This window comes from Impatiens glandulifera, chromosome 1, assembly GCF_907164915.1.
Source record: "Impatiens glandulifera chromosome 1, dImpGla2.1, whole genome shotgun sequence".
In the NCBI taxonomy this organism is placed as follows: domain Eukaryota; kingdom Viridiplantae; phylum Streptophyta; class Magnoliopsida; order Ericales; family Balsaminaceae; genus Impatiens; species Impatiens glandulifera.
In genome coordinates this window covers 84,579,428-84,651,516 of record NC_061862.1, presented here as the reverse complement: position 1 = coordinate 84,651,516, position 72,089 = coordinate 84,579,428, and the positions used below count along the sequence as shown (strand labels likewise).

General features: G+C 29.8%; 3 protein-coding genes across 3 annotated transcripts in view; 2 read left to right on the top strand and 1 right to left on the bottom strand.

Moving 5' to 3' along the window:
• The first annotated feature begins 32,490 nt into the window (after positions 1-32,490).
• LOC124934772 (cationic amino acid transporter 1-like) lies at positions 32,491-34,296 on the top strand. Its single transcript, XM_047475279.1, has one exon. The coding sequence runs from the start codon at positions 32,491-32,493 to the stop codon at positions 34,294-34,296; it is 1,806 nt and encodes a 601-aa protein (XP_047331235.1).
• Positions 34,297-65,625: 31,329 nt separating this feature from the next.
• On the top strand, positions 65,626-67,128 carry LOC124921951 (accelerated cell death 11). The gene is made up of 4 exons (XM_047462661.1): positions 65,626-65,966; positions 66,050-66,222; positions 66,586-66,731; positions 66,828-67,128. The coding sequence occupies exons 1-4, from the start codon at positions 65,766-65,768 to the stop codon at positions 66,932-66,934; spliced, it is 627 nt and encodes a 208-aa protein (XP_047318617.1). The 5' UTR covers positions 65,626-65,765; the 3' UTR covers positions 66,935-67,128.
• A 2,449-nt stretch (positions 67,129-69,577) lies between these two features.
• LOC124921950 (protein LSD1-like) overlaps positions 69,578-72,089 on the bottom strand; it is a 3,431-nt gene continuing 919 nt past the window's right edge. Inside the window, exons 2-7 of the mRNA XM_047462660.1 lie at positions 71,744-71,903; positions 70,879-70,989; positions 70,296-70,408; positions 70,129-70,203; positions 69,975-70,046; positions 69,578-69,874 (exon numbers count right to left, since the gene is read on the bottom strand). Coding sequence (XP_047318616.1) covers positions 69,833-69,874; positions 69,975-70,046; positions 70,129-70,203; positions 70,296-70,408; positions 70,879-70,989; positions 71,744-71,855 — 525 coding nt within the window. The 5' untranslated portion in view covers positions 71,856-71,903 and the 3' untranslated portion in view covers positions 69,578-69,832. The remainder of the gene's footprint in view (positions 69,875-69,974; positions 70,047-70,128; positions 70,204-70,295; positions 70,409-70,878; positions 70,990-71,743; positions 71,904-72,089) is intronic.

Genomic DNA, 72,089 nt, shown 5'->3' with positions numbered 1-72,089 from the left:
TGTTCATGTTTTTCATTATTTTGACCATATATATAGATAATAAGTTATCGCATTACAAAACTTTTTTCGATGTTATTTTCAACCAATGGTAAGGACAAATTTACAACAACTAATAATATTTTATAAAGATTCTTCCGACCGCATTATTAATTTATTCATTTTGTTCTACCTCTTCGTTCATTAGAATTGAAATAAATTCGTATTTAGATTCGCCCTACAAAAATTCAAAATTACTGGATGTTCTCCAATGATATTTATATTTTCTTAAAATTTATCATCTTATTTAATATATATTTTTAAATTAATATTTGATATATAACTTTTTATTAATTTACCACATTTAGTCCATTTAGTCCGGAACATATAAATTGTCTATCCTCATTCTTTATATATATATATATATATATTCTCTATCTCATTTTTTATTATTATTTATATAATATAAATATAAATTAATATTCACATTTCATAATTATATATATAACTCACACTCAATATATTTTTATCAAATTATTTTTATTATATATATTTCATATTTTTTTATATTTTGTCTAAGTAAATAATAAAAAAGATATCTTCTTATATATATAATTATAAAAAAAAGTTCACTTAAACTATGTACTGGTACAATTTACTCACTTATTTGTATTTACTAATAAAATATTATTTAAACATACATATTATTAAAAATTAAGTCATTTAGCTTGTTTAACTAATTATAGTTAATTTTTATTTTTTAATTTATATATTTATTAATTAAATATTAATATATTTTTTTATTAATAAATGAACTTTATTTTTATTTTTTTCATACAAAAATTATTATTTCTATATAATAAGTATTTATTATTGAGTATTTTAATTTAATTATATATAAACATTTATCATTAATTATTTTAATTTATATTTTTTTTCTTTTTATTTTTTTTCTTTTATTAACATTAATTATTAATTATTTTAAAATAAATTTAGTTGGTCTAATTAATGAAAAAAAAGAAAAAAATATTAATATTTAATTAATAAATATATAAATTAAAAAATAAAAATTAACTCTAATTTAGTACCAAAACGCATATTTTTAATATTAGTATATTTAAATGATTTGAGCTTTTTTTTTCTATAAATATAGGTATTGATCTCTCCCTTGCCCACCGGGGAAAGTACTATCTCTTATTATTCATTTTAATTTTTTAAAATTAAATAAAACTAACATGAAACCGATTCAACTGAAAGGGGTCGTTTTTGATTTTTATATAAATATCACCGTATAATATTATATTTATATAGTCTCTTATTATTCATATATATATATATATATATATATATATATATATATATATATATATATATATATATATATATTAACATCACATAATATTATATTTATATAGTCTCACTTATTAGTCATTTCAATTTTTATATATAAATATAACATCACATAATATATAAATATAAATATTTTAGTAGATACTCAAATTTAATTTATCCGATTTAATAAACTTTTAAATCAATTATTTCTTTAAAATTATTTAAAAATAAAATAATTATTATCAAGACCCATCCATAGATAAATATAATAAATATTTTATTTGGGGAATGACTTTATATCCGTTAAATTTCAAAATAATTAAATCCAAAATTCAAAATAAAAAAATAATTATTTGGGAAAATGTTATATTTATAATCTCAAAATAATTAAAACAAGGACCCAAAAATAATTATATTGGATAAATGTCATATTCATGAAGTGTAAGATAATTAAATAAAAAAACAAAATTATTATTTTGAATAGATATTATATTCATAAAATTTAAAATAATAAAATTAAAATTTGAACCATAAATAAAATAATAATTATTTAGAAAGATATTGTATTCATAATCCTAAAATAATTAAAATTATGTTAAAAAAAAAAATTATTTTGAGAAAATTGTATACATTAATTCTAAAATAATTAAAATTTTAAGCTTAAATAAATGAAATAATTATTTGAAAATAACGTTATATTAATTAAATCCCAAAATAATAAAAAAAAATAAAGCCTTAAAATAGTAAAGAAAATAGGCAAAAATGAATTTTATGTCTATTAATTTTTATTTATTTATTTTGCAGGTAAATAAAAAAGAAAATAAAAAGAAAGGAGAATGTCAAACGGGACAAAGTCGTTTAACCCAAATCAAACAAGTCGAGGCCAGGCGAATCTCAAGCGCAGCCAACTAGCCAAACGAAGCGCCCAACAGACAAGGCACGCAACGCTGGATGGTACCTGGCTCGGGTTTCTTATAAATAGGACATCCCGTTGAAGATGGAAGCAAAAGAGCCCAACCTCAAGCCTTCCATCATCCTCCATCAACATGCTTCATTAAAAATTCTTCAAAATTTTTCAGTTCTTAGAAATTCTTGTATAAATTTTCTAAGCTCCATTGTAGTCCAGCCAAAAGTTTTAACATCTTTCTATGATTAATTTCTAACCATTATAAGTTGACATTCATGTTAGGAATAAAAATTGAAATTTACACATTTTAGTTCATGTGTTATTTAATACTACATGATCGTTCAATTTCTTGATTTAAATTTGATTCTTATATCATCTATAAACTTTACGTTGAAGCCAATTTAATCGTTCAATCCAAATAAAAAATGCACAATTTTGATTTAAAATTTTCAGAAAATCAGGTTTATGTTTTTGAGCTATAGCTCAAGAAAATCAACTCCATTCAAAACATTTTATAACTAACATTGCGTGATTTGGTTGAGTTTGGACTAAAATCAAAATTTTCTTAAAAACTTACCAATTTCAATTCATGAATTGGTATGAACTTACAACAAGTTGGTTTTAACCAACTCGTTTTGATTCTAATGAAGAAGCTTTTTATAAACTCAGAATACAAGTTATTTGATTTTTTTTTGTTGTCAAATCCTATGTTTTTGGTGAAGGCTCCGACAAGGCCTAAGCCGGTTGAATAATGGCATAAGATCATTATAAATGTGTTATATATATATATATATATATATATAAAGAAAAAGAAAAAAAGCAAACCTTCCTATCTGGCTTGTTTGAAGATTTGAGGTCTTATACAGAAATTGAAAAATAAAATAAAAATCGAACATTTGGAGGTTGAAGGTGACTTCCTAACTTGGCCCTACAGCCCGTGCCGCACTTGTCCATCCGCTCCCCCACTTTGCATTGACCTCCGCCGGAACCGTGTTAAGCCCAATATTCCTAACTGTAAATATTTTTTAACATTAGTATGGTAGTTTATTAGGGTTCGAGTTTAGGTTTTACACACTCTCCATCATGGGAAATTTGATGAAATGACCATAATAATGATCGCATTTTGAAAAATGACCTAAGCCTAATAATGTTTACAAAAATTACCTTTTCGGTATGTACAAAATTCAAAATACATATTGCGTATAAAATTATAAATTTCAAAATACATACAAAATAATATATACATTAAAACTATAAATTTAATTCAACAAGCACATGTGATCTAACGGTTAAGAGTACATATTGCGATGCTGAAATTATGGTTCGAATCCTAACTGATGCGAAATGACAATTTTGGTGGTGAGGGAAAAGACTAAAATGACAAATTATGGTGGTATATGTGTGAGCAGTTTAAGGAATGAGAGAATGATAATTTGAATTGAGAGGGGTATTAAGGGTGGCCAAAAAATTCGACCTGAAAGACCTGATTCGTTGATTCGGTAGATCCGATCCGAAAAAATCAAAATCTGATGGATCGGATTTGGATATCGATCCGATATTTTTACCGAATTTCCGGATCGAATACGGATCGGGAAAAAAAAACTTCGGATACCCGAAGCCGATCCGATGATTTTTAAAATTTATTAAATAATTATAAACCCAAACAAAAATCTATTTATTCCTTTTGTCTTCCTTCCCGTTTCTCTTTACATACCCAAACAAAATATTATTAAATAATTACAAACCTAAAAAGAATATTATTAAATAATTATAAATTCAAACAAAAATATCTCTATTCCATATGTTTTATTCTGTTTCCTTTTACAAACCCACAAACTCAAACAAAAATATATATCTTCCCTTTACAAACCCATAAAAATATTGATTTCATTTTGGCATTTGAATTATATTTTTGATATGTATTGCACTTATGAGTTCAATTCATAACTAAGAATCCTTAATAGAACAATTTTTATTTTCTAACCTATGGAAAAAAATTATAAATATGAAAAAACTGGATCGGCGGGTATTCGGCTGGCCGATCCGATTCGGTGTTTTTGGATCGGATAGTGGTCGAATAATGGGTCAAAAACGGATTGCAATTTTTAAAAATAATAGAGGCGGATATCCGATCCGAAATAACGGATCGAATCGAATCAATAGGTTTGTCCACCCTTAGTGGGTATTAATAATGCATCTTTGTGGTGATTCGAGTTTGTATTAATAATTGTATTGAAAAATGTATGATAATACATGTGGGTGCGAATTTAAGAAAATAATGTTTTGAATTGAAGCAAAAGACGAAGAAACATGTGTGGTTTTGAACAATTCAACTTACAGTGATGTTCTAAAGAGAAGACTTCGTTAGGGTTGAAATTTGGATCAGTAATTATTAAAGTAATTATTATTTGGATCAGTTTAAATATGTTGATTGGCTATTGAGCTTTAATAATAATGATCCAAATTGTTTAAACTACTAATTAGATTTATTTACTTCAAATTTAAAAAATATAAAATAAATAGTTTCATTCTTTTTGTTTCTTCAAATTATCACATATTTGTTCAGATAGATAGAAGAGAGTTTTTTTCTATATCCGTTACTTTATGTACGGATATATTGAGGGTAAAATTAAATTGTAAAAGATTATTTAAATTTTCTAAATTAATTGGTGAAATAATTATAAGTATTATTATGTTAATGTTAAAGTTTTGATTATTTATTTATATATTTTATGTGTTTTAATAATCACTAGTAAAAAAAAGGGACGTTTACAAAGAGAGTTTAGTAATGGTCCCAAGAAGAAGATACATTTTTCGTTATTAAAAATAGATTCTGAGAGGTGTATAAAATTTTTGGTGAGCGAAATATTTGTAGCGAACGGGGCAGCGAACGTGGAGTGCTGATTAGACTTGATGACTCAGTATTTATTTATTTTTATTTTTTATATTTATTAATAATTTTCTCTCTCTTCTCTTTTTCTCTCTTTATCTTAAATATGATGCATTTAATAAAAAATTCAATTATTATTAAAAAATATTTAATAATTTATCTCTTTAATTTTTTATTATTATAAATATATTTTTTTAAATTATTGTACATGCCAACTATAAACCTATAAACCGCATTTTAATTATTTCTCCGATTATAAACCTGGTATTTTAATTATTTCTCCCTTTCAATAATTTATTTTCTTTTATTTATTAAAAAAAAATTATTTTCAATAATAAAAATGACTCAAATTAAAATAAATAATAATTAATTAGGATATTCAATAATAAAAATGACTCAAATTAAAATAAATAATAATTAATTAGGATAATAATAACATGGTGTGCTAGTTGAATGTTGTCGTAGTTGATTCAACTCTATATAGTTGATTGAGTTTCTAGTAAATCCCATAAGATTAACGGAAATTAAAAGAAAGAGATTTTTAAGGAGAGAAAAAAGAGAAAAATAACACTTAAGAGTTTAAAAAGAGAATCAATCTGTTGAATAAAATGATTAATAATTTTTGATTTTATTATTATTAATATATATATATATTATTAAATTAATAGATGATAGAATTAATTAACTGAATTAAAAAAATATTAAAAGAAAAATAATTAAAATACATTTAGAATGGCATGTATAATAATTTAAAAAAATATATTTATAATAATAAAAAATTATAAAAATAAATTATTAAGTGTTTTTTAATAATAAAAATTGAATTTTTTATTAAACGCCTCATATTTAAGAGAAAGAGAGAAAATGTAAGTAACTAGAAGAGAGAGAGAAAATTATTAATGAATATAAAAAAGAAAAATAAATTAATACCAATCATCACGTGTAATCAGCACTCCACGTAGTTTGCTCCATTCGGTTACCAAATTTTCGCTCCCTATCATTACTCAATTATTAAAGTAATTATTATTTGGATCGGTTTAAATATGTTGATTGGCTATTGAGCTTTAATAATAATGATCCAAATTGTTTAAACTGCTAATTAGATTTATTTACTTCAAATTTAAAAAATATAAAATAAATAGTTTCATTCTTTTTGTTTCTTCGAATTATCACATATTTGTTCAGATATAAGAGAGTTTTTTTTCGTTACTTTATGTACGGATATATTGAGGGTAAAATTAAATTGTAAAAGATTATTTAAATTTTCTAAATTAATTGGTGAAATAATTATAAGTATTATTATGTTCATGTTAAAGTTTTGATTATTTATTTATATATTTTATGTGTTTTAATAATCATTAGTAAAAAAAGGGACCTTTACAAAGAGAGTTTAGTAATGGTCCCAAGAAGAAGAAAAATCTTTCGTTATTAAAAATAGATTCTGAGAGGTGTATAAAACCTTTGGTGATACAAATTTTTACCGAAAGTTTTCTAATAAACTTTCGGTTTTGACTCTCCCAAAAACATAAAATAATTCTAAGTTTTGGAAATGGGGTAATTGCAAAGGTTATTCAAAGAACGTCCGGTTTTAATTTTCCCAAATTGGTAATTGTGAAGGTTTTTCAATAAACCTTCGGTTTTGAAGCTTTCTAAAAAAACTAAAAATAATTCTAAGTGTTGGGAAGGAGTAATTGCGATGGTTTTTCAATAAATCTTCGGTTTTAACTCTTCCAAAAAAACCAAAAATAATTCTAAGTGTTGGGAAGGGGTAATTGCGAACGTTTATTAGAAAACCTTCGGGTTTTTTTACTCTTCTAAAAAAAATTGAAAATAATTCTAAGTGTTAGTAAGAGGTAATTGTGAAGGTTTATTGGAAAACTTTCGATTTTAACTCTTCCCAATAAGTAATTACCGAGAGTTCTTCTAATACTCTCGGTAAAAACCATACTAATTAAAAACCAGATCCCCTTTTCTTTTCCGATTAATCTAGACGCCTCTCTCCCCTCGCTCTCTGCTCTCTTGCCGCTGCAGATTCTTCAACTTAAGGTTAATATATATTAGAGTTATATATATAAATGTTAGATTTATATGGTTTTGTTTTAATTTTGGTTAGTATATGTTAGATTTAGAGTGATTTTTTTTTTTAATTTTGGTTAGTATATGTTAGATTTAGGGTCTTTTGTTATAATTTTGGTTAGTATAGGTTAGATTTAGTTGATTTTGTTTGATTTTGGTTAGTATATGTTATATTTATGGTTGATTTTGGTTATTATATGTTAGATTTATAGTTGATTTTGTTTTGAGTTTTGGTTCGATACATATATGTTTAGGGTTGATTTTTGTTTGAATTTTTGGTTAGATTCATATTTGTTTGGTTAGATTAAAAAATGTCTTAGGTCGTTGTATTAATTAGGATTTCATATTTATTTTGTTTAGATTCATATATGTTATATATATGAAGAATATGGAAATGTAAGCCCAATTTATTAATAATATGCATTTAGGATGACTAAATGGTTGCATATGCAGAAAACACCAAAGAGATTACACCCGTCATTCCAGAACCTTCTAGAACAATCAAATGACCTTACGATCCGAGGAGAGACTTCTAGAGTCGACACAATGTCTGATGTGGTGGACCCGATGGCTATTGCTGACGTTAAACATGAGGATGATGCGAGACACATGGCGTTGACATTGGAGCAAATTCAATTGAGAGATATGGAAAGAGCACAAATGATTAGTGAAATCAAAGCGGAGAGGGTACAAATGACGCAACGATTGGAGAAATTTGAACATCAAATTGATTTCTTCATGAGGTGTTTTCAACCCCCCCTCCTCCCCCCTCAGCTACTTAGTACATAAAATTTTTGAATAATTGTAAACGTTTTGATTTGACTGATAACATGTTTTTGGATAATTGGGTACATTTTGATTTTGATTTAGAATTTTGGAATTATAATTATCTTTTGGTTTATGAATGTTATTGTATATGTATTGGTTTGCCTTATTTGAGAAATTTATTGAAAATTTTCTCTTTGGACTATTCTCAAAAAAATAGAAAAAATTCTAAGTGTTAGAGAGGTAATTGCGAAAGTTATTCAAAGAACAATCGGTTTTAACTTTCCCCAAATTTGTAATTGTGAAGGTTTTCCAATAAACCTTCGGTTTTGAATCTTCCCAAAAAAAATAATTCTAAGTGTTGGGAAAGGGGTAATTGCGAAGGTTTTCTAATAAACCTTCGATTTTGACTCTTCCCAAAAAAACAAAAATAATTCTAAGTGTTGGGAAGGGGTAATTGCGAAGTTTTTTCAATAATCCTTTGGTTTTGACTCTTCCAAAACAAAATAAAAAATTTAAGTGTTGGGAAGGGTAATTGCGAAGGTTTTCCAATAAATCTTCAGTTTTGACTCTTCCAAAAAAACCAAAAATAATTCTAAGTGTTGGGAAAGGGTAATTGCAAAGGTTTTCCAATAAACCTTCGGTTTTGACTCTTTCCAAAAAAAAACCAAAACTAATTCTAAGTGTTGGGAAGGGTAATTACGAAGTTTTCCAATAAACTTTTGGTTTGACTCTTAAAAAAAACAAAATAATTTTAAGTGTTGGGAAGAACTAATTGCAAAGATTTTCTAATAAACCTTCGATTTTGACTTTTCCCAAAAATAAAAATTCTAAATGTTGGGAAGGGGTTTGTGAAAGTTTTTAATAAACCTTCTGTTCTGATTCTTTTCAAAAAAACCTAAAATAATTCTAAGTGTTGCAAAGGTTTTTCCACAAATCTTCGATTTTGACTCTTCCAAAAACAAAAATTCTAAGTGTTGGGAAAGGTAATTGAGAAGGTTTTCCAATAAACCTTCGGTTTTAACTCTTCCCAAAAAAACAAAAAATAATTCTAAGTGTCGAGAAGGGTAATTGAGAAAGTGTTTCAATAAACCTTCAGTTTTGACTATTTCCAAAAAAACCAAAAATAATTTTTAAGTGTTGGAAATGGGTAATTGCGAAGGTTTTTAAATCAACTTCGGTTTTGACTTTTCCAAAAAAAAAATTAATTCTAGGTGTTGGGAAGGGTAATTGCGAATGTTTTTCAATAAACCTTTGGTTTTTACTCTTCCCAATAAAACCAAAAATAATTCTAAGTGTTGGGAATGGGTAATTGCGAAGGTTTTCTAATAAACCTTCAGTTTTGACTCTTCCCCAAAAAAACAAAAATAATTCTAAGTGTTGTGAATGAGTAATTGCGAAGGTTTTCTAATAAACTTTCGGTTTTGACTCTTTTAAAAAAAACAAAAATAATTCTAAGTGTTGGGAAAGGGTAATTGCAAAGGTTTTCTAATAAATCTTCGATTTTGACTCTTTCCAAAAAATTTTTTTGTTAAAGGTCAGGACTGAGAGATATTTGAAAATCTCTCGGTTTTGAATGTAGGTATCGAAAGTTAATTAATTGGCTTTCGGTATCCATTCCCTATTTTATTTGATTTTTTGCTATTTTGTTTGTCTAAACTCTTAAGCACATCTAGGGATGGCAATTGGGCGGTTCGGGGCGGGGAATGCAATTACCATCCCCGCACCGTTTTAATTTTGGGATTTTTTTAATACCATCCCCGCCCCGTTCGGTTTTTTTCGGTTTCGGGGAATCCCGCGGTGCACCGTTAATAATTTTTATTTAAAAAAATAAATAAATATTATACAATAAAATTATATAAACTAATTTTTTAATATAATATATATTGTAATATATTAAAAATTTATATTATTATAAAGAAATAATTTCAATACTCTTATAAAATATAGTAAATAAATAAATATATTGGTGATTTAATATATTTAATTATGTTTATGGCATTCGGGGCAGAATCGGTGTGAAAACGGGGTGAAATCGGGGCGGGGCGGGGAACACAAATACCATCTCCGCCCCATCCTCATTCGGTTTTGGGGAAAAACCGTCCCAAACGGGGCAATTCGGTTCAGTTTTCGCGGGGCGGTTTCAAATTGCCATCCTTAAGCACATCAAGTGTGTGTTATGTTTTAAGAATTAAGATTGTGCTTAATGTTATAATGTATATGATTGTTTTTATTATATAAAGAAGTGTATATGTATGTTTGTGTTTGATGATAATAAAGATGTGTGTAAAGTTTGATTGAAAAGATTTGTTGGGATTGTATAATGTTTTAAGGATATCAAATGTGTTAAATTAATGTTGTTCAAAGTTATTATAAAGTGAAACACCAATTTATTTAAAAATTTATGAAGTGGTAATACCGAAAGCTTAACCATTAACTTTCGGTAAAAATCGTCAATACCAAAAGTTGTTAAGAAAGCTTTCGGTATTACCACTACATAATTTGTTAATTTAATTGGTGTTTCACTTTCTAATCTAGACTTCTAACTAAACTAATCAAGTGTGTGTTATTTTTTAAGAATTAAGATTGTATTTAATGTTATAGTATATATGATTGTGTTTGATTATATAAAGAAGTGTAAATGTATGTTTGTGTTTGATGATCATATGGATGTGTGTAAAATTTGATTGTAAGGATTTGTTGGAATTGTGTAAAGTTTTTTTTTTTTTTTTTGGGAAAACAGCTTAGTGCCATTTCATTAAAAAAACCCAAAAGAGGGAAAAAAATACAAAAGTTTAAGATCAGATCTAGACAATTTCTAGATTTGACAATGAAACAATAATTGAATTACAGACAATAACAATAATCAATTAGCGCCTACAGCGTTTTTACTTTTATTCTACTTGTGACCTTCTCAAACGAAATATCCCATATATGGCAGAGCTTTCTATTCTCTTCATTCCTTTCGATTCCTCTCCAGGATTGAATGAGTGCATTTCCATCTGAAGTTATATCTCTCCAAATATCTTCAGCGGTTCTACTTCTTCCACTGTGAGTTCTTGAATTTCTTTCTTTCCAGATATTGTAGATTACTGCTCCAAAGTAGCATTTCAACATACTTACATAGAAGGATCTTCCTTTTGCTTTATTCTTCATCCACTCTTGGATTTCTTCCCATATTCTTGGAAAGTTGATGATGTTCATGTTTGCAGCATACATCCTCCAGATTTGTATTACAAAAGAGCATTCCCCAAATAAATGGTTTATGCTTTTCTCAACTCCCGAACATAGGACACGGTTAATATCAGGAATGTTTATATATTTTCGAATTCTGTCTTTTGTTGTCAACCTTTTCCTGTATAGCAGCCAGAGAATAAATTGGTGACGAGGAATAATCTTTGGAGACCATACCACATTATGCCAATCTACCTCCTGTCCTCTTGTTCTAACAATTTCCCATGCCTTTCCTGTAATAAACTTCTCATTGCTTTCTGTTTTCTAGCTTATTTCATCATTATTTTCATTGAGTTGCTTCTGCCTCATTAGGTTTAGGATTCTATCACCTTCTGGAATACGCCTCAAAAGTGAATCACATCTACCTTCATATACGTCTCTAAATGAGTACTTGATGTATTCTCTTCTAACTCTGTTTCCTTGCATTTCTTCTTTGAATATAATGGGAATATTATCCAGCCAAGGATCATGCCAGAATAGTACCCCTCTTCCATCTCCAATTGTGGTTTTCACCATTTGAAAGGCATCTTTTATTGTGTAAAGTTTTAAGGATATTAAATATGTTAAATTAATGTTGTTCAAGGTTATTAGAAAGTGAAATACCAATTAATTTAACAATTTATGAAGTGGTAATACCGAAAGATTTAAGTATATCTTTCGGTAATAATATTCAAAATTGAGAGATATACACCAATCTCTCGGTTTTCTATATTTAAAATAAATTGTGGATCTGTCAAAACCAAGATATTTAGACATATCTCTCGTAATCTAAAATAATGAAAACCGAGAGATATGTCTAAATCTCTCGGAATTAAGTTATGTTTATCTAAACCAAGAGTTATATGAAAACTCTCGGAATTAAGTAATATCAAAACCGAGAGTTATATGAAAACTCTCGGAATTAACCTATTTCATTTTAAAAAACCCTTCTTTCTTCCCCGATTCTTTCCGCGCTTTCGCTCCTCTCTCTCTCTCCTCGACAGCGCCTCCGCCTTCAAGAAGCCGCCGCCTTCAAGACGACGCCGATTCAAGACGATTGCGCATCCGCCTTCAAGAGGTCGCTGCCTTCAAGACGACGTCGCGCTTCCATAGTGGTGGAGGTAAATACTTCATTTCTTTTATTGATGATAACACAAAATATTGTTATGTGTATAATCTTAAAAGTAAAGATAAAGCCATAGAGAAATTCATTATCTATAAAAATGAGGTTGAAAACTAACTTGATAAAAAGATCTAGGTGTTAAGAAGTGATAGAGGAGGTCATCTTTTGCTGAGCTATGTGCTCAACATGGTATAATCCATGAGACGAAAGCACTTTATTCTCCTCAACAAAACGGTACGGCTGAGAGAAAAAATAAAACATTAAAAGAAATGATGAATTCACTTCTATTAAGTTTTGGTCTACCAAATAACCTGTGGGGAGAAACTATTTTGACGTCTAATTACCTTTTAAATAAGGTTATACGAAAGAAGCTAGATTAGACTACATATGAGTTGTGGCATGAAAGAAAACCATCATATGAATACTTACGAATATGAGGTGTCTAGCTAAGGTAGATGTACCATTACTTAAAAAGGTAGAAGTTGGACCAAAAACTGTTGATTGTATATTTATTAGATGTGTACATAACAGTAGTGTTTATCATTTTTTTGTGTTTAAATTAGACAATCCGGATATTCATAAGAATACGATAATGAAATCGAGAAATGCATCATTCTTTGAACATGTAGTTATATATAAGTATAATGAAGAACAACGTTCTCCAAAAAGATTTCTTGAACTAGATGAACAAAAAAAGGACAATGAAGTTGAGGTTGAACTTAGACGAAGTAAACAAGCTACAACGGAAACATCATTTGGTCCAGATTTTATTACTTTCATGATGGAAAGTGAACCTCAAATAGATAATGAGGCAATTACCTCGTCTAAAGGGCATCAATGGAAAGATGTAATTAATAGTGAGATATAATCTATCTTGAAAAACCATACATGGGAACTAGTGGATCTAACTCCAAGAAATAAACCACTAGGTTGCCGATAGGTTTTCAAAAGGAAAATGAAATTTGATGGATCAATTGATAAATATAAGGCAAGACTGGTGGTAAAAGGATATCGCCAACGAGAAGATCTTGATTATTTTGATACATATTCTCCGGTTACGAGAATAACTTCTATTCAATTGATTCTTGTGATTGATTCTTTGCGCAATCTAGAAATTTATCAAATGGACGTAAAAACAACTTTCTTAAATGGAGACTTGGAAGAAGAAATTTACATAGATCAACCTCAAGGATTTACTGCTCAAGGACAAAAAAACAAAGTTTATAAATTGGTTAAGTCTTTGTATGGCTTAAAACAAGCTCCAAAACAATGACATGAGAAATTTGATCACGCTATGATCCAAGTGGATTTAAGATCAATGAATGTGACAAATGTATTTATATTAAAGACACAAAAAATGGTTACATCATTTTATGTCTTTATGTACGTAGATGACATACTTGTCATTGGAAGTAATGATAAAATGGTTAAATCCACTAAAGATATGTTAAATTCAAAATTTTGACATGAAAGATAGAGATTGGTTTATGTGATTCTTGGAATCAAAGTGATTTGAACATTGGAAGGGATAGTTCTAATTCAATCACATTATGTGGATAAGATTGTTGAAAATTTTAACTAGGATGATTCTGCATTGGCTAAAACTCTGATAGATACGAATCAACATCTATCTAAAAATCACGGAGAGAGTGTTTCTCAATTAGAATACTCGAATAATTAGGAGTCTAATATACTTATTGAGTTGTACAAGACCAGATATGGCCTATGTAGTAAGAAAACTAAGTAGATACATGAATAATCCGGGTAATAAACATTGGAAAACCATTGTACGATTATATAGGTATTTGAGAAATACTCGTGATTATGGTCTGCACTACACAAGATAGCTTGTTGTTATCGAAGGGTACACCGATGCTAATTGGATTTCAGATATGAAAGACTCTAAGTCACAAGTGGATATTTATTTACACTTGGAGGTGCAGCTATATCTTAGAAATCTTCTAAACAAACTGTTATTGCTAGATGCACGATGGAATCTAAAATTATAGCTCTTGACAAGTGTGGTGAAGAAGCTGAATGGCTACGTCTATTCTTAGAAGATATTCTAATGTGGTCTAAGACCATACCAACAATTTCTATTCATTGTGATAGTCAATCTGCGATCGAACGAGCTAAGAGTCATATATATAACGGTAAGTCTAGACATATACTCCATAGACATAATACCATTAGACAATTACTCTCTACTGGAATTATCTCAATTGATTACGTAAAATCAAAAGATAATATTGCGGATCCGCTAACTAAATGTTTAAATAGAGAGTTGGTGTTAAAGTACTCACAAGGAATGGGATTTAAGCCTATAATAAGTTAGTATAAAGGGAAACCCAACCTATGATGACTAGAGATCCCAAGAACTAGTTTCTATGGAACAACCTATTTGTACTGAAATTGGTAGATTGCTATGGATGAAAAATCTTACGATAAAATAGTATTTCGAGAAAGGATAAATACACGGGCTTTTAATGATTCTTTGTGAACAAAGAGATCACCTATGTGAGAGAGAAATGGGGCCGATTCGAAAGAATTGCACGACTCAATTCTAGACCCTCTCACTAAACTAGGCGAGTGTTCATGGTCAATACAAACACAATCATGAGAACTGGAATGTATCAAAAAGAATTCTATGTGAAAGTGTGTAATCGTTTACACAAAAGGCAGAATAGTTCAAGGATATAGAGTCTACTAATTGGCTAGTAAAGTTATATACTTTCATAAGGGAAAGTTCAAAGGGTTACACCTACCTATCCTATGTAGAATTCAACTGTTGAACCTTTCACCAAGTTAATCTTTCAATTTCCATTAATGTCGGAAATTGTTGGAATTAAACTAATTTCATTAATTAATTGGAAATAATATTTGGGCAAATGAAATTTACACTAAATTCAAATGTGCATTAGTGGTGAAATTTAATTCAAATAAAATTCACACCAAATTCAAATGTGAAATAAATTCAAATGAAATTAAAATGTGAATTAAAGTGAAATTAATTCAAATAAAATTCACATCAAATTCAAATGTGAATTAATGTGAAATTTAATCTAAATGAAATTCACATCAAATTCATTGTTAATTAAATTTTTAATTATTACAATTAACATTAATGCCTTGAATGAGGCAATTAACAAATTGTGTTAATTTCTATTGTAAGTACAAAATATTTATTGTTTGATGTAACTTACAAGGATGTAACTAAGATGACTTACTTTTAAATGACAATTTGTCAACTTCACATACACGGCTCCAGCTTGTTAGCTTGTAAAATCAAACATCAGCATATGTATGTACCAATTAGGAAGGAGGACAGTTTATGCACACAGTCTAGATTTACTTGCATTGTTATGATCATAACCTTCTCTTATTATATGTTGAAAAAAATAATAAATGAAATCGTCACCGAAAACCGGATGATAATAAAATCAAAATCGAGTAAAAGTTGTGACGATTGACAAGACTTGTCTCTCTATTTTATAACGATCTCTCTATTTTATCATGATTTCGTAAAACAGAGCATGTAACAACAGGAAAAGAAAAGCATAAAAAAGGCGAGAGAGATGACATGATTTGGCGAGCTTGAAGGCGTTAACGACTTTGTCAAACAACTCAGCGACATCCTCGTGCTTGGAGGTAAAGAGTGTTGGGTTTTGGGATCATATTTTATTAGAGTTTATATATTATAATGGGATTTAAGCATTTATTGGACGTAGGATTATTAGTTTAGTCTTTTGACATTTGATGTACTCCTATAAATAGAGACATTGTAACCTAGGGTTACTTGGACCATTATTTAATGGAAAATCAATAGAATGGACGACTCCCCGAGGATGTAGGCATTTTTGGCCGAACCTCGTTATATCTTATGTTCTTTATTATTCTTTACCACTTTATCTTTATATCTTCTTTTATCGTGTGTTAAAATTAGATCTTTTCCCAACAAGTGGTATCAGAGCATGTTTTGAGAATGTTTAACCTAATCTATCTGTAAAGATATGACGGAAACCTTAACCATCATTGAAGAAGTTGTTGGATATTTTTGCTTTTGTTGAAGATGGCTATTGGAGAAACGACATTGGTTGGAGAAGATTTAGCCGTTGTGAAGATTTGAGTCAAAATCTTCAATTTCTAAGAAGATATCAACGATCATTAAAATATTTCTTAATTTTAGGTGACGCTCTCTTGAGAAGAAGAGAGAAGACAATGGGTCTTTTGTTCTTCTCGAAGGCACCAATGGGTGTAGGTGACGGAAAATCGTCGTGTAGGTAGTGAAACCAGAATGAAGAAGATGAGGTATATATATTCTTTTGAGTTATTTTAATTTAGGACATATGGTCCATTAAAATATAAAAAGGAAAAAATATATATCTTCATATATATTCCACTATATATATGCCATATAAATAGATATTATATTATGATATAATATAATATATAGAGAGGAGCCAAGAATATTTGAAGCGGTCAACAACTAAGACTTTTTCAACAAATAATTTTTCTTTAAGTCTCGTTTGATTTCATAAAATAGGTTTAAGACTTATTTGATTCCAATTTTCACAAGTTAAGCCTTGTTTAATTTTAATCAAATTCTCAAAGCTTCTTTGATCTTGGATTTGTATTGAGGCTTGTTTGACTTGAATTTCTCAAAGATGGAGATTTATGATTTATCTGCTAAGAGATTTGATATTCGTCAATATGGAGATTGAAAATTAGAGTTGAAAAACAAGGTGGAGTGCTTATTCGATGTTGCAGGTTATGGAAGATAGTTGATGCAACATGTAAGGGTTTTCTAATTAAAGTAGGTGGCTTTAATGTTTGTTTTCAAGAGTGTGTTTTTGATATGTGTTTAAAGGCCGGATTTGGATTTGCATCAAACCTTGTCAGTAGGTTTTGATTGGCAATCCCGGTAAGTGCTGGTGCGAAGTTGTCAAGTGGGTGTTATGCCTCAAGGGTTTTACCAAAAATGATAATTTATAATGTATGAGTTGAGGGTGCACTAATCATATTATAGGATTTGGCTAAAAGAATGTGGAGAAAAAAAATATACATCTTCATTCTTGTTGAAAATTAGTTGGATGTTTTATTATAACCGATTGTTGTCTTGGCATATATGAGTGATATTATTTCACTATATTGAGAGCTTTGACTTGAAGAATGCTCGGCTAAAATAAGTTTGGAGAGATTTTTCTTTGGAAAACGGTTATTAAAGAAGTCAAAATTAAAAGAGAGGTAGAGAGAAAATCTAGTAGCAGATTTTTAACTACAGCCGCGCATGGTTCATCAAACTGACAATCGGAGATTCAAACGAAGTCCGAATGCGCTGAGATTTTCTCGAGAGGGTTGGTAACTCATTCCTCTACATTTTCAACGGTCGGATCAAGGTTTGGATGTCTCAAAGTTTGTTTTTCTAGGGGCTTAAAGTGTCTGCCTAATTTTTATTTTATTTGACTTGTTTGGGACCAAAAGGTTTGTATCTTTTTGATTATGACCTTATCTTATTGGAAGAACTAATCAAGATGAAGACGATTGTGAGATTATGTGCTTTTACACTTGACAAAAACATGGTCGAGTATGGAAAGTTGTTATCAAAATGGTGTTTACCGATGACAATATTGTCGACATGTTGATAGGACAATCCTTCGGGCCAAATTGCAAGATTGCATTGAGTTGGCGTGTGATTAAAGATTGACACAATTCCAGTTGACACACAATATGAATGAAATGTCGGAAATATGGAGACTATTATAAGTTGAGGTGGAGACATTTTGAGAGTAACTTTCAAACGACCAAAAAGAAATCATTGCATTATCTTATAATGTGAGAATATAAATAAAAATAAACCTTGAGTGAGATTCCTAGTCATGAAAAAGGGGTTAAGTGGGAGACTCGGTTAATTTGAAGGTGATGATTTTTTTACTTCTTTTGTTCTATCTTAATTGTCTATACATTATGGATCATATATTAGATGATTGAGACCTTGAATGGGATTCCTAGTAATGAAAAAGGGGCTAGATGAGAGGTCCGATCAATTCAAATGGAAGGATATTTACAATTTCTTTTGGAGAAACTATAGATGATCATTTGAAGCATTGGTGAAGATAATTTAGGAGAGATAGTGAATTTTGAAATAATATTCTTGGATTGATAGGCGTTATTGGATTCAAGAAACTAGCCGATTGCAATCTAATTTGTTCAATGAGAAGTATGAGGTTCAAGTTGGTTGAGTATGCAATGTTGAAGGCAAGATGAGTGACAAATACTTTGTCAGATCTTGAGCTAGAGACAAGAGATGTTGCGATAGCCTAATTTATTTGTTATGAAGTAGACGATAAAAGTTCGTCTTGGGTCTTCTCGTTTTGAATCGATATCTCATTTTGAGGAAGTAGACGATGGAAGTTTGTTTTTGGTGTCATCAGTTTTCGATAGATATCTGTATCTGAGAAAGTAGACGATAAAAGTTCGTCTTGGGTATATTCGTTATTTTGGTTTCAGTCGATTGTTGGACTTGAAAAATAAGATACTCAATTTGTGACAAACAAGGGTAAAGATTATTTTGACATAATTAAGAATTGTTAATTCTAGTTTCCGCATATGTCAATGAGTATGAACAAAGATTGGGAAGAGTTATTGAATGTCTCTCGTCGTTGAAACAACGTGGTTACCCAAATTTATTTGGTGTTATAAACTCAAACCTCGGGGCCGGCTCTGGTTATAAACTCTATGATTTTATTTTCTAAGGGTTTTTGAGAGGAAGTGGAGGTATAATAATTTATCTCGTGAATGGCTCGAGCAGTGAAGATTGATGTGTGGCTCATAAATTTTTTGATGGCGCGATATACGTGATGGTGGAGATTGTTATTCTTCTAAGGGCTCTTGAGTGGAGGTGGAGGTATGAAAATGTACCTCATGAATGGCTAGAGCAAAGGTGAAGATTAAAGTGTTGAACCCACTTATTTCTTGATGGCTTGACTTTTGTCAAGGTGGAGATTGATGAGTACGGGTAGTGTATTCCCTAAGGGACGTGAAATTCGTTAAGGTGGAGATTGTTGAATTTGTAATTTATTCATCACATCTCAATAAGCGCGGTATTCGCCTAAGGTGGAGATTGTTGGGTTTTAGGCTCATATTTTATTAGAGTTTATATATTGTAATTGAGCTTTAAGCCTTTATTGGGCTTAAAAGTAGTAGTTTAGTCTTTTGGCTTTTGATGTACTCCTATAAATAAAGACATTGTAACCTAAGGTTACTTGTACCATTATTTCATGAAAAATCAATAGAAAGGACGACTCTCCGAGGATGTAAACATTGTTGGCTAAACCTCGTTATATCTTGTGTTCTTTTTTATTCTTTACCACTTTATTTTTATATTTTCTTTTATCGCGTGTTTAGATTAGCTCTTTTCTTAACAAAGAGGCCCAGCCAGTAAGTTTCTTCTCCGCTTGCTTTTGAAAATCTTCACCCTTGGCTATCTGATTGGCCATCGCCGGTAACCTGCAAACTGCAAAAGCAGCAATGGAAAAAAACAAAACTTGTTACAAAAGGAGTTAGTTAATTAAGAAAATGAAAAGAGTTTTTAGTGAGGAGGGCTAACAAAGTAGTTTTAATGATTTAATTATTTAACTTTAAATAGATTTAAAATTAATAAAACAAATATCCCAACATTGTGCACTTGACAATATATGAAAACATAAAAATAATTTTTTCTCCAAAAAAAACATAAAAATATTTGTTAACTTTTGTATTAATTATTATTTTTATAATATATATTTAAAATTTTAATTTAATAATTTAATTTTCTAATAATAAAATATTTTAAAATTATAATTTTGTCTAGATTTATTGTATGGATTAATCTTTAAAATATGGAAAGTTATAATCCACATGAGCTCAAAGCTCAAAGTGCTTTTCAGATAATCAAACTTTTGAGAGACTCTTATCTTACCACCACCAGAGTAGAGTAGATGCCATTAACAATATTAGCCATTATGTATTTATTAATTATTGGATAAGTAAAGTAGGTACACACTACTGAATGGATTTTACAGAGATGTAGTAGTAAAAGAAGGAAACTTATAATAATAATAATAAATTAAAGTAGCAAGAAGAAGATATGTCTGGGTGAACTCAGATCTGTCTTTATTTATGTTTGTGTTTGCATGATGCAGCACAAAACTTGGGATGAATCGATCGAATCATGGTTTGGTTGGACTTGGTGGGAGAGATTAATGCTGCTTGTTGTCCTCCTCGTAATAGTGGTAGGCTGCAGCCCCAGACAGAACAGCCAAGGTCAAGGCCTGTGCATGCATTCTACACGAACAACAACAACCAGATCATTAATTATTTAACTAATTATTAAGATTCAAATGACAGAACAGACCTGGCGTGAATGAGCCTGAGACTAGGCTTGAACAATTTATGCCTGGTGGAATAAGCTACAGAAGCTCCAACCGCCGACATCCACAATGTACCGATGCTCGTCAATTTGTGTTCCGAAACCCATGACTGCAAACCTTCCATTCTCATAATAATATGCTATCCAGACCATATGGGATATTGGCCCCTATATATATATATATGTATTGTAAATATTCCACACTATGTGTTGTTTTGTTGGTTTTACTCTTTCTTTCTTAGACCACAGAAAAGTTTACTCACCGACCGATGCACCAGATTCAGAATAAAATGTGAAACCAACGGCTCTCTCTCCCCACCTTTATACATTCCATCCCCTGTTTTCCCAATGCCTTTTCTGGATTCAGCCTTTTTTTTAATTTTGATTTATTTTTTAGGTAATAGGTAAGTCTATAGAAAATTAGGTATATTTTCATTCAATTGTGTGATAAACTAATTATGGTATATTAATTAATATTTCAAATAAATAAAATTACATATAGTAATTATTTAACCTGAAACAAATCGAAATAAGCAATTAATCTCATTATAATCAAATTAGGAAAGAAGGAAAGAAAACAGGTCATCTACAAGTACACATCCATTGTTGTTTCCAACAATATATTATTTACTCTATTATATAACTATTATATATATATATTTTTTATTTCTAATATATAAAAACTAATATTTTAATTATATTTTACTCTTTATATAAATTAATATTTTAATTATATTTTACTCTATTTATATATTTTAATTATATATATTTAAATATATATTAAAAAAATAAATAAAGATGAAAGAAAAAATAAAAAATAAATTTTTTAATCAATAATTTTATAAGAAAACATAATCCCTTTTATAATATAATATAATATATATATATATATATATATAAATAAATAAATAACTCTTAACAAAATTATTTGGAATTGCATTACTACCTACTCTCCATAATTAATAAAGAATGTTATCCCGTGCATTTTTACGAGTAATAATATAAAAAACTGTGGAAAAAAATATTACCGTAAAAATTTTATGGGCGGGTCAACCCACAATCCGACCCAAGTATCTATTTACTCTCACGTATATTTCAAATTAACCACAACTCTCGACCCGACAATCCGGACACTTTAAAAATTAAGTATTATTATTATTATTATTATTATTATTATTATTATATATATATATATATATATATATAATATAATATAGATTTCTCATTCTTATAATCTATATTAATTCTCATTAATATATCTTCTCACTAATATATATATTTATCATTAATATAGTTTTTTATTTATTTTATTATATAATTATCAAATATAATTACTATTTTTGATTTCTAATATATACAAACTAATATTTTACTCTATTAATATAAATTAATATTTTAATTATATTTTATTCTATTTATATATTTTAAACAAAATTAGTTGGATGTGCAGTATGCTCTCTCCATATTCAATCAAGGTTTCTTTCCAGTAATCTATATTAATTCTTTTTCTTAATTAATCTATAAAAATATAATAAATGAGTTTTTTTATAAATAAAATAAATTATATATTCTAACTAATATATATATATATATATTATTTCTTATTAATATATTTTTTTAAAAAAAGGAAAAGGAGGCTTCAGATACCTCTATTCTAAAGAAGAAAGTGTTGCTAAGCAAAAATTTAGATAAAATTGACTTTCATTAAGAAAAAATAATACTTATTTCTTCTATAAAAAAAATATTCATCAAGGAATTTCAGAAATCAGGTCTTAAGGCTCACAAATTTAAATGGCGATGTTTTACAAGGACAAAAGGCAATTCATGAGGAATCAATAAATTTCTACAAAGAGTTGATTGAAACAGAAACGAGCACAATAATAGAGCAAAGCCGTAGATTGCTTCAACAGATTGTGCAAAGGAAAATAAATGAAGAAAGTGGTAACCAATCGATTACAAGAGTCAGTATGGAAGAAGTTATAAAAGTAGTGTTTTCGATGAAAGGGGATAAAAAGCCCTGGGACAGATGGTTTCAACGCGAACTTTTCAAAGACAACTGGAAAATAATAGATAAAGATGTAAGCGAATGAGTTTTGGAATTCTTACAAAATAGGAAAATGTTAAAGTAATGGAACGTCATAGTGTTGAATTTGATTTCTAAGAATTTAATTTCGGGAAAAATTCAGGACTTTCGTCTTATTTCATGTTGCAATGTTATTTACAAAATTATTTTAAAAATTCTTTCACAACGTTTGAAAACAGTTATTGATAAGCTTGTAGAATTAGGGCAATCATCATTTATTCATAAACGATCTATTTCCCATAACATCCTACTAATGTAGAGCTTATTGAATGGATATGACAAGAAAAACATATCGCCATGTGTGACTTCTCAAAATTGACATTAGAAAAGTTTTTGACTCGATCAGATGGAAATGGGGATCAATCCACGAATTTCTCCTTACTGCAGGTTTTCCAATCATTTTCATTGATTGGATTATGCAATGTGTTTCTACTCCTCACTTTGTTGTGAGTGTGAATGGTATTCATGGAGGCTTTTTCAAGGTGTAAGGCAAAGAGACCATGTATCTCCTTGCATATTCGTCTTAATAAATGAAATTCTTGACTGCATTTTTAAAATACTTTTGAGAAGTCATAATTTCAAATTTCACCCGTACTGCAAAGAAGAAGCAATAACCCATATATGTTTTGCAGATGATCAATTTTTGTGGCTTATGCGGATGTTCAATCTGTTAGTATAATCAAAGAAGCTCTAACAATCTTTTCGAGTATTACAGGTTTATACATCAATAAGGACAAAAGACAGGCTTTCTATGGAGGGGTTAATGAAGAAATGAAGGAAAACATATTCAATATTATGGAAATCAAGGAGGTGAACTACCAGTGAAATACCTTGGAGTACCTTATCATCAAAACAACTCTGATATAGTCACTTCAGACAACTAATAGAAAATGTTAAAAATTCTTTCTTGGGTTGGGCTACAAAAAAACTATCTTATGTAGGTAGAATCGAGCTCGTTAAAAGAGTCATTTTTTGAATTATTGGCTACTGTGCATAACAGATAGTCATCCCAAAGAAAGTAATGGTTGAACTCAATAGAATCATGAGAGATTACATTTAGGGAACACAAAGAGAGGAGGCAAAATAAGTCAAATGGGGATGGTTGTACTCCCATAGAAGAAGGCAAATTAGGAATAAAAAATTATGTTGAATGGAACAATTATTGTTTCATTGTCGAATCTAGAAATTGTCTAGATCTGATCTTAAAATTTTGTATTTTTTTCCTCAATTACTGTTTCATTGTCGAATCTAGAAATTGTCTAGATCTGATCTTAAAATTTTGTATTTTTTTTCTTTTGAATTTTTTTTTAATAAAATGGCACTTTGCTATTTTCCAAAAAAAATAAAAATTTAAAAATTTATTTATTCTATTATATAATTATCAAATATAAATATTATTTTATTTCTAATATATACAAACTAATATTTTACTCTATTATATAAACTAATATTTTAATTAACTTTTACTTTATTTATATATTTTAATTATATATATATATATATATATATATTTTGAAAAGATAAATGAAATGTGAGAAAAAAATAAAAAATTATTTTCTTTAATCATTAATTTTATTAAAAAAATATAATACCCTTTAAACTATAATATATATATATATATATATATATATATATATATATATATATATATATATATATATATATATATATATATATATATAATAACACTTAACAAAAATTATTTGGAAATGCAATCTAGTTTCCACAGTCTATCAAAGTTTCTCTCCTAAATGAGTTTTTTTTTTTATAAATAAAATAAATTATATCTTCTAACTAATTAATATATATATATATATATATATATATATATTATCTTTCGTTAATATAATTTTTTTTATTTTACTCTATTATATAATTATCATATATACTTATTCTTTTATTTCAAATATATACAAACTAATATTTTAATTATATTTCACTCTATTTATATATTTTAATTATATATATATATATATTTATTGAAAAAATAAATGAAGATTAGGTAGAAAATAAAAAAATAATCTTTTTAATAATTAATTTAATAAAAAAAACATAGTCACCTCTAATCTATAATATATATGTATATATAAAATAACATTTAACAAAATAATTTGACGTTGTACAACTAATCAATGTTTCTCTTTTTTATAATTTATATTAATTCTTTTATCTAATTAATCTATACAAATATAATAAATGAAATTTCTTAAAAGTCAAAGATATTTAAGAATATGATCCATGTAAATGTACGCAATTCATGCTAGTATCCTCAATTGTCTTATTAAAACTGTTTTTTTTTTAAATAAAGTTGATCATCTTGTAATTTTAAACAAAACTCTCATAATTTTTTTTTATACTAAACAACAATTAAACCAATAAAAACGGTGCATGAAAATATATATATATATATATATATATATATATATATATATATATATATATATATATATATATATATATATATATATTTTCATTGGCAATCTTAATTTTGAGTTTTTATCTCATAAGTCTAGACATTTGACTGTAATGTTATTTTTAACCTACCCAACACATAACTTTATTTTATTTGAATTTACGGATGAACCCTAGTTATAATTAATACTAGCCTTGTAGATTCTTTTACAGTATATGATTTTTTTACATTTTAGAAGATCAGCCATATTATCTTCCAGAGGCTTTTAATTCTTGTTTTATGGCATTCTTTCAAGAATCATACAACTTTATTTTTATATGAATGATCCTTAATTCTCTTAATATTCATTAAGAATTACTTATTATTTGAATCAATTAAGTGATTTTGAAAAAGAAAAAGTTTTAGAAACATAATTACTTTAATTAATATTTATAATGTAATTGTCCAGGTTTCTTTAATTCTTTCTCTCTTTCTTAATGATTCTCTAGATACATCACCATACTAAAAATGTTTATATTTCATTAGATATACTTCTTCATTTTGGTGTTCATTTTGTGTCAAGTTTCAATTTATGTTTATAGGAACAACAAATTTCAAAACCATCAATGAAATAATTTTAAATTCAATAAAAAAAAACATTATGTTTAGTATTTATTTATGATTCTTTCCATCAACATTTTCAGATTACATCTCCAGATGTAAATATTTTACCGTTTTCAAATTCATACAATTTATGTCTTATGAATAATTTGATATTTCAATAAAAATGTTGATTTAATTCCCTGATATCAAACTTGCAGTTATTGAAACTATAACAAAGTTATTTGAATATCTTTACTTTTTTCTTCAAAATATACTTTTTATTTTAATTTTGTTTGGAATGCACATTTTTCAATCTATATTTTGAGATAATCAATCTATTAATAAGATATGCTCATAAAAATTAAAAATATCTAAATTGTTATTGAATCTTGTACATTAAAAGCAAATGTCTATACACTAGTTATTTTTGTTAGTACTTTATTTTATTTTGTTGTGTAGTATAAACACAAGTTATTTGATACTTAATTTTACACTTTGAATTAATAAATTATGTACTATTATTTGTTAAATTATTTTGAATATTAGTATCATATTGAAATTTCACCAATTTAAAAATTCAATTAACTAATAAAAAAATGTTTTTTACTTTGAATGGCCATTGATACTCACTAAAATCATCTAACAAAGTAAGTATGAAAGGACATATAAAAAAACTCTTCCTCACAAAATTCAAACATCAAAATATTTTTAATTAACTATATACATTTTAGCTTTGTCAGTTGTCACAATATTTTAATTTTTAAATATAATTAGGAAAAATATGACTTATATATACACTATTTTAACGTCTAAAGTGTTGCCCCTAATACGTTTTTAAAATGTTTTTCTAAGATTTATACCATTTTATAACTTACTTTAATCTGGAATATCGGAAAAAGAGATAAGGAATCAAATGGTAAAATTTAGGGCTTGCTCGGGTTGGGTTATTTAAATAACCCAAATTAAAAAAAGATAATGAATCCAATTAAAAAATTGACTATGTATAATATTTTAAATTAATTATTTAAATAATATTTAATATTAAAATAAATAAATAAACTAATTATTTAACATAGTATTTTTTTCTTATATATATATATATATATATTTTAAATTATATAAATCTATAAAATATAATAAATACATAATATATATATATATATTCAAAAATTACAACAAAAACAATTTATTTATCTATCAATATCATATATTTTAAAAAGTTGATAATTATTTATTATTGTAATTTATAATATTATTGTAGCTGTAATATTTTTTATGTCAAATAATATAATATTATGTTATTATTATTAAATAAAAATAAAAATTATTGTTATTTATATTATCTTAAAAAATATTATTGAATAAAAAAACTTAAAAATTAAAGTTGAATACAAATAAATTAAAAAGAATTAAAAAACTGAAAATAAAATAGTAAAAATTATTTAAATTAAAATGACCTGATATACTAAAGAATAATATAAGAACAAATCAAACTTTATAATCAATCTGAAAATTAATAAAAAAATATATCAACTATCTATAAAAAAAATTCAACTATGGTTATAATATTCATCACATCAATCTAGAAACAATTTTTTAACCATAACTATTTGTACATACATTAATTAGTCCTTGTAATTTATTTATTTTTTAAAAAAAAGAAATTTTGTTTACAATTTTATAATCCCGTGTTTACAGAATCTATGGGTACGTAGTCCATATTTACATAATGTATAACTTATTTAACATCCTTTAACTTTAATTCTTTTGTCTATTTAGTATAAAAAGGAAAGTAAACATTGTAATCCATTTAACAAATTTCATATTTTTAATGAATAATGTTTTGATCACTTGTTTAAAACATATTAAATACATTATTTGTTTATTGTATTATTAGAATTATGTGTGAAAACTACTTTATTAATATAAACTTTAACCTAATAAAAATTGTAGCTTACTAATTTTTTTAGTGATCACTAAAATATGTAAACAGTTCTTAGTTCTTACTTTAATAGAAAATACAATCATAATTTCTCATGAATTTATAGTCAACTAGTAGAGGTAATAGAACTGTCTATTTACGCATTTATTATTATATATGGAGATAAGTTAATGTGTGTAAGATTGTCAATATCAGAGGACTGAGGAGTTGTAATAGATTTAAACACTTTAAAAAAATTAATTATGATTTATTAATTTTTTATGTATTTAAATATTATAAAACTTATAATAGATTATTAGTATAGTTATTCTATCTCCACATAAAAAATTTTAAAAATATTTTAATACAATAAATTCAAGTTCCTTAAATTTTTTCCTTACACTATGTTCAAACTCCTCTTCAATAACTATTTTTTTTTCTGTCATTGTGTGGCAATAATTTACATAAAACATATGATATGATAAATAAATATAATGATTGATTGTTTCAATAAATAGTTTAATTGACAATTCTATTTTGTCTTTTAGGTGTATAAGTTGACAGGAATTGATAAAAAAAAATTAACTGAAAAATGTTCTCATTAATTTGTATACTCATTGACCAAAATAAAATTTTAATTAGATCTTCATTCTTAATCCAAAAATAAATAGTTCCCTTTTTTGATATTAATTCAAACTTTAAGAAATATATTAACTGATTTTTTTTTTTAACTATATTATATAGATATATTATCGACAGTATTATTAATTTGACTAACATAATTAATGTGTATTTGCACGGTAAGGTTATAAAAATAATATTATTTAAATTTAATTAATTCTAATTTATAAAAATTGAATTAATCCAAATTCAAATTCAACGTTAACATATATTTTTAAATATATCAAATATTTAAAGTTACATAATAATTTGTTTTGAAATCTATTTTTTCTTTATATAAAGAAAGCTTAAACATTGGGGAGAAAGAAGATTAATTTCAATAAAATATATTCAAATATTAAGTTTTGATCAAATTAATAATTAAATTATATAAATTTTTACTCGGGTAGAACATTATTTATAATTGTTACGATTATTTAAAATTTAAATACTGAATATCCCTTAACCAACTTATTTATGTTGTTTTTAGATTTATATTGATTTTAATTACTTAAAACTAAATTTAGAAAATATTGACTTTTATCAAAAAAATTTTAAAAAAAATCTTAAATATAATTAAACATAAAAAATAAAACACTAATATTATTATAATAGATAAATAGACAAATCTTTAAAATTATTATATATAATTAAATTAAATAATATGTGATAATTGATATTTCTCTTCAAATTTTACATCAATTTTAAAATTTATCTTTTATGTATATATAGTGTTTTATTTTTTTTTTTATAATGACAAATAAGTATATCACTTTAAAACTTAATATATTTAGTTAAATTTATTTATAATTCTTTATAGTTTAAATAAATTTTTATTAATTTATTTTTTAAGTTTTTTTTTTGTTTTTTCTTAATTTATTTGTGTAAAACTCTTTTTTATTTTAGTCTTTTGATTTAATAATATATTTTTAAAATAATATAATTATTATATTTTTTTTAAAAATTAACATTAATTGTTATTTTTAATTATTAATAATAATTTTATAATATTTTATATAAAAAAATATACATATAAGATAATATTATATATTAAAATAACAAATATTTATCAATTAAGTATAATATGTCAAAATTTAATTCTACATAATGTCAAAATTTAATGTTCAATACACTTTTTATTAGAGTTATTATTTAATATATATATTATTTATTTATTATTTTTTTAATATATTTTTTATGTACATATATAATTAATTAATATTGAAAAGACAAAAAAATATTATATTCAATATAATGATTGTTTATTTAAATATTATTAAATTAATTTAAAATATAATTTTACTTAATAATTTTTTATAAAAAATATATTAATAATGTTTAAAAATAAATTTAAAATTTTGTTTTAAAAATTACTAATATTACTTTTCTTAAATATTAATATTAAACCTTTTTTTGAAAAAAAATAACATTTAACATTTTTTACCCGACTTTCTTGTTTTATTTTGATTAACTAATTATCTAATTTCACATTTATCTACTAATTAATTGACCTCTGATTTTAGTGTCCTTACTTCGATCAAACTAACTCATCTCATTCAAATATTTTAATCACAAATATCATTTTTTTCAATAGACATCTCTTATTATTAATTTCATTCACATACTTTGATTAGTTTTATATCCAACTATCTCAACATTATAAAACTCTTTGATCCTCATTTTGGAAAATCAACCATCTTTTCATCATCGACATTTACTCTCATTTCGGTCAATCAATAATCTCATTCACATATTTTTAATTATTAATATAATTTGTTCTCCAATGGACCTCTTATTACTAATTTCATAAACTCATTTTGGTCAACCTACAATTTCATCTCATTTTTCACCAATCTAATCGGTATCTTATCTTGTAACCTCACTTTCACTACGGTCAAACCAACAATCTCATTCACATTTTAACCACCAATATTTTTTGTTCTCAATGAACCTCTCATATTACTAATTTTGTGACCTCATTTCGAGCATTATCTAGTGACATTACTTTCACTCATGTCAAAACCAACTCATCTCATTCACATATTTTAACCGCTAAAAATATCATTTTCTTCAATGGACCTTTCATATTATTAATCTCGTAACATCACTCCGAGCATTCTTTGAACTCAATCATCTCAACATTACCATCTTTTACCCTCATTTTGGCAAACTAACCATCTCTCGTCATCATCGACTTTACGATATCATTTGCATATTTGTAACCACCAATATCATTTGTTTTTCAATGGACCTCTTATTACTAATTTCGTTACTTCATTTCAGCCAATCAATCATCTCATTACATTTTCACCAATACAATCACCTCTTATCTCGTGATTTCACTTTCACTTTGATCAAACCACAAAAATTTCATTCACATATTTTAACCAACAATAATTTTGTTTTCAATAGACTTTTTATACTTACTAATCTCGTGACTTCACTTCGAGCATTTTGTACTCAACCATTTCAGTATTACCAAACAACATTTACCCTCACTTTGACAAATCAACTATATAGTCATCACCAATATCTTACCATCTTACCCTCACTTCACTTAGTTTATTCATGTCACTTTGATCAAGAAATTATCTCATCCACATATTTAAGCATCACATATTCTTAATTGACACATTACCAATTTCCGTGACTTATTTCAGTAAATCAATTATCTCATTTATATATTTATATAAAATTTTATCATTGTTTTAAATTTGTACCTATCGGGATTCAAACATTGATTTTTATAATTTATTGTGAACACTTTAACCATTAAATATTTTAGACGGTAGATTTATATTTATAATTTTATGTATAAATATATAATTAATATAACTAATAATTTAAAATAAATCACTCAACTCAATACAATTTTTTTATTCTAATAATCATTTTCACTTCCCCTTTTTTAAGTTGACATGATTTTAATATGCACATCATTTTCGAATAGAGTTACAAATCATACCATTTCTAAAATACAATAAAAATGAATTTACCAACATTATATCTTTTCAAGACCAACATTCACATTAAAAATAAACTTTAACCTTAACATAAAAATAAAAAAATTAACTAAAGAAAAATTAAATGTTAGAGGTAGATAGTTGGTATGGTTGTAAAATAAATCATTTAGTTGATTTTTAAATATAAATGACAAATACTTATTAGTTTGTTAAAACGTTACATATATAATTATAGGGTTTAAGTCTTACCTATATCAATTTTAATAACATATTTTTTTAATTACTCACTTCAAATTTTGAGAGTTTACCACCACCAACATAATTTCTATTACTCTTTTATATATCTCTTATATATATATATATATATATATATATATATATATATATATATATATATATATATATATATATATATATATATATATATATCTTTTATATATATATATATATATATATATATATCTTTTATATATATATAATAATAATAATAATAATAATAATAATAATAATAATTAATAATAAGTGTAAAAGAATGAATCTTACTACTTTAGAAATTTTGAGAATCCGAGAATACATTAACCCAAATTATATGCAATGCTAAGTTAATTGCTTCATATTTATTTCATTACAAAATTCATAAGCAGATGCGTCGTCTTCATCAACAATCAAAGCTCTCTTTCTCTCTCGTCAATCGCCGGCAATCACCTTCCTGGAAATCCGACACGTACGATGGAATACAGGTCATCTCTATCTGTTCACACGTCAATCCAATAGCAATAGTTTATGCCGATAATATCAAACATTCTTAATTTAGATTTGTACATGTGTTCCAAATAATAATACATATTTGAATTGTTCAAAAATATCTGTACAACTACCGTGTCAACTTAAGAGATCAAGATGTCACGAGTTTAAGTTAGTTCTCTTCTAATTTAAAAAAAAAAAATAACACAGGTGTTGAATGAGTAAGATGTGTCTCATCGATCGTTTAAAATTGTGTATATTCAGCGGTAACTTGTATATATATCAAGATTGCTTGTTTGTTGATGTTGATGATAATGGATGAATTTAGAATTTATATTCTATTCAATGTATCTGATGGCTAATATGAATGAGTTGTTGTTTTAACTTGTAACCACTTACAGATTGATTGAATAGTACTAGTAGTAGTAAGTAGTGATGGGATCATCAGGTGGCATTGAAGAGGCCACCCGGAGGAGGGGGTGCTCTTGCACAGCAGGCGCTTTTTTCCCGGAGGAGTCTTTCGAGAGTTTGGAAAATTATGGCAGGGCGTTGAAGGAGACACCGAGTCGTCTCATGAACCGGGTTCTGACTCGGGCTCTGGAGTCGGACGAGTTGGAGTCCAAGGCACGAAGCAACAATGACATGAAGCGTACACTGACGTGGTGGGATCTGATTTGGTTCGGTATGGGATCAGTTATAGGGTCTGGTGTCTTCGTCCTAGCCGGCCTTGAAGCGAAGCGTGATGCAGGGCCAGCCGTGGTACTATCCTACGCAGTCTCAGGGTATTCTGCGCTGTTAGCCGTATTCTGCTATACTGAGTTTGCCGTTGAGATTCCTGTAGCAGGTGGTTCATTCGCTTACTTGAGGGTCGAGCTGGGGGATTTCGTTGCTTTCATTGCTGCCGGCAACATCCTGTTCGAGTATATAATCGGCGGAGCTGCGGTGGCTAGGTCTTGGACGTCCTACTTCGCCACCCTCTGCAATCACAGCGGAAAAGAGTTCCGAATCCATGCCCCACACCTGAGTGAAGGGTACAACTACCTTGACCCGATTTCAATCGGGGTTATCATAATCCTGACCATCATAGCAGTGAAGAGCACCAAGGGGACATCCCGTCTCAATTACGTGGCCTCCATCGTCCACGTAATCGTGATCTTGTTCATCATCATAGCTGGATTTGCAAAAGGTGACATCAACAATTACGCACCGTTTGCCCCCAATGGTCCCCGTGGAATCTTCAAGGCCTCTGCGGTCCTGTTCTTCGCGTACGTTGGATTCGATGCAGTCCCGACATTAGCTGAGGAGACGAAGAACCCAGGTAAGGACATCCCCATAGGACTTTTGGGGTCGATGGTGATCACGACTACTATCTATTGCTTGATGGCAGTCGCCCTCTGCTTAATGCAGCCAAACCAGTTGATAGACGAAGATGCGCCTTTCTCTGTGGCATTCTCTGCCGTTGGATGGGACTGGGCCAAGTACCTGGTGTCTCTTGGGGCTTTGAAGGGGATGACATCGGTACTTCTAGTTGGGGCAGTTGGTCAAGCCCGTTACCTAACCCACATTGCCAGAACCCACATGTTGCCTCCTTGGTTTGCACAAGTTGATGCCAAAACAGGGACACCTGTTAACGCTACAATTACAATGATGGCTGCAACTGCACTTATCGCTTTCTTCACAAACCTTGACATCCTCTCAAATCTCATGTCCATCTCCACTCTCTTCATCTTCATTATGGTGGCCGTGGCCCTTCTTGTTCGTCGCTACTATGTGACGGGAGTCACATCCCCATCTGACCGTAACAAGCTGGTGTTGTTCTTAACCTTGATCCTTGGCTCCTCCGTGGGGATTTCCATCTACTGGGGACTAAACCAGCGAGGATGGGTTGGTTACTGCATATTTTGCTTGATGTGGTTTTTGGGAACACTAGGACTGAGAGTGATGGTCCCGCAAGCAGCCAGGGAAACCACCAAGCTATGGAGGGTACCTCTTGTTCCATGGCTTCCATCTACATCGATCGCAATCAATGTCTTTCTCCTCGGCTCTATTGATAAAGACTCTTTCATTAGGTTTTTTATTTGGACAGCGGCCCTTCTCCTCTATTACTTCTTCTTCGGACTCCACGCATCTTACGACATTGCAAAAGATCAAGATCAGATCTTGAAAACACCGGATTCTACTCCTCTTCCTCATGATCAGGGCAAAGCAGTAGAGATGAATATTAATTCGACTGATTTTTAGGGTCTTCAATATATAAAGTCTAGAAGTTTCAAATTTGTTTATTAAGTTAAAATTTTATTTATATATAAAAAGTTCACAAAATTAGACAAATTTATTAATGTAACGGAAAAAAAGTTAGGCGTTAATTTTTTTTATGGCGTGTAATTTTATTTTATTTTATAAATCCACGTCAGCCAGTTTTTAATCTAAATCATCCGAATTGAATTGAAAATAATTTTTCAATAATTTAAACTCCAATTTATGTCTCTTTCTCTAATTTTACATTCAATCACCTTTTCCATTTCCTCTTACTCATCTCCCTCACCCCTTCTTCAAACATTCCCCAATTCATCTACCACTTTAAAATAAATAATCAAAAGAGATAAGATGTGAATAAGACTACGAAGATGAAATAAAGAGATAAAACAATGAAATAAAAAACATATTTAACCTCTAACAATCTAAAAGAGATGGTATACCATTTAGATTTTGAGTACTCTTGTTCTTATTTGGAATAGAAGTTGTTTCTGATCTCTTAATCGAATAATATAATGTTTAAAATGACGATGAAAAAGAAGTAACATGTTCTTCCAGATCAATTCCACATGCAGTAATTTTACCTTTCATATTTCCGTCGTCGCCCGTCGAGGAAGATGAAACCATGTACGAATTAGAAGAGTTAGACGATAACTAGCCAACATGAATCCACTAAATATTCCACCGCATTTTACTCTTTCCTTATGTCTGGACCTCGATTTTGTTTTAACTTCTCTATGTGATTCAACTCGCCAGAGTGCACAGTCCCAAAAACCAGTAGACAATCGTTCGAAGAAATCATCGGAAAATTCTGGCTACCGCATCCCACCAATCTAGATCTAAATCTCGACACTTTCGAATCTTCCAATCAACGGAGTCCAATCTGGACTCTCGTTCTCCTCCATCACTTTAAAAATGTCCATCCTCTTGCGTCATCGGTAACAATGGAGTTAGACGGAGAACACAATGGGACAACTAATTATTCTTTATTTCTAATTTCAGATTGAAAACGATAATTTGAATTAAAAAATTATAAATTTAATAGTTGGCAGCTAACCTGGGTTAAAATAAAAAATTAATAATTACCGAGCTCTAAAATAGTTAAAGCTATTAATCTTTTTCTGTTAAATTAAATAAATTTGACATACTTTGTCAAGTTTATATACATAAATAAAATTTTACAACTTAATAAACAAATTTGAAACATTCGTCCAACTTTATACACAAAATTGACATTTATCCCAAATAGTGTTGGGTTGATATCAAATTTCAAATGTTGTATGTACATGTCATATTTATTTTTATTTTTTTTAATGATCATTCAATAAAAAAAAATTTTTAAGCCAATGAAAAAAAAGTGTAAAATGATAGAACATGAAAAAGGAAAAACTTACAAACCCAAATACCCAATATGGGATAGTTTAATTTGCTCTCTCAAATATATATTTGAATTATTATTATTATTATTGAATGAAGAGGTTATTTACATTATTATTATTATTAAATTTAATTCTTAACCACTGATAAATTTAATTTTAAAATACATCGGGTTTGGGTTATTCTCTATGAGTTATTCATTTATTTGTATAATTAACATGTTGTTATTGTAAAATACGTCAATATTAAATTCATTTGAATAACCTAACCAGATTCAACAACATAAAAATTGTCAGTATTAGATACTAAACAAGTTATCGAGATTTTTAAAGTATTTTATAATATATTTTTTTATTCTTTTTTTGAATTAAGGTGTTTAATAATAAAAATAGAAAAATCCGACTAATATAAATGTATTTATGTTAATTTTAAATTAAAAATTAATATTAAAAATTTTATTATAATAAAAATGAGTTACAATAGATCAATGACGGTAAAACTTAACATCTCACCAATTGTCCATCATATATTAATTATTGTGAAAATTTGTTTAATATTTTCAAATAAAAGATAAATAAATAGGTCGTCTATTATGTTTTTTTCTTAATTATGCCTCTCAAACACATCACGCGATTTTTTACTATTAGATAATAGTAAACATGTTATTTAAAAGTATAACCTGACTTATATGGTTATATCACCAAATAATTATCAATAACCACTTACACAATTTTAAAATAAAAGATAAATAAAAATGTCTCACTCTCAGTACAATTGTCTTAAATACACTCTTAAGCACAATAATTTTCATAAAAATCATAAAGTTTATTATTTAAAAGTATAACATGAGTTATATACTATAAATATTAGAACATTAGCAACTCATTAGAGTCTCAAGTGATAAGAGTTTTCATAATTAGGGTGTCATTGCTAGCTGAACACTATAGAGATAATTTGTACTTAAATTTATAATTTATGTATAAATATATTTTGTAAATATATTTTTCACTCGTTGGTTGATGAGTATATATTGACCACAAATTATCTATATTCATTTACCCTCATAAAGATCCAAATCATGTTTTGGTTTTTCATTCACCATTAACAATCTAACACACCAATTTATTTATTTTGATTTTTCAATTAAAATAATAAAATTTTACAGAAAAAGTTGATATATCTCACAAAATAATACTCACTCTATATGAATATGTTTAATTCATTTCAAATGTAAAAAGACTATTTATCTAATCACCCCATGTCAAATTCAAATTCACATTAGGAGTAGACTTACAGTAAACTGATTTATTTTATTTCATCCATATTAAATTCAAACTAAATTTATTATATCCATAATATAAATATAATTTTATTAATTATTATAGATTGAGTATAGATCGAAATGGATATGATAATCCCCAGAAATCTCTTGTCCCGAAAAAGTTTGAGGTTCGAAAAATTTCAATCTCAGTTTATTTATCAAGAAATATTTTAATAAAATATTATTTTTATAAAAAAAATTTAAAAAAATGTTTCGATATTTTAAATTAATTATAACAATATTTACTTAAAAGGTTATTTATTTGATGAAAGTGACGACAATTGATTTTCAATTTAAAATCAATAAAACGTTTTGTATACATATATAAACGTATATTTGACTAGAGATTCTTTTAAGTTCGGTGTTTGATCATACTCGAGAAAGAGTTTTCGCACTATATCCTCTGTATCCGTTAAAAACAGTCTCTACTATATAAAATCTTGGCTTTTCAAAAATTAGTTTTATTACATTTTATTTTACCAATTATTCTTCAAGTCCTAAACATGCACATGTTTTTCTTGCATTTAAAATTATAGAATAATATTTTAATGCTGATAACTACGATTGATGTTGATGATTTTTTAAGAAAGTACTTGCAAAATATCAATTTAAGACATTAGAATTTAAAAATAAATTTCAAACATGCCCTTATCAATATATTTTTTAAGAAATTATTTTTAAAATATTTTAGAATTGTTTTTCAAATTTTTAAAAAATGGTTTGGGCTCTTAATTAATTAAATCAATTTAAAATATTTAAATCCTAACCAATCAGGCCCTAGGACCAGTCCTCTCGGTCACGGGCATTGAACTTTTGGTTGAGTGCGAGGAATCCTCAGTTCAGGCTAAGATCCCTCGGTCGGTTGTAAGGAAGCCCTCGGTCGGGGCTAGAAATCCTTGGTCGAAAACTATGTCGGGCTTGTTTTCTCGGTCGAAAATCAAGCCCAAGCTAAAAATCCTTCGGTCAAGTCCGAGTTCTCTCGGTCGGGTGCAGGGGAGGGTTCGATTTTCTTGGTCGGAAATCGAACCCATGTCAAAACCTCGGTCGGACATCAAGAACATCAAACTACAAGTTTGATGATTTGACCAGTGCCCTTAACATTCGATCCAAAGGCGTCGGGAGCTTCGTCTAGTCAGAATGATCATTTTTAACATTAATCCGATGTATCATTCGATTGGGATGATTTCCTATTAGATTCAATAGTTTTTTTTGACACAAATCATGTTTTTTATTTTTAAGGTTTAATAGAGTATAAGAAGCTTGTCAGTAGCTTCCTTATATCTTATAGTGAACTGTAGAACACTCTTGAACTATTTTAGTAGTTTTGTGATTACCTAGAATTGAGCTTTAAAGCCTTATTCAAAATTTCGATTTTTTCAAGAAAAGTCTGAAAATTTAAATGGTGGCTTTTGTATGGAGTGGATTGAGAGCTTGAGATTTTGATCATTACCTAAGGGGTATTTATTGTCTCCTTAGGTCGGTTGATTGATCAAGTGGATCAAATTTTAGACAAAACGTCATTAATGGCTTTTGTCTGTTCTTCATCCAACTTGATCATCCAAGTGATGATGAAGCCTATGATCTTAGATGAAATAATCACCGTGTTAGGGTGATCATTTCAGCCTTTGAATTAGCCGATTTAGTTGAGTATTAGTCTAGTTCCACTTTTGAAAAATTAAAAGTTTTGGTCGATAATTGTTGTTCGTCTCAAGGAAGAAGACAAATCAGAGCGAAACGACGTTATTTCATGTTGAAATGTGAACGCTTGGGCGTTATATTCGCACTCTGTTGCGTATGGGCATTCCGTCAGCATTCAGGCTAACAGTTCTAAGGCGCACGTTATTTGTTCCGCTACTTCGCGAACGCGATTTTCCTCAGTTGGAGTGGATGACGTAGTTAGCTGATGGGCATTGGATGAGATCACAGTGCTCATCTGATAGTTGTAGGGTCTATATTGCACTGAATTCTCCTGATTTCGGCTACAACATATCACTATATTTTTCAGCCTTTGGGCTTTGTTGAAATTAATTTTTCTTTCATCCATTTGACTTTGTTTTCAACCTATAAATATACAAAATATTTTAAATAGACATAATATTTGTTTTGTCTATTTATTTTATTTTTATTTTTTATATTTTTGAGGCTTTATAAATAGTTTATTTAGGATAAAATTGATACAATATTTACCCTAAATTATTTATTTTAATTTTTTTTACTCCTAGAAATTAATTTGAAATAAAATGAATACGACATTTATTTTAAATTATTTTATTTATGTTTTGGCCATTATTTAATTAATTGGGGTTTAATTACTAGAATAATTAATATTCCAATTAATTCTTTAATCATTCTTTGACCTTAATTTTAATTATTTTAAATTTATTTATTCAAAATAATTATTTTAAGATTTATAAATTAGGTAACTAAAATTTTAGTGCTTACAATATATATATGAGTAATGATAGAGAACGAGAATTTAGTGTCATAAATGGTGTCGGAAATGATATGATAACACATGATTAGACTTAAATTTAATAGAAGAAAACAATTTTATTTTTCAAGTTTAATCACGTGTTGCCACATCATTCCCGACACCATTCAAGACACTAAATTCCCTCTATATATATGTGTGTTTGTAATGTCCAGACAAGGCTTTTAAAAATATTTTTATGCGAAAGCATGTTTTTAATTTAAATTAATTTAAATATTTAATTAATTTAAAATAAGGTTTAATCCATTTGTTGTTAAATTGTTAAATTTTATTTAATAATTCAAATCTCATAACTTACTTTCTTGTCGAATCTCGTAAAAGAGATGAGAAACTGAAATGATAAATTTGATTATAAAAAAATTATTTAAAAAATGGTTGATTTTTTGATTTTTTAGAATCGCCACTTGATTTTTTTTTAAATCAAGAAAATATTTATTTACGTGTATAAATGTAAATTTAGAAATTCTTTTTTTAGTTCGTTGATGGGTGACACTCGAAAAAAAGTTTTCGCGTTATCCTATTTGTATGTGCTCATTAAATAAATGTCTTTAACTATTTTTAGAAAATTAGATTTTATATTTTTTTATCAAATTATTTTTTTTCAAATTCTAAACTTATATTTAGATTTTTACGTTTTAATTTTAAAATATTAAAATAAAAATAGATATCTTCTATCTTCTCTCTGTCAAGATTTTTAGAAAATGATACATAAAAATTATCAATTAAAGAATAGATTTAAAAATAAATCAAAATGAGTCTTTAATACAATATTTATTTTTTTAACTATTTAAAAAATATTTTAAAGGCATTTTATATACTTTTTAGATTTTTTAAAAATAGGCCCTTTAAATTATTAAAAACCCAAAAAAAATAATAAAAAGAAAATAAAACAAGCTTTAGGTTGGGCTGGACCTAACGCAGAATGGGCCAACGGTTCATCATGTGCGGTTTAGGAGTTACCTAGCCAGTTTGACACATTATGGACCGTGGTCAAGGCGGTATGGACGTTGGTCAACGCTGAGCGAGACACACGAGAGAGGGTTTGATAGGATCTAATAGGGTTTGTAATTACACTTTTATTTTTACAGGGGATTTCTTCCCGGCTTGCAAATAGGATCTGATAGGGTTTGTAATTGTTGGAGGAGGTACCGCTAAAGAAATGGAGAATCCGTTTGTTGAGCCCCCCGAGGATGACAAAACTATAGTAGTATACGATGAGACGAGTTATGATGTTAATGATGTCATTTGGGTATTTGAGGCAGTGGTTCGTTTGTCAGCATATTTGGATGAATATGGTGTTTCTGACACAAGCTTGTTTGAATCTATTGTTGTTTGTGATTTGCAGCATTTGTTTACTTAATTTGTAGACTTGTTTTATTGACAATACTAAATATTTGAATTTATAATTTGTTTCCTAAATTTGTGATTTCATATTTCACTTTTTGGTTCTTAGTAGTGTAGTTTGAAACAGTATTCATTTAATATATGAACAATGGAATGAGTTTTTAATATGAAATCTTTGAACCTGAAAGAATCATGTAAAGTAAAGTATACATGATTGATTAATCTACTATATACATGGCAATCTATGTAGCCAGCGCACCTAAATACTTTACAATGTCAATTAAATGTGAAGCGCTACTATAGGTTGAGGTTAAAGAAGCTCTGTTTAGTATTGATGGGAATAAAAGCCCGGGTCCTGATGGGTTTAATGCACAGTTCTTCAAAGATAATTGGTCGGTTGTGGGTAAAGATGTTACTGATGGGGTTCTGGAGTTTTTCAAAAACAGGAAGATGTTAAAGCAATGGAATACAGCGGTCCTAACCTTGATCCCCAAAACTGCGGTACCTGAGAAAGTACAAGATTTCAGACCAATTTCCTGCTGCAATGTGATTTATAAAATAATTTCCAAAATCATTTCTAAATGTTTTAAAAATGTTATAGGAAAAATAATAAATCTTAATCAATCTGCATTCATCCCCGGTAGGACAATCTCTCATAATATTATTCTCATGTAGAGCCTATTAAAAGGCTACGGGAAAAAGAAAATATCTCCGAGAGTGACTTTCAAAATAGATATCAAGAAAGCTTTTGACTCTGTTAGATGGGAAGCCATTCGAGACTTTCTGGTTGTTTCTGCTTTTCCTATGATTTTTATCGATTGGATTATGCAATGCGTTTTATCATCCTGCTTTGTTGTTAGCGTCAATGGAGTCCACAGAGGCTATTTCAAGGGTGAAAACGGGGTAAGGCAAGGGGACCCCCTCTCTTCTTACCTTTTCGTATCTATCATGGCGATCTTTGAGAGCATCTTCGCGATGTTCCGAAAGAATCGTCCATACATCTTTCACCCATTCTGTGAGGTAGAGGAGGTAACACATTTATGCTTTGCTGACGATTTGTTCATTCTAGCGCACGCGGACGTTGATTCCATTAAAACTATTAGGTCTGTACTAACGTTCTTTTCTGAGGTAACAGGTTTAACTATTAATGAAAGCAAAAGTGTGGCATTTTATGGAGGCGTGAAGGACGAAACAAAACAGGACATCTTCAACATCATGGGCATCAAGGAAGGCAGATTTCCCATAAGGTACTTAGGAATTCCGTTAACTGCGAAGCAGATCGAGATCTCACACTGTAAGCCGCTGATTGAAAAGGTAAAAAACACGATATCTGGCTGGGCAGCGAAAAAACTTTCTTATGCAGGGAGGATCGAACTTATCAAAACCGTGGTTATGGGCATAGTTGGCTATTGGGCGCAGCAAATGGTCATTCTGAAGAAGGTAATGAAGGAACTCGACACACTGATTAGAAATTTTATCTGGTGTAATAGTGGAAGAGGAGGAAAGAAAGTCAAATGGACCGCTCTCTGCAAACCGAAGGACGAGGGAGGCATTGACTTGAAGAACTGTATCGAGTGGAACAAGGCTCTAACCTTCAAGCATCTGTGGGCTTTGGAGCGTAATCAGGAGTCACTATGGATCAAATGGGTGCATACGAGATTTATGAAACACGAAACCAGCATCTGGACCTGCAAAATTCACGAAGGTATGAGCTGGTCTCTAAAAAAGATTCTTAAACTAAGAAGCGATATTGCAGATCTTTATGACATTCGACTAGGGGACGGGAAAGGCACTCTATTCTGGCACGACCCTTGGTTTGAAAACCAGCCTATCATCGACAAGGAGCAGTTTCAAAATACTCGTATTAGAAGGGACTGCGCAAAAGCGAAAATCAGAGACATCAAATACGGGAATTGGAACTTGCTATTGAGAAGAATTCCAGAAGGAAAGAGGATACTTGATCATATAAGTAACATACAACTACACGACAGACCGAATATTCATGAATGGAAAGCTGAGAACAATGGGAAGCTGGTATTGAAGAAAATATGGGAGGTAATCCGGGAAAAAGCACAGAAAGTAGAATGGGCTCCTCTTGTATGGTCAACAAAGATTATCCCTCGACACCAGTTCATCCTATGGCTCGCCTTCTAGGAAAGACTCAACACACGTGATCGTATCAGTAAGTATATGAGCATCTCGGACGCGGGCTGTCTTCTATGCATAGGAAATGAAGAAACCATAGATCACCTATTCGGGAGCTGTTGTATTGCTTCGGAGCTTTGAGACAGATTCTATAAAAGCCTAGAGCTGATCAGTTTCCCGTGCGAATGGAATGAAATCAAAGAAGCGGCACTACTCAAAGCCAAGAGAAATAGATTTGCAACAAGCGTGTTCAAGTGCGGCTTTGGAGCAGTGGTGTATAACATTTGGCAAGAACGGAATGCAATGGTATATGACAGAACCCGCAGGAGCATTGACGAGTTATGGAAAGATATTGTATCGTATTGCAGCGCCCTCGCGGGAACGTGGAGAGGAATTCCAAGCACGGAGCAGAACTGGAATATCTGCAGGAACTGGAATTTACCGTTTTTTAAACTCACTAGAATTGAAAGCATTGTAAACAGATAATTCATTTACGTTTTTAGCTTTTATTCAGAATGTTACGACTTCAAAATCATTCTAGGCCTGTCTAGAATGATCTCTTAAACTCGTGGTTTTTTTTCCCGTTTTTGGGAATTTTTAATGAAATGACGCTAAGTCGTTTTCCCAAAAAAAAAAAAATTGTGAAGCGCTATACATGTTTTTCAATTGTCAATATTTGTGAAGCAATCTTCACTATCTATCAAACTCTTAACGTCTATATGATCAAGCGCTTGACATTGATTAATATTAATTTATAATTATGTTATTCATTTTATTATTATAATAAAAAAAAAATATCAAGTCACCTCACCTCACCTAACACATATTTTCATTTAATGTTGTCATGCAGCCATACTGGCTAGCTTTGTATGATTTTTTCTCTCTCCGGTGAAGCAGTAGTTCGACTTTTCTTCGCCGGATTTCCATACTTCATGATTAATATCTGCAATAATCTATTTTCCTAAATTAAAATCTGAGAGTGACAATGATACGTTTCAATGTCATCTTCTTCTCAAGTTCTGTTAATAACATTTTGTTTGTTTTTTGAATACTTGACTAGAAATGTTCTGTTCTTGTTAATTATCAGGAAGGAATCTACATGAACGATAATGATAATCATGATTTGAGGTATACTTTTGTGTTTCTTTTCTTTAATACTATAAGCTGTTTCTATTCATATTGAAGTGAAGCGCTCTTCACTTATATTGCGCTGTAAATACTAGTGAAGTGAAACTCTCTTCAATTATATTGCGCTGTAAATACTAGTGAAGTGAAACGCTCTTCACTTATATTGCGCTGCAAATACTAGTGAAATGAAGCGCCTTTCACTTATATTGCGCTGTAAATACTAGTGAAATGAAGCGCTCTTCACTTATATTTTTATTCATTTTACAAGCATCTTTATATTTTTTTAGATCAATATTTATTTTCTCCATGTTCTATAATTGACCATCGAAGCTGCGAGTTGTCAATGTCAATTAAATTTCGATTAAAATGGCCAACCTTTGGAGGACATCGCAACCAACATGATTCCATATTTAGGCCGGGAACTTGAGAGGGAAGAAGATGCCTATGAATTCTATTTAGCATACTCTAAAATAATAAGGTTTGGTATAAGGCGCAGTTCAAAACATTCTATCAAAGATGGTTTATTATTGGATAGAGTTTTTTATTTTAGTGCATGGGGTCAACGGGGAAAAGACAAACGAGATGTTTATGTGAAACGTAGCCGTTCTGTAACGAGGTTCAGTTGTGAAGTAAAATTGAGGATAAAAAGGGCAGCAAATGGAAAGTTTGAAGTGGTAACTTTTATTAGTGCGCATTGTCATCTTCTTGCAGGTCTAAAGAAAACTCACATGTATAGATGCCATAGGAATATTTCTGCATCTGTAGGCTTACATATTAAGATGGCAACTCATGTGGAAATCCCTCCAAAGGCATCCCATGCTTTAATGGCCAAACAAATCGGTGGTAGAACAATCTTAGTTTTCTTCCTAATGATTACAAAAATTACTTGCGATCGAAAAGAACTAGAGACTGTAATTTTGGGGATATAAGGGGTGTATTATAGTATTTGAAGAAAAAACAATCAGACGATCCAGGTTTTTATAATGTTTTTCAATTTGATGTGGACGATTGATAACGAATATTTTTGTTGTGATTCCAACATGCGATCCGATTATTAATAATTCGGAGACATTGTTAGTTTCGACATGACCTACAAGAAGAATAAGGAAGGTCGTCAAATTGTGCTTTTTTAGGTGTGAATCATCACAAACAATCTATTATTTTTGGTACAGCTCTATTATACGATAAAACTGATATGACTTTTGAATGGTTGTTTGAGACTTTCACTATAGATATGCGTGGGAAAAAAATCTAAAACCATTCTTACAGATCAAGACGCGACAATGGCTAAGGCCTTAGCGTCTACATGGCCCGAAACAAATCATCGTCTTTATATTTGGCACATATTTCAAAATGTATCAATACATCTAAGCTCTATATTTCATAATTTCAGAGAATTTTCGAAGGATTTTTTTTTCATGTATATATGATTTTGATGAAGAGGTAGAGTTTCTTGAATATTGGTATCAAATGTTGACAAACTATGAGCTTGAAAACAACGACTGGTTGAAGCGTATGTTTTGCATTAGACGAAAGTGGGCATTAGTGTATGGATGACATATGTTTTGTGCTGATATGACTACAACACAGAGAAGTGAGAGCATGAAAAATTTGTTGAAAAAGTATTGCTCCTACAAACACAAGTTCTTCGAATTTTTTAAACACTTTGAAACACTAATTGACGAAAGAAGATATGATGTGTTAAAGGCTAATTTCAAATCAATTACCAGCAAACCAAGTCTAAACTATCCAATTTTGATCTTAAAGGATGCATGCAATGTTTACACTCTAGAGGTATTTAAGTGGTTTATGTCGCATGATTTTAGTGTAGAAATGTTAGAGGATGTCGACACACATAGAAAATATAAAGTAACCCCCCATACTAGGAGATACCCTCATACAGTTACAGTTCATAAGGATGATGATAATATCGAGTGTAGCTGTTGTAAATTTGAATTTGGAGGGATTTTATGTGCTCACATTCTAAAGATTTTCACGACGATTGACGTGTTGGAGATTCCTCCTGCGTTGATATTAAAGAGGTGATCAAGAACAATAAAAGATGGATATTTTGGAATTGATCCACTAGTGGACAATAATAATGTTGATCCGAGTGAGCTTCAAAACATAAGATACAGAGATTTGTGTGGCTTGTCCATGCATTTATTTACAAAGCAGCAGAAAGAGATGACACTTATAGGCATGTGAAAGAAATTATGCTTAGCTAGTGTACTAGAGAAGAATTCAAGAAAAAGAAAATCAACAAGAAAAACAAGCGAATCACCAATAAATCTGGTATGTAATTGCTCGCTTAACTACTTTAACAATAATTGGGTTATTATTCTTCATTTATTAACAACCTTTAAATTGTTATACCGGTCCAGCCATCAAATGCAATATCAACAACAACTGCTCAATTCTCAACTCCTCACGAAAGTTTCAGTATGGACGTCGATACTCCGTTCACTGTTCTTTTGTCATCTCAACTCTCGAATTCTAGTTTTATGTGAAAGCTAAAATATATTTATATGTAAATTTGATTTCACACCATGAATAAACTAGAATGTATGCATGGGGGTTGATTTAAAATAATGACCAAAGTAATGATAACTTATTGATCACTTCATGTCAACCGGAAATGAAGCATTCATCTACTCTCTACGTTTTTCTATGTAAAACCATAAACATTGTTAACGGAATGTAGAAATAACGTATGGAGCGAAGCTTACTTCACTCATGCGCCATGTAAAAGGGAATGTAGAGAGGCGGTGTCAAGAGAAACATACTTCGCCCAGGGTCCATGTAAAAGAGAATGTAGAGAAGCGGTATGGAGCGGAGATTCCTTCGCTTCAATTAGTTTTTATGCCTAGAGGTTCATGTAAAACCTCCAACACATCCATGTAAAGACATTTTAACTTTTATGTAAAAAAATTTATTCTACTATGTGAAATAAATTAATTAACAAAAAAATTATATTTAATAAAAAAAAAAATTTAAAAATTAATAATAATGAAGAGACACTTTTCAGTGAAACATACTTCGCTTCAGTGAAGCATACTTCGCTTCAATGAAGCATAAATCGCTTCAGTGAAGCATAAATTGCATCAATTAGTTTTTATGCCTAGTATCTACGGTATCGAGTGGACCAAATAGGGTGTTCCCCTGTATAGAAATGTAATACCATAAACACCAAAATGTAAAACCATGAGCATAGAGATTTAAAACAATACACACATTCATGTAAACTGTCAACTAAATTTATTTGAAAATTTGAATTTCACAATTTGTATACATTTTCAAATTCATCTACTGATCCATTTCATGCAGTCCTCCATGACATTGATCCTTATTTTGTTTAGATCTGACCCAATGATACCCCAAATATATAACATCCTTAAGGTCTTTATTTGTGTGCTCACTATTTTTTATTGTTGAAGCCACTTCTCCAACCCTTGATTTTACCCTCATATGTCTCCATGTATCTCATGCAGTAAACCCCGCAATCATTGAAATTCTTGCCATCCTTCCATGACAATTTTAAACATTTCATTTCCAAATTGGCGAACTTTGAACCAAAAACGGGGTCTACATGTCCATATATCGTTTAAGGAAGTCAGCCTGGTACATAATGAACAACATTATGTAATGTCAAATAACCCAAAATTATTTGCAAATGAACATGATGAAAAGCGAAGTTTAGTGTATTACTGAAATTAGAACCTTCTTATATCTATTCTCGAAGGGCGATTTTATCACCTCCCTCTTGTCAATTACTTGAATTTCCTTTTCTATGAAGTTATAGCAAACCAAGTAAAAATGGTCATCATGAATTATTGGGAAAAAATCTACAAATACAATTAAAACAAATAAGATTGCATAGAGGTGTACATGCTATTAAATGATATCACAACGACAGATTTACTTATAAGATCCGTATTAATGAGGTCTACTTTTTTCATGTTGAAATGCTTAGTTTTCTCATAGACCCTCAAATCGAATTTCTCGTTCATAATACTCCCCTCATTAGCATAATACTGTTTACAGCATAGTCTGTATTAAAACACTAATAAGATAATTGATAAACAGTAGTGTTAGTACAACTTACGGTGATCATGGTTGTAAAGAAAATCTAATTGTGTGTAGATTTTGATTTTCTCCTATAAATTACGTTCAACATATACGACCAAACATCAACAATTAGATTGTCTACCCACTGATCAACAACCAAGGTATGCATGTCTGCGCGCGTTAGGTGGAGAGTGAGTGTATCACTATAAAATAACATTCCACTACATAAAACAAGAAAACATGTTTCAGAATGAAGTAAAAAGTGCATTTTTTCAGTATAAATAAGAATGTAGAGGAAACATTATGTTTTTCTTGTCCTTTATCAAATACGAACCCCATAATTATCTTCTTATTGGTTGATATATCCTTGACATCCCTAAATATTTTATCGTCATAGGGGTATTCAATATTGGGGGCAATTTTAATCCTTCAAGCATTCTTTCATTTTTCATCCATCATTATATGGTAGACGAGGCAATGTAGGTTTAAGTGGCGGTGGTAGAATAGAGATGCATTATTCTTCAGTTTTTACCACCGACAAGAGAGGAGAGTTGTTGGTTTCGGTGGTGATTGCCTCGCTTAACCAATCGGTTTTCAAAATTTGGGGGTATTTTCTGCACAAATTTAAGGGCTTTCATGGTCTAAAAGTTGTTTCTTGAAAAACTTTGGTAGGAGAAATTTGGATCTTGTTGGCTTCGGTTGTGGGTGGAATGATGTTCTTGTTGGCTTCGGTTGTGGGAGTAATGATATTCTTTTTGGCTTAGGTTATGAGAGTAATGATGTTCTTGTTGGCTTCAGTTGTGGGAGTAATGATGTTCTTGTTGGCATCGGTTGTGAGAGTAATGATGCTCTTGTTGGCTTCAGTTGTAGGAGTAATGATGTTCTTGTTGGTTTCGGTTGTGGGAGGATGTTCTTGTTCTCTTGGTTGGTGATGTTTTGTCTGGTCTAAGCTCCTTGCTAAGCATTCCCTCATGATTGAATGGTAGTTTACGACCTTGAAAAAAGGCTCAAAAGCATATTGTACAAGTTCAATTGCGTTAATGTGGTGCATCTCATTTAGATATTTAGCACCTCGTGCCAATACTTTTGTAGCGACAGTAACAACCTTCTTCAAACATGATGCATGATTGGATGTATAGTCACTCCTAGAATGCTCATTCCGAAGCTGCACAGTCTGAGGCTTCACAATTTGGTCATTCGGAGGCTGCTCATTATGAGGCTTAATATTTTGGTCATGTGGAGGCTGTTCATTCATAAGTTTCTGATTTTGGTCATTCAGGGGCAGTTCAGTCTTAGTCTTGTCATCCTGAGCTTGTTCAAGTGGAGGCTGCTCATTCTTAGACTTCTAATTTTGATCATTTGGGACAGCTCAGTCTTAGGATTGTCATCCCCAGCTTGTTCTAGTGGAGGCTTCACATTTTGGTGATTCGGTGGCTGCTCATTTGGAATGGCTATGCAAGCAATGACCCTACCATGTCCAAACCCCCATGTGCAGCCTCATACCTAACCCTATCGTACATCTTCTGATCGTCCCAGCATCCCTAAATTGGGAAAGCCCTTGAGATCAAACTGTTTACCTTGTACTCAACGACCTGGTCCAAGTAGCACAACTGATACATTTGTATTAATAAATAAATTAATTTAAAGTAAATGAAAATTATTAACCTACAACATGTTGCAAATAAATTTTTACACTCACCAAAAGAAACGTTAGTGGTCCATAGAAATATGAGTTATTTTTTTCTTCCCACTTATAAGCACTTTCAACAAGTCCATCTAAAGTAAACTTGCACCAGTTGTAATCTTTAATTTTAGATACATCCTGTAGGGATTTTAAGATTTTGAATCTAGATAAAAAATAGAGAGGCTCAAATCATTTTACATGAAAGTCGAGTTGGCTTTACACCAAGACTAAATGATAAGAAGGTAGAAATTAAATTACATAGATGAATGCTAGGTAGTTTGGGTATACCTGCACTGTTGATTTTGCGAAGTCCATAAAAAATTGGATGCAACAAACACAACGAAGTCTATCTTGAAGTTACTATCTCCGATTGTATTTTGTAGAATTTTCTTCGGCATTATATGGGTAAAAGGACCTCCACTATTCTCGAATCCCCATCTCCTTCTCCACGCCCTGAGATTGTCCTTGTGCTCCTGGTCGTCCATACGTATTCCAACACACTCTACAATTTCTAATTCCCCTCTAGGGATGTTCAATACACATTGAACATCCTTTTCATCAATCTGAATCTCCTCTCCACTATTCAGGACGATGCTCCTCCTTCTGGTTTGAAGAGACTCACAATGCACCGGGAGAATTCCATCGGGCATTTTGATATAACTAGTGAAAGAAGTGAACCAAATCTTATGTCCCTCACAACATTCTTTTATTCTTCGGATAATCTGTTAACTAGGTAGTGAAGGCCCGATGGAGAGGTTCTACTCTTAAAACCAACATCAGGATCACGAGTCTTTCTTCTTTTTTTCTTAACATGTTTCTCAATAAGTTCTTCATTAGTAGTTGTCGCCAGTATGTCCAATGGTGTTGAGGGCGTACTTGATGCCTTGGCTTTTCTTTTCTTTGGTTTAACCCTACATTAACATGTGTGTAATACGTATATACAAAACAATCGATGAACTACATTAACAGAAATCAAGCAAATATGTACATTTTCTAACATTAGTATAATTACCTGCTTATTTTAACTTCCGTCGTCGATTCACTATATGGAACTATTTGTTTATCCGAATCTTGATTCTCAAATGATAGATTCACTTTTTAGATTCAAACAAATACAAATAAGTAAACGAAAAAGATCAGCACCTGAAAAAAAAACCTTCTTACCATTATCGCAGTAGTAGAAGATCAAAACCGGAAGAGAAATAGCTTTAGAGTAACCTTAGAGCGAACGAGCAGAGAAGAGTAACCTTAGGGTAGAACGGCCAGAGTTGGGCTTGAGAAATTATATTTTAAAAATATTTGCTCAGAGTGAATGGGTTTTCATGACGCCGTTTAGGTTTTTACACGAATGCGTTTGTGGTTTTACATGAACTTTAAATTATGTAAAGCAAGCTTTGCTCAGGAAATATTTTATATAATTTAATATTGTAAAAATAAAAGAACCTCAAATAAGTGAATTATGCTTCGCTCAAGAAATATTTTATGTAATTTAATATTGTATAATAAAAGAACCTCGAATAGGTGAAACAAGCTTCGCTCAGGAAATGTTTTATATTATTTAATATTGTAAAATTAAAAGAACCTCGAATAAGTGAAACATGCTTCGCTCAAGAAATATTTTATGTAATTTATTATTATATAATAAAAGAACCTCAAATAGGTGAAGCAAGCTTTGCTCGTTACCGCTCGATTATGTGAAGCAAGCTTCGCTCAGGAAATGTTTTATATTATTCAATTATTGTGGATTGACCATTGATTGGATGGTAACAGTTGGAATTTCAGGTCGTATACAAACTGCGACCGTCCTACGAATTGAAATACATGACAGGTGAATTTATATGACAAAATCTTGGCGCTTTAAATATATCTAGCGTTTGTTCAAGGTTTACATGTAGCCTAGAATTGGTTTTTATTAACCCTTTAATGTTTTTACAAGAATGCCTTAGTGGTTTTACATGAACGTTTTCATGAATAAAAATTAAATTATATATGATGGGATGGTAGCAGTTGGAAAATAGATAATCATAAGGACTGCAGACTCGTCCTCTGATGTGATATTTCATCACGGGAGTGACTATTGAAGCAATCTTCACTCGTTAAAAAAATATTTTCTATAAAGGAGGGGATTTGAGATCTCCTTTCCGTCCAAATGAAATTCTTGAGCATGAGCATTGTGAGTGTGTTGTTGTTTAAGATTTTTTGTTCAGATATACTCTTTGGGAGATTCTCTATGGTGGAAAACGCCTTCAATGAAGATGAAGAATGTACAGTTGTTGTGAAAAACATCTTCATTGACTACGAATTCTTCATACATAAAGTTAAAACTACCGAACAAATGAAGATGATCAATGTCCACCACTGGTGGGAAGAGACAACTGTAAGAGATTCCCTAGGGTGGAAAACATCTAAAGTATGAATCTCACCAGGTGGGAAGCGTCAGCTCTACGAGTCTCCCTAAACGATTAGGAATGTCCATCGGTTAGGAGATCAACTGTTGTCGTTTCAATGCAGATGAATATTGTTATAATATAGAACTAGTTATCAAACGTTGTAATGCAGATGCAGATGAATGAATATTATTATAGATGAATATTGTTATAATGTAAAATTATTTATCAAACGTTGTAATGGAATGGAATGTAGTTCATCCAATCCGATTAATAATAATAATAATAATTTTACAATAATATAAGAAGGATTTTGTGTTAATTTGAAATTATTAATCTGTCTTTTACAATAACGTTATATCAAATCATCATATAAATAAATTAATTATTATATATATTTTTATTTCACATATAATTATGTCGATTATAAAATGAATTAAAATGAATTAAAATATAAAATAAATTGATGGGATGGTAGCAGTTGGAAAAGATACAAGGCCGTCTTTGTCGTCATACGAATTGAAATACATGACAGCTGAAATGACAATACAAATTTTGGCGCTTCATACACTATAATGAAAAATTAATTCTAGCATTAGCATTAGTAGGTTTTACATGAATAAAAATTGATTTAAATATATAATAATTTCATTAATGCGGATTGACAATTGATGGGATGGTATGAAGTTGGAGAGTCATACGGACTGATGACTCGTCCTCCGAGGTGAAAATAATTATGATAGCCGAAGTGAATGGTGAAGCGAAGCGAGCTTCGTTCGCTATAAGCATTGCACCCTGTATTAGGGGTTTTACATGAAGCCGTGAGACGCTTTTCATGACCCTTTTAATGTTTTTACATGAATACGTTAGTGGTTTTACATGAGTGTCTTAATGAATAAAAAGTAATTTACATATATAATAATTACCAAGTAAAGCAAGCTTCGTTCTATATAAGTATTGTAAATTATAATTACCAAGTGAAGCAAGCTTCATTCTCTATAAGTATTATAAATGATAATTACCAATTAAAGCAAGCTTCGTTCTCTATAAGTATTGTAAATTATAATTACTAAGTGAAGCAAGCTTCGTTCATTATAAGTATTTACATTATAATTACCAAGCGAAGAAAGCTTCGTTGGCTATAAGCATTGTAAATTGTAATTGACAAGTGAAGCGAGTTTCGTAGGCTATAAGCATTATAAATTGTAATTGACAAGTGAAGCAAGCTTCGTTGGCTATAAGCATTGTAACATGTATTAGGGGTTTTACATGAAGCTGTGAGACGCTTTTCATGAACCCTTTCATGTTTTTACATTAATGACTTAAGGGTTTTACATGATCGTTTTAATGAACATAAATTAATGTAAATATATAATAATTAAGAAGTTAAGTGACGCAAGCTTTGTTCTCTATAAGCATTAATTTTACATGAATCCATGAGACGCTTTTCATGAACCCTTTAATGTTTTAACATTAATGTCTTAGGGGTTTTAAAATAATATATTTAAATTTGGGGACACAAAAACATTTCATAATCTGTGTAGACAAATAAATTATACAGATTAAGCAACCTGACCAAACAGCAGTTCACAAGCTAGAAGTTGTACATAAATAAATTAAGCCCTAATCTGTATCAGAGCTTGACTCGTCATTCAATCCTGTCATCGCTACAACATTCATTCATCGATTGGAATGTATAGCTGAACTGCTGCGTTCACAACATTCATCCATCGATTGGGGAATTGAACTATAATAGCAAGCTCCAATCTTGATGGGTACATGAGGTAAAGATCAGGAGAAATAGGCATCAAGTCCATAGGAGGATTGAGTGCATTCCAAGGAAGGGGGTTCCGCAGGCCAAATTTTCGATATATGACAGCGGTATAGTAGCATGTAGATCCCTCTATGCCCAACACAATGATGAATGGAGAACCTCTCATCTCGTACATCATGTTATTAAAAAGATACCATGGAACAATAAACCGAATTGGGTGATCATCATAAATATAATTCTCAGCCATGACTTCAGCCATCCTTTGCAACTGAAGATTTGTAAAGGAAGGGTAAGGAATTGAAGGACGGGACAACATATGTAATTTGTCTAACAACCAGAGGTATAAAACCAAAGGTAATCCTCGGAGGGAATAGTTAGTGGGGTTTGGAACAAATTCGTTGAGACCAAGGAGTGTCTCGGCGAGTACAAGGCCAACCAAACATCGGGCATTTCCCATCAGTGCAGGAATTACCTCCAGAAGCTTATCTGAAGGTTTTCGTACTTCATTCGGACACAAAAAAAATGAGCAAGAACCACAATCATGATTAGTTTGCTTTGTGTGTGGCTGATGGTCCTTTCCGCTCCATATACACGCTAAATGTAATCGTATATGTGTCTCATATTGAGAAATTCATGTTGAAGGGTAAACAATACAACGTTAAACATTGTACAACCATAGAAGTTATAGCAAGTTTCGAATGCAAATTGAGGTTCAAGATTCATAGACAGGACCATGAATACATGAGTCCCACACCTGATGATTGAATTGAAGTCCTCAATCGTCGGGCATATGTGCATGCCTCCAATGACAAAAGAACGACTATCCGGACTCCATCTTCTTTACATGTGGTCCATCAACGCTCTGTCAATATTTATTTGGATAAGCGGTAGAATCTCATCTACACGATAGACACCAAAAGGGTTAGGGTCCTCAGTGATCAGACTTACGTGTTACTCCAATTATTGCTGCGATAAAATCGGCATCTCTAGCTCCATCACTGGATCCTAAGTAATCTATGAGTAATTCACTAAATTAATGAAGAGAATGAGGTATTCAAAGAACATGTTTATCGGTAGAGACTTGGGAGGGAGAGAGTCAAAATAGAGAGAGGCTAAATAGATGATGCCACAGCTAGCTGAAGCTGAAGAGGCATTTCTTTCGTTCATGTAATAAATTGTAGCGCCTATTGATGAAGTAATAAATGATTTTTCATTCATGTATTAACATTTTTACATTACTTCGTTAGTGGTGTTACATGAAAGGAATAAATTTTTTCACATTCATGAAGATATTTTTCAATATCTTTGTCCGGTAGTAACGAATAAAGATATGGGTACAAGAAATGCATAATATGACATATAATCATTGAAAGTTTTCTATTATAACCATAAATAAATTATAAGTGCATAAAGTGAAAGTACATTAATTAAAATTCATTTATACATACAACTCTAACATCTTAATCTAATTGACTTCTTTAAGTTAATCTTATTGACATTGTGGTCTGACATAAGAACTCTGTATAAATATTTGATCCTCGGTGTACTCAAAGCTTATTTGACCTTCAAAACAACAAGAGAAAGTATAAAAAAATTGTCATAGACTAACATATGTTTAACACTTACATTGTCGCTAGTGATGTCAATATCCCAATTCTTCAGATCTCCTCTATATGTTTCCATATGCCTCATATAATATATACCACAACAGATTTTGTTTGTATTTTCTTGCCACTTCAATTTTAGAGAAGTCTTCTTCATTTTTTCAATTTTTACAGCAAGTTCTACTAGGCCTAGTTCTTTAAAGAAAGTCACAAAATTTTGAATGTGTTATATCAATTTGGTATACTTCTCTAGAAATTTAACACAACGCGGACGTCTGGTGTTGTCTATTTCTTCAATTTTGAAATAGACATATTGGCACATATAGGAAAGTAATGCCCACTTAGTGTGACCGGTAGAAATATCTGTAAAAAGAATACAAACATGAATTATTGGATATCATTGCATATAAACATAAACTAAATTCGTTACTTGAAATGGTTATGCACATACCAGGTCAACGTTTTTTATGTGTTCTTCTGTTATTTTGAAGTTCTTCATGTCCTCTTCAAGTCAACCGGAAAATAAGATGTAATCAAATTGCATATTAACCTACAAATAAACTCTAAGTATCAAAGTCATGAACATTGAGCAATACATAGCACAAAACCAAGTGAAGCACTTACATATGATATTGTTGAAAAAAAATATATTCATTTTTCATGCCTTGCAAACCTACTAAATTTGGAGTGCAAATACATGGCCCAAGCTTCCACCACTTCGCTCGAAATTTCTTCTTTTTCTTTCATTGTTTGCAATTTTTTACGGGTTATATTAATGGGAAACCCTTCATACAGTACCTCCCTACAAAATAGATTCATTTAGAACATAACTACTTTAATATTTAAAATTTAGAAAAGCATGCTTCACTTACGTTTTATCAATGTCTTCACAAAACACTAAATTGACCAATCTCTGTTCCTTGTTGGTTATTTTTTCCAACTTCTTCGCAACGACTTTCATGTAGGGGGATTGAAGGTGCACCGGAATTTTTGAGATCTTCCTCTTCAGATAGTCTCTAATGTTGACGCATCCCTCCTCATCTTCATCTTCAGAAGTTTCATCATTTTTAGAAGCTTCGCAAGTTTTGGTTTCCTCACCCTCATCATTTCGTTCAACAGAGGGTGATGGACTATTTTCATTGTTCTCATCTATATCCTCACAGGAGTATTCAACTAGGAGACTATTCATTTTCAAGCCCGCACTCTCTAAAGTGTTCCCAAGTGCCTCCTTTGAAGGATCTTCCCTACTTACAAAACCCTCAGCATTATTCACTTTCACGTGTTTCATGAACACTTTAAACTCTGTTAGGTTCAGGAAACTGGCCTCAAAAATAGGCTTAAGATCGATGTTGCGTTTCTCCAACTCTCCTGATAGGTAATTCAGTTATTGTGCCATATCTTTAAAAGTTTGCAAGACTTTGGATGTTAACATCTGTAGATTATAAACAACATACATTATTAGTCTCAAAAACAAGGAAGTATAGACAAATGTGAGTCAATTTCTTCATTCAATATACATTCTCATCGTCTTCAGGTAATTCCAATAAATTAACTGGAATTTTAGGTTTTTTTTTAGGCGTGCCCTTGCCCTCCCTAACCCAAAACCACCTACTCGAGTTTCTAACGTGATAATCTCTAACAATGTGGTGTCATCCCAGCAAGAGATGATTGAAAAAGACCTTTCATAAGGATGACGTACACCATTGACAAAAACACCATCTAGGTAGCATATATGAAGTAAAATAAAGGGAAACATGTTAGAGGTCCATCAAAATATAGATTTTTATATCTATAAATCATATACAAGAGAGTAATTATTTACCAATAAAAAGGTTAGAGGTCCATCAAAATATGGGTTTTTATCTTCTTTATCTTTTTTTTGCCAACTTGCGACACTTTCAACCAATCCTTGTAGTGTGAATAAGCACCAGTTCAAGTTCTTTATGTTATCAACGTCCATTAAGGATTTGATAATTTTGAACCTAAATTAATATAATATATATGTATGTATTCACAAATACAAATAGATATATAATAGATTTGAAAAAATGTTTACCTGGCTCGTGAATTTTGAACTGGACATAAAAAACTTAAGACAACAAAGACAACAAAGTCGATTTTGAAATCGTTGTCTGCACTTGTGTTACTTAATATCTTGGGTATCATAGAAAGTGTTTCAGGAGCTGAAGTTAATTCCTTCACGCTCCATCTGACCTTCCAATCTCTCAAGAAATTAAAATACTCAGGGTCATTATTCTTGTCCACCCCAGAGGACTCAACTATGTTCATTGGCCCTCTCGGGAGGTTCAGCACGGATTGTACAAGGTCTTCATCGATAAGGATCTCATCACCATTGGCCAATACCAAAGAACTCTTCTCGAGGTTGAAACATATGACTACGTGTTTGGAAAAATGACCAGGGTAATTGGAGACACCCAATGTAAGAAGAGAACCAAACCCGATTTCTTTCACAACTTCCTTATGTTCTATGCTCAATTTAGGAATCATGTGAAAAGGGCCATGAGGGGATGATCTTGTTAGAAATGCTGCTTTTTTTTATGGTTTTGGTTTTTGGGGAAGGTGGTGGTAAATCTTCATCGACAAGTGTAGCTGTAGCAATTCAGTAGCTTCTACAGCAATAGTAGAAACTGATTCATCATTCGATGACTTCGTATTTGTCTTCGTCTTCGTCTTCGTATTCCTCTTCCTCTTCCTTTCATATTTATTCATGTAAAACCTTCAACGCATTATTTTCAATGAGAGAACAAAAATCGGTATTTTACAAAAGAAATGGATTAAACGGGTGTAATATTAATCAAAAAACTATAAACACAATATGAATAACCTACTTCTCCTGTTTATCGCCGACGTTGTCGTTGGATACAGGATTGGGGGCGGTTTCGTTTATGCTCTTATAAACCGCCAAGACGATCTCTTGGGAGTTGGAAGTATCCACTTGCATGTTGGTTCCTACGTGTTCGAACATTTTCAAAAGAAATCCTTGTAGAATATAAGAAAACTCTAGGGTTTCAAAGTTCAAAGAAAGATGATCGTTGAGAGATAGAGAGAGAATGTGAACAGTTTCTTATGAAAATGAAGAGTGGGATTGTAGCGGAAAAAATATGTTTTAATCCTTCATGAAGCGATTTTAACTTCACAGAAATTATAACATTTACGAAGCTTTCTTTACAAAGTTGAGTTTTTAAATTCATAAACGAAGTTAGCTTCACAATTTATGTTTCTAAATTTATTTATTTATTTAATTTTATATAAAAATATTTAATTTTTGTTAATTAATTAATTTCACAAGAATGAATAAATGTTTTTACATGACAGTTAAAAGGTCTTTACATGGGTGTGCTGGTGGTTTTACATGAACGTCTAGGTATTTAAACTAATTGAAACGAAGAAAGCTTCGCTCGAAAAGCGTCAACTCATTCCGCTTTACATGGCGCTTGGGCGAAGGAAGTTTTGCTCGAAAAGCGTCATTTCATCCTGTTTTGCATGGCACTTGGGCGAAAGAAGCTTCGCTCAATTCTCTAGGCATATACACTAATTTAAGCGAAGTACGCTTCACTGAAAAGCGTCTCTTCATAAATATAATTTTAATTTTTTTTATATAAAAATATTTTATTTTTGTTAATTAATTTATTAAACATACATGAATAAATGATTTTATATGAACGTTAAAAGGTCTTTACATGGGTGTGTTGGAGGTTTTACAAGAACGTCAGAGTATTAAAAATAATTGAAGCGAAGTGTGCTTCACTGAAAAGCATATCTTCATTCCATTCAATAGGGCGCCTGGGCGAAGTATGTTTCGCTCCATATCGCTTCTCTACATTCTGTTCAACTGGGCGCCTGGAGCGAAGTGAGCTTCGCTCGAAACCGTATATCTTCATTCAATTTAACATGGAACCTGGGGTAAGGAAGCTTCGCTCCATATGTTATCTCTACATTCTGTTAACGGCGTTTGGGGTGAACCTGGAATAAAATCTAGGTTCCGAATTCTCTCTCCATTTCTTTCAACCCAGATTTCATTTATTAATATAATAATGCTTCTACATTTTTATTGGTCCGCAACAAGGGAACACTGAATTCGGTAGTAGAAGATCCGGATTAGAATATTATGTGTGACAGATAAAACTATGTTGTATTTAGAATATAACTTTTTTTTATTTTCTTTTTAAGAGACTGGAGTTTACTTGTTTTTTTTATTTATATGAAATATATAATAAGTATTTTATAATAATTTATTATAAATATTTTATTATAAAAAAAGCTATTGATATAATTAAATAGATATAATTTGAATTTTTAAAATTTTGTAAGAAAGAAATTAATTTATATCTTCACATTTACTTAACTTTTAACCTTTTATTATAGTATTATTTTCAAAACTATAATATAATATTTAATTTGTAATTTGTGTAACTTATAAACCAATGTTATTAGGAGTTAAGTTTGTTTGTTTTTTTTTTTTTTTGATAAAATTAAAAATTAAGATATAACTGTTTAATTTTAAATATTTAAAATTTTAAATATTTAAAAAAATAAATAAAAACTTCTGAATTTTAAGTATTTAATATTTTAATTAATTTAATAATATATAATTAATATCAAAAAACAAAAACATCAAATTTATTATGTCCTTATATATTGATTATATTAATTAATACACTTAATATATTGATATATATAACTTAATATATTAAATAATAAAATATTTAAATAAATATAAATATCTTTTACGTATATAAATATATATATATATATATATCTCAAATTTCTATTTTATAATTAATTTATATACAATTATATTTTTATTTTATAATATTTAATAATAATCTTTTAAAAATAATTCGATAATAAAAGAGAAAAAGTTTATTGTTTTTATTATAATTTTATACATTGCAAAACAATATTAAATTTAAAAATAATATTAATGTTTAATAAAATTAATATTTTTTTAATTGATATATTAAATTATAATTTATTAACCTAATATTAATATATATATATATATATATATATATATATATATATATATATATATATATATATATATATATATATATATATATATATATATATGAATAATAGACACTAAGTCTCTAATGAACTTAAATTTTAAAATATGACATTCGACCTATTATTACAATTTTATATTTGTTTCAAACGGATGATATGTCGTCTCTTAATATTGGCTTTATATTTTTATTTTTTTTATAATTAATTTATTACGTGCACAAACAAAAGGATATTCAGATTAAAAGAAAAAGGAAATTTATATTTCATTACATAGTGAACGGCATATCTTTGAATTAATTATTTTATTAAACGAAGGTTTTAATATTTTTGTTTAGACCGAATATTTAACTAATTCGAAATTATCAAATTTGAATAAACTGAATTTGAATTTAATTTTCGGTATTCGAATTGAATTTTTAACCAATTCAAATTTAAATACGATTTTTGAATTAATTTTTGAGCTATGTTTCAACTCGAAAACCAAGCCGAAAACTAGTGATGGGAAAATTCGTGTCAACATTTTTTTATTATTTATTTTATTATATGTTATATTATTTATCATTTATTTTATTATATATTATATTGTTTATTATATATAATATATAATAATTCATCCCTCATTTTCTAACCTTAATTTCTCAAGTCGACGACGCTCACTTCATCTATATTCTCTAACTCTAATTTCTCATTTGCCACTTACCTCATCTTTATTCTCTAAACTTAATTCTTCAACTGTTCATCTTATATATATTCTTTAAACTTAATCCCTTTATATTCTCTAATCTAATCAAATAATCTCGTTAGCATCATTATCTCTATTTTCTTAACATAATCCTCTAGCTGTCACTTCTCTTTTTCATCTCTATTATCATATGAAAGATCTTTCAGACTTCAACTACATCTCTGAACTTCGGTCGGTCTAATCTCGTTATCTCTTAGTTTATTTTTTGTCAACACTCTTATATCTTGATCTATCTATGTCGTTTCATATTTATTCTCATTTGAAAGAGTCTTCAGTCTTCAACTACATCTTTGAGCTTCAGTTTGTCTAATCTCGCTATCTCTTAACTTATTTTTTTTATCAAGACTCTTAAATCTTGATCTATCTTCGTCGTTCAACACCTATTTCGAATTTAATATCTATCTTCACCGTTCAACATCTATCTCCTCCGTTCAACCTTTTAATTCAAATATTGTTTTGAATTAGAATAATTAGAATTCGAAATTTAATAATAAAAAAAATAGAATTCGGTTTGAATTCGAATTATTTGAAATTCGAACCGAATATCAAATTCTAATTCGGTTTGATTTTATTATAATTCATTCAAATTCAATTCGGTTTTCGAATTAACTAAAAAATAAAAAAATCGAAGAAACCGAACCGATGAACTCGAATAACACGAAAACAAAACCGATGAATATTCTTAATCATGATCATATTATTTTCTTTTATTTAGTGATTTATTTAATAATAATAGATGGTCTTTTAAGCATGAAAACAAAACATAACATAACGTGGAGAGAAATCAAATAAATATAAATTAATGTGTGCAGAGAAATTCTAAAAAAATAATGAGATCCAGATCAAATTTGTCGATTTCTGTCGATTTAATCATGATCATTCTAAAGTATAACAAAAATGTTTAATTCTCTAGTTTGTTATTGGTGATAAAGTTCACTTTCCACGACATTCGTTAAAACTTCTGGTATATGCATGGAAGTTGATCGCGATAATGTATAAAACCTTTTTCATTCCTTTTAAAATATAAATATTATTTTGTTTAACGAATTAACTAATTAAAGAAATAACAAGTGAAATTAAGAAGATGGACATATATTTGGATGAAAGGCTGAAAGCAACAAATAACTAAAATATCAAATAGTTTTTTTATATGACACAATTTAAAGTTCTAAGTCATATTTTGTGTAAACGACTCAAATAATTCTAAGGATGTAAATGAATAGAGCTCCTCACGAGCTATTCGAATTTCGACTCGGTAAAAGCTCATTCGAGTTCAATCTATAGTCTTAAAGAGTTGAACTCAAATTCGTTTAAAAGCTTAAAATTTTAAACGAGTCAAACTAGAACTTTTAGATATTCAACTCGTCAGCTCGTGAACATGTTCGTTTAGAGGTTCGTCAATAGGTCCGTGAACATGTTCGTTTAGAGGTTCGTTTATAGACTAGTGAACATGTTAATTTAGAGATTGGTTTAAAATATGGTTTAATACTTATTAATATATTGTTGAGTAAATTTTTTTAGGTTTTCTTAATGGATTGTTGAGTAAATTTTTTTAGGTTTTCTTAATGGACCGACTCAATTCTATATTTGCTAGAATTTTAGATTCTATTTATGTTAAGATTATATGCCTATTATGATTTTACATTTGTTAAGATTTTATATTGGTTAAGATTCTATATTTGTTAGAATGATGTATCTATTGAGGCTTATTTAAATATGTAACTATGCATTTTAGAAAACTGAAATATTTGCCTTGAGAGTATCACTTCTAGTCCAATTATATTGTTTTTTTGAAAAAACGGTTAAAATCATTTCATTAAAATCTCAAAAGTGAGAGGGTCAGAAATCAAAACTAGACAAACTCTAACTATGATTAAGGATGACAATCTTAAAAACCCTAAAAAAACCGAATAGTAGCATTTATACATTCTAAAAAAACAAAAATTACGAACAGAAAAGACTACATTCAAATCTAACCATCCGAGCCTGGAATTTTCACATGTCATCTATCTTCATTAAGAGTCATTCTTCTCATTTCTCTTTCTCTTCCTCTTCCTCTAATGATAAAAGGAGATTATATTGAAGAGGATGGTGAGTATTGTTGTTTTTCATTTTAAATTCTCTCTTTGTACGAGCCCGTTCTGATTTGATAGAAAGAAATATTTTTGAGAATTTCAGGGCTTTTACCTTTGTTATCTTCAACATGAATTTATATATTCTTGTCTTCCTTATCTTCAGCTTCAGACTCCACATCGGATTTGTAATCTTCTTTATTGGCTTTAAAATTCTCTATTTCAACTTTGAAATTCTTGGTGTTTTCATATTGATTTTCCTCAACAACAACTTGAGGTTCATCTTCCATTTTCATCATAATCCTTTCCATTACAGAAAATTTTATTTTCTTCTTCACCTTGATTCCCTTTACTTTCTTTTTTCTTTCGTTGCTTTCCTTTTTCTCAGAATCCTTCTTGTTTTCTTCTATAAATGTTTGATTTTTGAGTTTATCATTCCCTATTTCTTTCTTTTTCTTTTCTGTTTCCTGCCTTTTTTTGCTCTTTTTCTTTAGCTTTATCATATTTATTGTGTAGAAAAGTGTTAAAAGAAAGCACACCTTTTAGGTTTCCATTCATAAGAGATCTCTATGACATTGTACTTTCCTTTTCTGTCAACAACTATCATTTTCATTGGTAGGACACTTCTAGGATGCACTTCAATGCTAATTCTAGCAAAAGACAAGTGTTCTCCTCCTTCAGTTATTGGGTCCATATATAATGGTTTCCCAATTGTACCTGTAAAGTGACTAATCGCTTCAGCATTGTACATGTAGGCTGAAATGTTCTTGAGCTTGAACCAAATCTGGGCAGTTTCCTTTGGTCTGCTTTGTAGATTCATCTCTTTTGACCACTTTTTCAGCTTCATGCAATTTGATCATATGTAAGTATGTCCATTCTCTAAGATTTCTTTCAGATTTGAGCCCTTTTTGAACTGCAAGAAGTAGAGGTCATGTATGTTTGCAGAAACTTTTTCAAGCCTCTTTTCTTCTCATTGTTTAATTAGAGCATCTTTGATAGTTGAGAATGATACTCTGATTTTCCAATGAAGTTTTCAACCACCACAAACTCTCAGTCTTTAATACATTTATCTTCTACTGTAGAAGGTATTTTGAATTCAAAAGGAGAATTGAGTGCATTTACCTTTGTTTGAATATTCCCCAAGTAGATTTTTCCTTTGTAGACATGATTTTCAGATTTCTTTTCTGCTTTATTCTTTCATACCTCGTTGACTTTCCATGTTGAATTACTCTTAATAGTGTAGGTATTAGTTTTGGGAGCCTTCATCAACTCCTTCATTGCATTAATTGACAATTTAACTATCTCCTGATATTCTTTTTTCTTCAGTAAATTCTAGTCCTAGAAATAATGAATATTAAGTTGGACTGTTATTTACTAAGGAAATAGTACATCTGGTTAGGATATTGAATATTGAGTAGTCCAATTATATATTTATTAAGGCTTTAGGGTACCGATTATTATATAAACTTGTATCATAATTTTTTACTATAATGATGTAATCTTTGTTATCATCTATTCAATAATATTCTCTTTTTGAGTGGATATAGTCAAATATTATTTTAATGAATCACGTTAAATATTTTTTTTTTCATATTTTGCAATTCATTTTAACATATATTATTAAACATTGACCATCTTTTCTAGTGCTTTGATATTTAATAACCCAAAAAAAAAGTTAAAGTTATTCACATAAGGTGAAGCCTTATTCTAGGTTGTAAACGAGTTATGCACTAGTTTTTTTTACGAGCTCTAAATAAGCTGAGCTCGCGCAGCTTGTGAGTCTAACTAAATACATGCAAGCTTGAGCTCTAATATAAAATTTTGAATTGAGCTCGAACTCAAATATATGCTAAACGAGTCAAGCTCAAACTCGAGTTGTAATCGTTAGACTTTGCTTGGCTTGTTTGTAACTGTAAATAAGCCTAACTAATAGATGATATTTAAATAATTAATAAGTTGTTTTTAAATAACCTTCTTTCATTATATTTATTGAGAAATAAGTTAATTATTTCAATAAAATAAATTAAAGAGTATAAATATATAGTAAGATTTGATAACAAAAAAATTGAGATTAATTTTTGAATGAGAATAGAGTTTGATATAAATTAATAGTAGTAGATAAATCTCACTTTAGTAACTTGGAGAATAATTTTGCGTAAGGTTGCAGAGTCTTTTGCTGCCGGCGATTTCCGGCAACGCAAAAGATTCTTCAAATTTCGCCATTGTACTTGACTTGATCTTGTTCGCTTAAGAATCAAGATAGATAGAGATATTGAAAGAGATCCTATGGCGGGAGCTAACCAGAATGAGAAGCCTCTGAGGAAGATAGCTGAGGCATTCAAGGATCTAGACAACAAGATTGATTCCCAAACCCTAAGTCAAGAACTCGAGGTCGCTTCTTTCTCTTCTGCGTGTTCTCTCGTTTCACCTCTGTTTGGCTGCTTAGGCATCGCTTTCAAGTTCGCTGAGATGGACTACGTTGCCAAGGTAGATAGTGATCAAGGAATTTATAGGATAAGATATTATTGAGCTTCGTTAGTTTATCATTTACTTGGATTTTCGAAATTAAGGTGGTTGATCTAGCGGAAGCATCAAAGTCTATTGCGACACTGCAGAGCATGATCGATCGTGATGTAGAAGCAAATTGCGTGAAAAAGGGTGGAAGCCATTCGAGGAACCTTCTCAGGGTGAAGCGTGGTCTGGACATGGTTAGATTGTTGTTTGAGCAGATTTTAACTTCAGAGTAAGTTAATAATTGTAATAATGGATAGTGTTGTTCACACAAAAGTGGTATCTTTCTACTGTTTCTTATTTACCAATCAGACTGTTGTTTTTCCATGTCATTGATCTCTTATGTGGCTGGTGATCTTCTTCACATTCATAGGTAGATTGTTATTGTGTATGTACGTAGGCGATGCGATGAACACGTTATAGCATACTTACTAGTGATTGATTGGTTCATTCATGAGAAGGATCAGTTGGTTTAATTGATTGAGTAGAGAAGTAGAAATAGAAGTAGTTCATATATGGAATTGAAGAAGGGGCATTGTGATAGAATTCATCATCATCATCCCTTTGAATAACATAAGTTTGTGATTGTGGACAGGGGTAACTCGCTAAAGGGTCCAGCATCAACAGCATATGCAAAGGTATTTGCTCCATATCACGGATGGGCAATCAGAAAAGCTGTTGCTGCAGGGATGTATGCACTTCCAACAAAGGCTCAGCTATTGAGAAAGCTTAATGAAGATGGTAAAGAATAGCTTAATTATGACCTATTCTTTCTGGATTCACAACTTTCTTATGACAGACATTTGATTTTGGGTGTTTTTATTTTTCTGGTTGCAGAAACTTCAGCAAGGATTCATATGCAGGAATATGTCACTTCATCTGCACCACTGATTTTATATATAGATAACCTCTTCATTTCCAGAGATTTGGGACTAGACTGGTGATCCAACTCAACCCTTTTTCTTCTTCTTCTCAACATCACGTCGTCTTAACATCATCATCGGGGGCATGTACCTCCTTTTCGTGTTGAATTTGTATAAATATATCTACATTTTCACAAATTTTCACTTTTGTTAAACAGTAGGTGGGCACATTTTTCTTAACCAGAAAAGAAAATAGCAGGAAAAACATTCCACCACTTTGATTGAAAATCTTGTTAGAGCTTTGCTTGGATATCATTTCCTAGAATCAAATTATATGCTTGTATTGTTATTTTAAATTGATTTGGAGTGTTATTATAACAAAATTATTATTAACATTATTGTTGTTGAAACCAACTGAATTAACTGAAGGTTTGATCAAGTTTTGTGTAAGAAATTTAGGAGGAACAACATATTTTAGTGACCAATCCAATCCGAATGAGAAGCCATCAAGGGTAAGTATTAATGCCATTTGGGTTTGACCAGTGCCCCCCATCTAGGTAAGTATGTTCCAAGCTTAAATGAATTCAATCTAAGGAAATTTGTCTTGCTTTATTTTCTACCCATGTTCTAGCCTTACAATTTATTTTGTATGAACATTTTTTTTTGACCCGGGTTTCTTCTAGGAGTGGCTATCATCACCCCCACAATATTTTGTGGGAACTTATGCTAGTGAATGTGGCCTTGTTCTTGTTTTTGTTGTTATGCAAGCAAACGGACAACCGAAAGATTGCTTGTATTATTAGTAAGGGCTTGAACCATACAAATATGCATTAATTATCTTGTTATGAATCATTATCATTTTAAAACACTTAGATCGGGTTAAGATGATTATCATTTGATTGTGTTGTCACCTAAGGATTATTGAACAATCAAGGGGAGTAAGGCTTACAAAATACTTTGATTAGAGCATATCTAACCCACCTACAAAATGACTCCCAAAATGGGTTTTCCTCCTCCAACCCACACCTAAATCAAAACCCAAAATGCTCTCACATGAAAACTCAAATTTGCACTTTTCACCTACTCAAATGTTTTTTACAAATACAAAATGGTCCTCTAACTATATCAATAAGTTAATTTTATATATTTAATATTGTATATCATTATTGATATGTTTTTTTCTATTTCTATCTTCTCTTTTTTTATTTATATTTTTTTAAATATCATAAATTTATAATAACTTACAACCATGTTTGTTTTGATATAATTTTTTTTTTATTTGTATAGTATAATTGAGTTTATTTAATAAAAAATTTTCATTTTTTTAATAATGTTTGCTTTGATCGATAAAATTTTATTGTTTGTGTATGTAATTTGTGTTTGTTTATTTAATGATGTTTAATTTTTTTTATGTGTATAAATTATTAATTTATAATTAATTTTATCATATTTTTATCTAATGGATGGGAGTTGGAAAAAGAGTAGAGTTCAATTTGTATTAAAAAAGTTTATATAAAAAAAAATATTCTAAAATTATTTTTTTTATTTGAAAATGGGTTTTTGGGTTAAAGATAGAATTATTATTTATGAGATACTTACTGCATTTTTAGTGTTGTGTTAAAATTTTTTACTAAATTTGTATGATAAAAAATATGAAGTACTCGATGTTAAGAGTAGATTAAAATATAAAATTTCTCTCTTTTTAAATTTTCGATCAGTCAAGGAATGAGTTTCTGTTAAATTTTTTTTTTGTTATAATATTCATGTTCCTATTATTCCTCTATTTATTAATTTTTATTTAAAATTCCTTTTAATAATTTATATTATTGTTGAGTTAGACTTAATTAAAATGCAATAAAATTCAATTGTAAGAAATTATATCTTCAAAACTATATTTCTTAGCTTAATTTTGTAAGATATGATTGACTTAATTTGACAAACATGATATGCAAAAGACAACAATTAAATTGTTAATCCAATTTGTTAAACTCAATTTAATTTAAATTTGGACAAATTTAATAAGTGTATGTATGGATCCAAAATTTACAAGAACTCTTTTAAAAAAATTGGTGTACGAGATCTGATGTGAATGCACAATAAGTATGAAAAAAAATACACTAAGTTATTAGTGAGCAAAATCCCAACCACTTTACCATATGAATTTGCAAAATATAAATGTCAATTTAATCTAGCATGCAATTTGATTTAGATGGACATAAATTTATTTTTGTTGACATTAATGGTATCAAAGGTGTATTTTTTTCAGCTTAAAGAAAGACAAAACTTATTCAATATCTTTTATTTATCTTTTGTAAAAAAAAATATTAGTACAAAAATTTTCCTTACCACAAGAAAAATAAAATTATTCATACTTTTATTTAATTTATTTAACATTTATGTTTTAGACATTTAGCTAATTTAAAACTGCAAATTAAGTATTCATAATTCAATTCTTAATTTAACATTAATAAAAAAAATTAATGTCATTTTGTAACTTAAACATAAAAATAAAAAAGCAGATACCTAAGCAATTCCGACCTATAGCATGAACCACACAAAAAGGTTGAGTTTACAAAACTTCAGGCCTAGGCTTTGCTACAAAAATACTAAACTAAGGAATTCAAACAGACAATTTAATAAACCAAACCGCATACACTCTTATACTAAACTTGTCCAGGAATTCATTAAAAAAACTAAGGATTCCAACATATATGCCCGACCATATCAACAATCAAAACATGAAAATGTATCATCACACAAGAAACAATTATTAATATACACCAAGACAGTAGTCCAATCAGGATCATGCGGCACCCCCAAGGAAAAATTCATATGAGAAAACAAATTTTGTTCTACCATACATAATAATGAGAATAATAATAATAATAATCACTCCAAACCCATTTTCTCGGCCCATGAAACTATATACCGTTTAATCTATTATTACTATGTAATCCATGGATGTAATGGCGTTTCTGGTCACTTCTTATCTGTTGTCACTCCAACGACGACACTGCTAACCTGTAAACCCGCAAAGGCATCTTTAGCACGACACTTGGAAATCTCCCAACAGAAAACAACAGTATGATGCTAATATAAAGATTAAAAAGGATAGAATTACCAATTTGCCACTTTCATCAACAGTCATTGGATTCTCAACTACCACAGTTTGGGTGTGAGGCTGAGACATTGGCTACAGTAGATTTTCGAACATTAGAGACAATCTATCTAAAGTTAACTATTTTGGAATTTAAAGCATATAAATTGGAACTCACTGTTGAAGTGGATGGGTTTGGTGCAGCCATATTCGTCCCATTTTGTACTGGAATAGGAATCCTGGCATTGCCCATCTGCAAGAGGACAGACGGAAGTTATTGTATGAACACTAAACAACTAGAATTTGCGAGCTGTGAATGCAACTCTTAAGAAAAAGTATACTCACGTTTACATTAGTAATATACTGACAAATTGCACATTTGACTGATGGAGCTCCATAAGGGTACATCAGAATAGTACGACAGTTCCCACAGTTGATGTGAGCAAGCTGATTTGATACTGCATGGTAATGTTCAGAATGGAAGTTGCAAAACATATGGTGAAGAGTAAAGACAAGAACAGCTTCATCTATAAAGTTCTAAGACCACTGTTCTTAACAGAAAGTTCAACAAGTAGAGCATGGTCAATATACACTTCTAGGATTAGTGCCAGAATTAACAAGAAGATAGGCAGAAAGGACATCAGGTGGAAATTGACTATATCACTGGAAGTTCTTATCTCTATATTTGTTTTTGAAATTGTCAATAGAATGCTATGGTTAGATCCAAGTTATGATTGGATTAACATATATGATATAATGGAAATATACTAAGAATTTAACAGAAACAGAATAAATTAGGTGATGACATTTTTCCTGTACACCAGTTTTCAGGCTAGCACAATATCTCACTGCCGTGACTTCTTATCAATACAATCCCTATTGTGTTTCTCTACAATAGCCTAGAGATTTGAACTAAAAAGAGAAATACCTTGGGAAATGTTAACCGTTTGACAGCAGGAACATCTCACACTTGCTGCCCCACGAACATACATGAGCAGCATATTACAGCCTACACATATAAGCTGCGCCATATCCATCCCTGCAACTCTAGAATTGGGTGAGATAATCAAACTAGTAAACACATACTAAATAGCATACTTAACCACTTGAATAGGCTTAAATTACTATAAAAAAACCCTCTTTTACTGTACTAGAAATTTAGGCTGGATAGTTATTTTAGACCCAAAGCTTATCAAAGTAAGTAAAAAAAAATTGTACTCTGACAAATTTTTAACAACTTTATGTCAAGCCACTAACAAGAGAATCTAGAAAATAATATAGTTTGTAACTTAAGGCAAGCTGGACCTGCATCAGTTAGGTTGTTTCTAGGGGTTATGTCTTCTATACTCCATCTATTAATTACTCGCATCACAAGCCTTGATCTATCGAGGACATAAACTAAGTATCAGCGAACTGATTTAAGTTATTATATTTTGACTCCACCTGATCGGCGTAAGATATTTTAAAAACAATTTGAACGTACAATTGCTCAAATGAAGCTATTCCTTTAACCTTGTAGATTTACTGTAATATAAAACCAACCAATAGAAGTAAAAGCAGAAACCTCAATTGTCCAAAGAGAATTACAGGTAGTCCATTGAACAAGGTAGCCACCATAACCAATGTATTACAAAAAAAATGTGATCTTAATTCTTAACTCATGGATATGGATCTCAGATAGGTGGAGATAATTGTATGTACAGTAATGGGGAACAACACATATTGTTTAAAAGGTGGAAACTAATACTATCATATAAACAGTAAATTTAAATAGAATAGTCAATAGAATATACCACTAGGAGGAACTGCAGTTATTGCATTACACACTGCACAACAAACATTTGTTGCTCCTCTGGGATAAAGTAGAATGCTCCTACAACCATTGCACATGAGTTGGCTCTGCATATCTATATTACAAAAGACAGATATATAGACCCAAGTGTTGTCTCGATACTGTAAAAAAATATAAGAATCATTAGAAGAAGCTAAATTCCTCTGAAGAGGTGGTATACAATATGTTCAAAGAAGTTGCAAATTCTAATCCAATAGTAAATATCTATTACTTTCTACATTTCCAACTCGTGTAACCAAAATGTAAAACTTGGTAGCACTATAAATCCTCATTGCTAAGGAAGGTCA

Excerpts from the sequence above, each read along its gene's own strand:
- LOC124934772 (XM_047475279.1), top strand. The coding sequence starts at position 32,491 with ATGGGATCATCAGGTGGCATTGAAGAGGCCACCCGGAGGAGGGGGTGC.
- LOC124921951 (XM_047462661.1), top strand. The coding sequence starts at position 65,766 with ATGGCGGGAGCTAACCAGAATGAGAAGCCTCTGAGGAAGATAGCTGAG. Across the intron at positions 66,223-66,585 it reads GAGCAGATTTTAACTTCAGA|GGGTAACTCGCTAAAGGGTC; the intron begins GTAAGTTAATAA and ends GATTGTGGACAG. Across the intron at positions 66,732-66,827 it reads GAGAAAGCTTAATGAAGATG|AAACTTCAGCAAGGATTCAT; the intron begins GTAAAGAATAGC and ends TTCTGGTTGCAG.